Genomic DNA, 62,080 nt, shown 5'->3' with positions numbered 1-62,080 from the left:
CGTGATTGATTGGTATGATATCGGTCATTTGTACAACTGAATTTTGGTTGAGTTTAATTTTCCTTAAATGCACGTAATTAATTTTACATTTTTTATATGAATTATGAATTCATATCCCATATTTAGATTTATGTATTTATATTTAAAAAGTTTGCAAATATAATTTACCAAGAAATATTTTTTTTCCTTAAAAACCCATGATTTTATTTCCTTAAATACATTATTAAAATTATTAGTTGCTATATAAATAATTGTCAATCAATACTAATACTTATAATTAATTATGGAAAATCACTTTCTTATATTGCACAAAAATTCTCTGTTCGAAAAATATGCAACTATTTTTATTTTATTTTTTGAAAAAAAAAATCTGTGCAGCCCATTTCATATGTCTTTGTTAAAAACAAAGCTCTTCACTTGTATCATAAGAAAAATAACGCTCATTAATTATTAATAGAAATTTTATACAAGTTAATCAATTCATTATAATTGTTGTCATTGACCACCCAAATGAAAAATATAGTTTTGGAAACAAATCTCAAATGAAGATTTTTGGGGTCTAATGAGGCGGTCAAACAGATACCCTTTTCCTCTGTTAATGTCATTAAAAAGGCAACTAATTATCAGCTAAATAGTAAATAGGGATATTAGCGTGATGTTGCCAGAACCATAAAAATGAAAACTTGTAAGTGTCTAATCACAAATATATCTGCATTACACTCTTTTGCAAATTTCCAAATATCAATAATAATTACGAATTTAATTGCCCAAGTTTATCAATTGGCGTTACTAACTAACAATTTGAAAATTTTAAATTAACTACTGAAATTTCATATTTCTATGAAATATGATTTCATAAGTTAATATACCTTTATTTAATTGAGTAAATGTCACGCATTAATCTCACTCTCCCTCTATCTTATTTCACATATCAATAATATGTTAGGAATTTTTTAATCTTTTATTTTCATTTTTTTTAATAAAAATTTTTAAACCCACACTCCTAAGAATGAAATATATATGATGCTGGCCACAGGCAACGCCATCCAATGTCATATAGTTTCAACATTGTTTGTGTAACATTCATATTGACAATTCACACTACATAATAAAAATGAGTCTTTATTTATTAAAAAGTGGTGATTTGTTGTTATTATTATTTTTTTATTTTTTGGTAAAATATTTTTTTATCGCAAATGTGATTTCAGGCAGAAAAGTATTTCTTTTTACACTTTTAATATTTTTAAATAAATTACTTTCTAATATAATTAGCTATTAAACATAACATTGAAATTCCTTTTTTTTTACTCATTCCATATAAATTTGTTATTTTTATATCTATTTTCAAAATTCCAATCCCTATTGTCATATCTAAACTAATCAAAAAGAAATCTATACCTATATATTAAATTAGAATATACTTTTGCCAGAATGACTTAATCTTTCAGTTTATTTCTTTTAAAAGACACAAGTCATTCTTAAATTTTCTTGTTATAAATTATTTGCATATATCTTCTTTATAATTTTAAAAAATTAATATATATTTTTTATGGAAAAAATATTATGAATAAGAAATGTGAGAAGTTAGAAGTTGAAGAAGATAAGAGAATATGAAGAGATAAGTGTGGGAAAAGTACAACATTATATAAACGGGAGATATGCCTAGGGTTTATAAGTCTCAGGGTGCAAAATAATCAAAAAACTGAATCGAACCATGAACCGAACTGAACCGTTCTTAAAATAATCGGTTTTTAAAAATCAGTTCATGAACCGAACCGGTTTTTAAAGAACCAGTTCATGAACCAAACCGATTTTTAGAACCAGTTTAAGAACCGAACCATTTTGAACCGAACCGAACACCGAACCAAATTGTTTTTTATAACTTTATTTTTTAACTTTTTAATTTTTTTTCTTTTCAAAAGAGAGTCGACCCGAACCGGTTCAGAACCGAACCGAATTGTTTCCAACCGAACCGAACCGTTTCCGAACCGAACCGAACCGTTTTCAAACCAAACCAAATTGTTTTTTATAACTATTTTTTAAATTTTTAAATTTTTTCTTTTCAAGAGAGAGTCGACCCGAACCGGTTCAGAACCGAACCGAACCAAATCAGTTTTGAACCGAAGCGAACCACTTCCGAACCGAACCATTTAAACCAATTCGGTTTGGTTTTTTAAAAAATCCGATTCGGTTCGACCCATGCACATCCCTAGTTACAACCTCATCCTACAATATGTCCATTGGGCCATCCACATTTGTGAAGAGGTAAGACAATCTCTTAGAAGAAGAAAACAAAAATAAAATAAGGAAATTAACCAGTCTTTTACATAATGCATGGCAAAAATTATATATGTATATTCAGTAGACATCGTATCTGAATGACATTATTGAGTGAGGTTATAATAAGAAAAACTAATAATTATTGAGTTCAATTGTCACATGTGTCTATTTTTAACCTATCTAGGAAAATAGCCTTTATTACAGCCAAGACTGTGTGGAGAAAGTTATGTCATTCTGGATTCATAGCTAGCTTCAGCTGGCACACTAAAATTGTTCTATTGCCTTTAAATTGATAGGTAACTTGTCTCCAATAATCGGAAAAATATTAATCTTGCATTTTATACTATCACACACCAACAACAATTTAACTGGGGTCTGTTACAGTTCACTATTGTAAAAAACACAAATAACTTGCTGAAATTAAAAATGGAGAAAAATAGAGAAACCATTGGAATAAGGCCCCAAATTGGGCTTTCTCAATTGAGATGGAACTCCTTAAGGTATGAGATAGCTTTCGGGCTCTACTGGGCCTGTCAGTGACCCTTGAGAATTATCTGAGTTCTTAATGGGCTGGATCCTTACACAACTATCAATATACACGAATTTTTATAAAGTTAAAGCAGTTAAATTTGTAAAATTTTAAATTACACATATTTTTTTAAAAAAATTAGCTTGAGTCTACGGAATTAGGCTTAGATTGAGCTTTGAAATTAATTAAATCGAACCTCCCAACTCTAATCATCTTCTTTTCTGTATACATCGAATTGAAATTTCCGTTCTAAGTCAAATTATATAGAATAGAAAAATAACTACTTTATACTATCTTTAATTAATTGTGAGCTTAGACTCAAAGAGTTATAATATAATTAGTAAAATAATTTAAATATTTAATTTTAAGTGAACCGGTATTATCATGTTAAACTTTGAATTTTTTTATTTTTTTTATCTTAAAGCAAATTTGTTTTCCGTAGTAGTTTACATTCCTCAAACTAAACAACAGCAGAATAAAATTAGAGCAATGCATTTTTTATTTAAAGTTTAAATATCCATTAAAGCAAATAACATATTGCTTCACACGTAAACATAACACATTCAGCACGATTTTTTTATTCAAATATATTACTCCTTAATTACGTGTATGTTATTAACAACATTTCAACGAAAGTGCAACTACGCCATGTTTTCTGATACATTATAATTACAACACTTGCACCCATGAACCAGAACTTGGTATACCTGCATGCACCACAAATAACATGTAATACCCCGGCGGTGCAATCTCCGGAGTCGATGGTCCCACCACGGTAGCATAATAAGTCTCTCCGGTCACATGCGTAACCGCAGTCAACTTCAACACCACCATTCTCTGATTCATACCTAAAGAGTGCGTCGTAAACGATGGTGACACGAGCCTAACCGATACTTCACTAGCCGAAGCATACTTGGTTACCGTGAAAGTGACATAATAGAAGACCCTGTACTCAAAAACATAGCTTGTGATGTACCTAATAGTTGGCCGAACCGGATCAAGCAAAGATGATAAATACGGTGGAGAAAAAGCTTCCAAGCTAAGATCAGTAGCGTACAAAACCCCAGTGAAATTGTAATATATATGTGGGTTGCTACCACCAACTAAGACTCTTCCATCTCTTAACAACACTGCTGAGGAATGATAAAGCCTAGGTCTCGAAGCAGGTAACATCACACGAAACCGCAACCGTGAGTCCATCTCAGATGGCCGGAATATAACCGGCGTCAGCACCGGTTGACGGCCGCGCTCCCACCCGGCTGTGCCTAACCCTACGCCGTTAATTATAATAACCTCGCCGTTAGGGAGAATTAGCATGTCTCCCATTGCTCTTGGCAATGGCATTTTCTCCATCACCCAATTAGGGTTTGCGTCAGTTACTTTAAGGCGTCCACAGTTGTTAAGGGTTTGCATGAAGTTTCCCTTTAAGGTACCCGCAAATGAGCCACGTGGCGCTCCTCCACAGACCATGATTTCAGCTTCGATATTAGAGCCTTTGTTTTCGTCTAGTGGGAGAAGAACTGATGAGCCTGAGCTTGGATAGTTACGAGGATCGCCACCTGGGATAGGAGGAAACTCTTTGACAACACGGTTTTGTTTATAGTCAAATAACACGGAACGTGTATTTGCGAAAATGAATAGGTTCCCATCAGGTAAAAGGTGAACAAAAGGGTACAAGTTGTTTTCGTATCGATCAGTAGTTTCTTGGAGAAAGCTAAGATGAATAGGTGAGGGAGGATTATTCTTATTGGGACTTCTAGGATAGAATTCATAACTGAATTGTCTTCTCCCTCCAACAATAATGATTCTACCATCTGGTAGTAATTGATTAGTTGCATACCATCTTCTTTGGGATAAGTAACTTGGGAATTCAACCCAATCACAGTTTTGGTCGAAGCATGGGGTAAACATGCGAATGCGATGGTCACCGTCGTTGTAACCACCAGTTTGTACCAGGGTACCGTTAGGGAGAACAGAACCTGAGGAACACCAAGTGTCTGTTTGTACCATTAACGGTCGGAACGTGTTTGTGTGTATGTCATATAACAGAGAGTGAGCAGTGCAATCAATTTTAAGGGCAGTATCTTGTGGGTCCATTCGACAACGGCCATTTGAAAGAGGGAGTTTTGAGGGTCCAAAATCGGTTCGGTCAAACATGACGATTTTGTCATTATGTAGAAGTTGCATGTGCATAGCTGAGATGCCAATGCTTGTTTGCAAGAGATTCCATTCTCCTTGATAGCCAAAGGGTGATGATGACAGAGTCTGAGCTACTACCGCTGCGACTTGAAAATATGGCAATGAAGATAGTATAAAGAGAATCAGGATACTCATGACAGTGCTCATTCGGGGTAAGCAAAGAGAAGGAGAAGCGTTGGAAGATTTTAGTTGAATTTACCAGTAAAAAGTTGGTGGGATTAACTGGGGGTTGAGTGATAGTAGGAACTGGAATTTATATTTTAAATGCACAGAATAAATAAATTGATATGCTGAGAAAAAAGAGGGTATCTTTGAAAGGAATGATGTAATTGGCAGCTAAAAGGGCACAACTCAAGGAATGCAGTTTAAGGCCAAGAAATATGAATTCTGAAACCTACACATTTTAAGGTGATTTTAAATCATGTTGTCCATATGTTCATAAAAAACTGGGCACCAGACTCATGATACGTAACTCTTCCATGTGTAGAGTTTAAACCTGCAGTGATATTGTCAATTATCAGCATCTAAACATTACGTGGAGTAGTGTAATTTTGAACTATCCCACATAGAATGGGGAAACTCACAAGAACCTTATATTTTTACCAACCCGTCGCTGGCACGGATCACCAAAATAAGAGATTTTTTTACTTTCGAGTTTCGACCATACATTGATTTAAGGATATAAGGTGATTGATTGTACATAATACTTCAGAAAATGGTTCACATATATTGTTAGTAATCTCGAATAACGGTTCTCTGTAGATCGGAATCACTAAGCTGAAAGATTTGGCACAACCTTCAATAGTACAAATTACAAACATGCAATTAATGTCTTGTAGACAAACAAAAAAGTAATGTATGATTTCCCAAAATAATCGCATATCCGTTTTTTTTTTATTTAAGACCAAGCAAGAAGACGTACGGATTCCTTTAAATATAAAGTAAACAAAAAATACCAGATAATTAGTTACACAACACCTCAAGAAGATCTGCAATACCTCAAAAAACATAGGGAATGAAACAGAAGAAGACTATAACTCCTTTAAAGGAAAATTTAAATGATTTTTCATCTAATTTTGTCTACCCTTGTATCTTCTGCTCGAAACTACAACCCATCCACAATATCTGCTTCACCTGCAACATTTGGCGCAGAGGCCAATTAACTAGCGAATTCATGTTTGATTCAGATAATGGAACGTGTCCACACTCCACATCCGTGTTAATTTGGAGAATTATCATCCCTAGTAACGTTTTCATCATTATCACCATCTTTCTCTAATCGTCTTCATAATTCACAATGTAGCACATCATAAATTTCAAACATTATGCTCCTCTCAAATTCGAAAAAAAAAAAAAATAGTATTGAATTGCATCACTTATAGAAAAAAATTGACTCCCTTAACTATATTTATTCCACCCACTTTTTTATGGTCAATATGTATGCCACTTATTTTTTTCTCTTGCCAAAAAAGTACATATTAGTGGAGTTCAAATTCAAGGGAAATGATCATCCAATTGTTGCTCAGCGTATACGTAAATAAGGAGAAATGTTTATACATCAAATAGTCCGGTGTTAGGAGAAAAACTGAAAAGTTGTTCAAGAATCAATACGTTGTTGTTGTGATTTTTGTTTCTATTTTTACTTTTTTTTTTTTGTGTGGTGGGGTGAGGAGGGTTACAAATGAGGTATAATACTAGAAATTAGAATGAAACCAATTCACATTTTATTACACATATATGCCACATGCAGATTAATTGCAAACAAAGTCATGTTTTCGAATTTTGGGAGAAAATAAAACAAAATTTCCTCCTAACTACCACCTTGGTAGCAACATGGTGGTTATTGCATATAAATGTACACACCAAATATACACAAGAATCTCTCACAATAAAGACTTGATTTGACCACCCCTTATTAGTTGGTCATGGTTTCTAAGCATCCCATTCAACTCGTTTGCAAACCTCTCCATATGGCTTTGGCTAGCAAGCTAATTGGCACCACTATGACATATATACTCTCCTTTATTATTCTGCTATGATATGTAAACGCTCGTCAATAGGCCTGAATAAGGAGAAACAGCGTTCCAGCCACCACGTTATTTAATGGGATCATAGTCCATTTGGCTTTGTTTTCCAACAGGAATTCCTCATATTTTGTAATGGAAGGTTCCTTTTCCCCAAGGGCCATTTCAGCTAAAGCATTTACGAATTTTGTAATACCGTATCCATCACTCATGCTTTGATTAATTCAATCGAAGGGTAAAAATGAAACCACCACATGCACTTTGTTAGAAATCAAATTTAACTTTTGCAACTATTCACCGTCATACTAGAATAATCAAGAGTTGCACAACCTGGAGAACTCTTGAAGTTATGAGTTGTCAAAAAGGTGTAGAGAATTCTGGAAAGGTATCCTGAGTTGAATTGGTCAAAGCAAAAGAATTAAACATAAAAGAAGAAGAAAGCACGTCGGTTGCTTAGTTGATTTGATCTAACAAAAATATGGAAAGTTGTAGAAAATGGTGAGCCAAGTCATAAGTAAACTATTAGTCATAGTTTGAATATTATATTATGTTTAACCGGCCATCAAGGTCGGTTGGTAAAGGCTATATATAGCGCTAGGGGTGTGCATGGAGCGGTTCATAACCGATTTTAACAAAAATCGAACAAAATCGATTTTAAACGGTTTGGTTTCAAACTGAACCGATTTTCTTCTTTTAAAACCGATTTTTAATTTTCTAAACCGGTTCCAAAATCGGTTTATGATTTATAACCGGTTTTGATTTAAAATCGATTAAACCGGTTTTGATTCAAAACCGGTTTTAAATCAAAACCGGTTATGAATCATAAATCGGTTTATCAAGTTCAAAATCATTTTTTTAACAAATTCAAAATCGGTTATTCACCATCATATCCAGATTTATCCCCTTAATTTCTCACCTCTTTATTTTGCTCTTAAGTCGCAACTCTAATTTTAATCACACTCCTTCACTTGTTTTGATCGCAAGTTTTTCACTCGTTAGGATACATTAATAACTCACGGTTTGATACTCGCAAGCTTCTCTTTTTTTTTTTCAAAAAAAAAAACTCACGGTTTGATCTAATTTCTTTAGCTTAAGCTTCTATATTTTATAGCCGCTTCTGTATTCTTTAGCTTAACTTTTTTTTACTAATTTATTGTTTGGAAGTTTGAGTCGATTGACTAATATAATAGACATGATAAAAGATAATACTTATTTGTTCTTTAATTGTAAAGTAGTTTGGTTATGGATAACCATGGATAACCAATTATTTTTTGGTTTGATTAATAACCAGTTTATAAATTAAAATGCAGTTTCATACGAAACCGGATTTTAAAAATAACTGGTTTTTAAAATGTGAAGCAGTTTGGTTATGGATCGGTTTGGTTCTTTTGGACATTTTGAACATTCCTATATAGGGTTGTGCGTGGAACACATCGGGTCAAATTTTTATGTTGAATCGATTCAACTTGGTTTTATAAGTCAGATATTTTGACTCGACCCAGTTTAATTTGATTTAAGTCAGTTCTGACTCGATTTGAATTTTTTTTAACTGGATAATATCTGATCTGACTTGGTTTCTAAAGTGGGTCTGACATGGTTTCAAAATTGGGTCAAATCTGACCTGACCCGCTTTTGACTTGGTTTCAAAACATTTTTTATTTGATTTTTTTATAATTATTGATTTAATTTTTAAACTCATGTAATTTAATTATCTATTTATTTTAAAATATATAAATTATATAATAAATTTGATATTTGTTGAATAAATACCAATTCTTAAAAAAAATGCTAATATTACTATTCCATGGTACTAATGAGTGTCATGGGTAGCTCATTCTCACTCATAATTGATATTTGTAATTAGCAATTATTATGATTTAATTGGATCACCAAAGAGCTCAAAATTGATGATAAATTAAAAAAAATCCAAACTTATTACAAAAAAATAAAAATAAAATAAAATAAAATAAAAATCCAAACTTAAAATTATCCTATAAAAAAACAAAAATGATTCAATGATTTTCCTGTCGGGTGCTCCATCATGTCCATTTACTAACTCGTCAGAATCGTCGGGTTTGGCCGTGGACCAGAGTTGGTGCCGTCGCAGATGGGCCTCAAGAGATTCTCGTAGCAACCTCGTCTTGAATGACGGCAAAACGAACGGTGTCAGTTACACGCTGTTTCAGAAAAACCCGTCGTCAGAAAACCCTGCAATCAACATATAAAGTATGTCTCCTTCTCCTTCCTCTTGAATGGCGTTAAACCCAGTCACAAAGCTTGCTGCTAACACCTATCTGCACATAAAGTAAACAACAAAACTCCATTAATGGTGGTTTCGTGTTCCACTAAAACAAAGCCAAAACAAGAACCTAAATTACTACTCTACTGTGATTTTTCTTGTAGATGGAGCGGAAGAGTGAAGACTCGAGAGTGAATGACCGAGAAAGATTGGGAGAAGAAAAAACCTAAGCACAAATTGCTTACCGTGATTTTTGATTTTTTTTCACAAAATGGGTCTGGGTCAAATTTTGAGTCAATGGGTCAATTATTAAAACAAGTCAAGTCTAAAACTGACCCAAATATAAGTCGGTCAATATTTAAATCTAATTTAAAAAATAAGTATTTATGGGTTAGATCAAGGACAAGACAACTGAATCAGTTTTTTTGCACACCCCTGCCTATATATGTGTGTGATATGGGTAGGAGTAGTATAGGATGAAAAAGCATATGTAAGAGAGTAAGTGTTGTAGCACTTAGATGAAAAAAAATTAAAGACAATTAGAAAAGAAAAAATAGAGTTGTGTTTGGAGAGATGTTAGAGAGAAGAAAGTTGAGTTTGAGAAAGAGTTATCTTGAGAGAAAAATTAGTTAGTGTTACAACACTTGTGTTTTATTTTGTAAAAGTTTGATATACTTTATCTATATTTTTTATTCCATCTCCAACACACTTGAGGCGTGTCATCTATAGTTAGTATTCATATATAATCATCCAAATATAGGGTTGTGCGTGGGTCAGGTCGGTCAGGTTTTTGTCCGACTCGACCCAACTTAGTTTTTATAGGTCAGGTATTTTGACCCGACCCGCTTTAATTTGATCCAAGTTAGGTCTGACTTGGTTTGGGTTTTGTTGAACTAGTTTAGAATTGGAACAGATCTGACCTGACTTGGTTTCTGAAGTGGGTCTGACTTGGTTCCTGAAGTGGGTCAAATCTGACCTGACCCGTTTTTGACTTGGTTTCTTCACAAAATTTCGTCGAAATTTCTACATTGCAAATGACGAGAATTTCGCCACAATATTATTTTTTCGTCGGAATACTTTTTGTCGAAAAGCAACGAAATTTTTTCTCTAATGAAAATTTTTACAAAAAAAATTTTTCTATCGAAATTTAGTTTCCGTCAAAAGTTTTGACGAAAATGATTTCTTCTATCAAATGTTTTAAACGAAAAAAAATTCTATCAAAAATTTTGACGGAATGTTTTTCGTTCAAAATTTCGATGGGAATGTGTTCTGACGAAAATTTCAACGTAAATTGTTTCAAGAAAAAAGTTTCATTCGAAACTTTCGACGAAATTTAGATTCTCTAAAGAATTTTTACAGAATATTTTTTCCGTCAAAATTTTTTATCGAATTGTTTTTTTACAGAAATGTGTTTCGTAGAAATTTTTGATGGAAATATTTTTTATAAAAAAACTTGACGAAAAAATTTAGTTGAAAATTTTCGATGAAAATGTGTTTCGCTAAAAAATTTGACGAATTTTTTTTTTTTGTCAAAAAGTTTAACGAAAATTTTTCCGTCAAAAACTTTCGCCGAAAATTTGAAATCTGTATTTTTTATAAAAAAACTTTCGCCGAAAATTTTTCCGTCAATATTTTTCGTCAAAAAATTTTGCGAAAATTTTTTATGCAAATATTTTTCGTAAAAAAATTTGACGTAATTGTTTTACGTTAAAACTTTTCTTTTAATGTAATTGTGATTTTTTTTCACATAATGGGTATGGGTCAAGTTTTGGGTCAATGGGTTAATATTAAAACAAGTCGAGTCTAAAACTGACTCAAATAAAGGTGGGTCAGTATTTAAACCAGTTCAAAACATATAGATATTTATGGATCAGATCAAGGTCGGGTCAAGGGCAGGGCAAGTGAACCAATTTTTTTGCACACCCCTATCCAAATATCAGGTTTTCATACACAACATATGCAAATATATATCCTCTAAATTATTTATTTATTTATTAACTGATCATCCTTAACAGTCTTTATTATACACCTTTATATTTTTTTCGCACATATAAACGTTTTTTTAATTTATACCAGAATTTTATTTTTAATTTTATTTTTTTATGTGTATGTATGGAGTAAATGAAGAATATGAATGTCCAACAAATATTTTTCGGCCTTATGTTTAATACTTGAACAAAATGAAAAAATAAAATAAAATTACTTCAACATAATATGTGAAGAATTTATTAAACTGGTACAGTTTAACAAAATGTTGTCAGAGACCCATAAGATGAAAAACTATAGTTAGTTACACTTAATATGTGAAGTATGTGCTTTATTAAGAAGAAGAAAAATCATATTATAATAAGACTCATTAGAGTATCAACTAGTGGCTTGCAAAAATAAGTGCAATAAAGTGTACGTAGTTAATAACACTTTATATATGAAGTATGCCTATAAAGATGAAAAGTTATGACTTGCACTTGCACTATATACCAACTAATTTATTATTTATGACCACCAAATATTTGGATCAATTGACAGAATTTTTTTTAATTTAATTAATAATCTTGAGATCGAGCTGGGTGTTCAAATCCTGATTAATCGGTGTTTGTTGGCCATAGGATACCAAATAATTTAATTAATCATCTTTAGTTGTGAGTTGTTAGATAAACAATTAAAATTTAAGTGTGAGTTATATGTATGTGAAAAATGTTTACATGAATTGAAAATTTCATATACTATTTAATGTTTTCAGGTGTCCCGAACTCTGGATTAGTCCCGTAAGTGGCTCAAAGAGTCGAACCCGTTGAGATACCGAGGGATTCTGATTTGCCTCGAAGAGGTAATTAGGATCAGTTTCCAAAAATAAAATAAAATATCTTTTAAATCTATGAAAAAAGTAAGAGAAACTATTTCTATAGTATTTTTTTTCCTATACTTACATAAAATTAAGTGGGTCTTAGTCATTAGTCTGTTACTCCCGTCGTATCTTTGATCCATTGAGCGAGAGCCTTTCTATTAGTGGTGGAGTCATTTGGTAATCAGCTGGTGCTAATTTTTAAAAATAATATAGATTTTCTTTAAAAATTATGATACAACCTTAGCATTGGTTGAATTTTTAAAAATAATATAACATTGGCACTAATTAAATTTTATCTAGTTGAGTCTTTTGACACTGACTGAGTTTTTCTTTTGGTTCCGCCACTGTCTTCCACAATCTCTCAAAGCACTATGACCAACTTTCGCCTCGTAAAGAGAATAGAGAGAAAATTTTAGCTGGATTTTTTTTTTTTTTGGTAGTTTAGTTGGATTCATTTATTTCTATGTAAATGTGATAAAAGAAATCTACTACAACAACAAAAACATTGAACTCAAAAAAGAAACATCTGGCTTTAGCTATAATTTAGTCATATTATATTAATAAATATATATATTTCCTCTCAAATCTCAATTATTTATATTTTTAAATTATTTATTTTTTGAATTTATTCTTACATTAAAATTTGTATTATCTCAGATTCTCAACTGCTCTACTCATATATATATATATACTAAATTAAAATATATTATGAATTAATTCTTAACTTATTATTTTTTATAAAAGAATATACACATTTCATTATTAGTTTATAATTAATATCACACTAATCCTATTTCTTATTTGATGTGAAAAAGTACCTAGAACGAAATACTGAAAATATCCTCTCAATATAATACATATAGATATAGGGTATAGTGAGATCACACAACTCACCAATAAAATTTAAAGGATACAGGTGTCGCCTATCTATGTTAATTTTTTTTGTAATATTTAATTATTTATTAATAAAATAAAATGATAAAAATTAAATTTATGATGAATTAATCATGAAAACTTTAATATTATTAAAAAGTTATTTTAACTTAAAAATTGAAATAATTAAATGAAAATATATTAATAATTTTATATTATATTTTCTTAACATAAATTATGACATTGGCATGGGAGACTTTGGGGGAGAAAAGCGGTGACACAGTCGCATAGGTGGTTGCTACATTGATTGAGGATGGGTCCGGCGCTGTGGATGCATCCGACCACGTACGTGATATGGTATGATGTACGGATACTGATATGGGACATAGGATACTACACGATGCGATACCTTGATATGTTAATTTTAAAAATGGCATATTTTGACATGTTGGGACATGTTTTGATATTAAATAATATTTTTAATATATATAATATAATTTATATTTAATACATATAACAGTTTATAATAAGTCATATAACCAATCAAATATTCAAATTTCATAACATAAATATAAAAAAAATAAAAAAATTCATACTTGTAAATTTTTCATGTCAAATTTCATAACAGAAAAAATTGATTTATAAATAATTTTTTTTATTTTTAGTTAATAAAATAAAATTAAGACTAAAAAAAAAACGTGTCGAAAAAGTTGGCTGTCGTCGGAAAAACATGTCGGAACGTGTCGAAAAGTTAATCACGTGTCCCACAATATTGATCATGTGTCGAAATATGTCAGACACGTGTCCGACACGAATTTTTTTAAAAAAAATGAGGTGTCCGGATATCTGAAATAATATGATTGAGGCTTAAGTAGCCACTAGTTTGTCAGAGCAAATCTTTGGTACATCGAAAATATCTATATCTTTAATAAAAATAAATTAAAATAAAATAGAAATATAAAAAAGAATTATAAAATTAAAGATAATATAATTATAATATAAATAATTATAAAAAATATTTTAGTTGTTGTCAAGATTTTTATTATTAATTATAAATATAAATATAAATAAAAAATAAAAAATTTATTATAAAATTTTTTAGTATTATACCTCATTTATAAAAAATATTTATATACAACTTTTATTATATATATAACATAATTATATATATATATATATAATTAGGTTATATATATATATAATAAAGTTGTATATAAATAATACGGGAGATGTTATGTTTATTATTGAAAATTTTTATTATTCTTACTACTAAATTAATTATCATTAATTTTTGCTAATCTAACAATTATATTTTATTAAGTCATCTTTATTATTTAATTATTAATTTTCAATAAATTATAATTTTTAGATTGACGAAATCAACGATTATTTATTTAGTAATAAAAATAATAATTTTTTTTCAGTAATAAGTATAATTGTTTTCAAATAATATTTTTGTTATTTTTATATTTTTAAAGTATACTAAATTGATGAACCAGTTTGCATAATGAATAGATCTTTTGTTTCAACTTTTAATAAAATTTAAACTAAATATTAAGAGTAGGGTTATAATGACAAACTTTTATTATTTTACAAATTTATAAATTACATTATTTCTGACTGATAATAATCTATTCAATAATATCTTAATATTATAAATATAATTTGTCAAAATTTATAAAAAAAATTTAAAAAAAAAATATAATTTGCCCCAAATCTTAATATTCAAAAGTAATGGTCAGCGAATATTTAAGAATTTCCCGATGAATAATGCACCACATGTATTGTCATGTGACGTATGTAAAGGACTTTTTGGTTTACTTAATTGATGTCACATAAACTTGCCTCACTCATTGTATTGCTGACATGTGACCCCTGACGGCCTGACTTCTGTTACTTTGTATTTTAATATTTCTCTCATCTCATGTTATTTTACATAATCTGATATAAATTATGCAAATTTCTTATTATTAGACAAAACCTAATAACGTATATCGAATCTTGTCTTGTGCATCATTGGCTTCAACAGGTCTTCATTCACATTGATGGCTTGTTATCAAATAATTGTACGAATGGATTCTGAAATGTAGGCCATCTAGGTTGAATGCTAACTCACAAAGAAAAATATCTTCGTTGTAATAGAGAGACTCTAGCTAGTACATCATTTATTAAAATTGAAAAATAAAATAAAAAATACTTAGACGTTATTTATTCTGTCCTTCTTAATCTGAATTCCACTTTTTTTTATTTTTTATTTTTAGGGTGTATTATTGATCATAATATTCTCCTAACCATGAATGGGCTTAGCTGGCTCTATTTGCTCTGGTTAGCTCTCCCACACTGTGATAAAGACATGTATCATGTGGTGGAGATTGCTTACTAGGGGAAGAGTGACCATTTTGTCACATTTGGCAAAAAAATTTATCAGACTGCTCGTCAACAGTAAATTTTGCCAAAATGTCACGCTGCATATTTCGTTACACTGTGTAGCGAAATATGTTTGCAAGTAATTCGCTATACAGTATAGCGAAATATGCCATGTCAGGATGCACAATCAGCAAAAAATGACATGTGTCAAGCAGGCAGAAATTCGCTACACTGTGTAGCAAATTATGCTTGAATTCTGCCTGCTTGACACGTGTCATTTTTACTGACTGTGCAGCCTGACATGACATATTTCGCTACACCGTGTAGCGAATTACTTGCAAACATATTTCGCTATACATTGTAGCGAAATATGCCGCGTGACATTTTGGCAAAATTTACTGTTGGCGTGGCAGTTTAATAAATTTTTTTATCAAGCGTTGCAAAATAATCACTGTTCCGCTTACTAGCGTTATCTAAAAGCTCAAAATTTGATTAGAGTAGGTGAGGGACGGAGGGCCTCTGTTATAAAAGATACGAAAAAATAGTTGTCTTTTTAAATGACACAATTTAAATTATTTCATTTTCACAAAGAGATGAAACACACTCTTTTATATTTTTTTGTCTATTCTCTCTCATCTTTTATCTATCTCTTTTTCTTATTTAAAATGACATAATTTTATATCTTTTAAAATGATAGACACTTTTTTCTAAAAGATAATTTTTCTAGAATCCATGCTTTAAATTTGGTCCGGTTATCGATTAGGTTGGAATGTTGGTTATTTGGTTATTGACACTGTGACTGAACCCGTTAATTCGAATAAATATATATAAATTATATTTAAAATTTAAAATTTCAAAGACATACTAAAATACATATAAAAAATAATATTACTTCCAAATACCCTATCAAAAACAAGAATCACACACCATATGTTTTCAATAAAAGAAAAGCAATTCCATTCTCCAACAAAAATCTATGTCTATTACAAATCCCGCATATAAAGTTTTTGATAATCAAAACTAATATAAGATATTTCTGGATTAAAATTATATTTAGAATGTGTGGACAGTAATGGAAGAATGCCAATTGTCAAAAACTAGGCCCCTCAAAAGCTAGGATGTGTAAACAGCAATAGATATTACATAGAGGAAAATATTCTTACTATCAAAATTTTCTACTACTAACTTACTACCTATATAATCACCATTGAATCAAAGAGAAAATGCTAAAAAATTTTTGCAAAAGAGAAAATATTAATCCAATGATGATTAGATAGGTAGTGAGTTGATAGTAAAAATTTTGGTAATAAGAATATCCCTCCTCTATATTACAAACACTACTCCCCTTTGCTACTGTTCCTTTCTACTTTCTTTCTTCATTATTTTTTTTTTAAAAATTAAATTAATCTTGACCACACTTTCAGTACTGGATATAGGGGTGGCAATACGGGTCAACCCGACACGACACGACACGAAACGTTTTTAACCCGTACACTATTTGACACGACCCTGACACGACCCGTTTTGTAAACGGGTCATAAAACACAAACCCTGACACGACCCGTTGCGGGTCACGGGTCGACACGCAAAATTTAAAATTTAAAAAAAAAGTGGGATTTTTTGAAAAATAGATAAATTAAAAACAATAAAAAATAAAAATAAAAATAAAAAAAGATTAGCTTCTGCTTTTTGAGATTTTTAGTTCCTTCTATTTTTTTCTATACTAAACAATGACTATATATATCAATATATAAATGAATAAAAATAATAATATAATAAAATATTTAATAAAAAATGACACTGTGCGGGTTGACACGCGAACCCGCGGGTTGACACGTGACCCGACACGAAAATAAACGGGTCACATTTACACAACCCTGACATGACCCGCCCTGACCCGCGAGTTGACACGACACGTGATTTGGCGGGTCGGATCACGGGTCAACCCACGGGTCAATACCTGTATTGCCACCCCTAACTGGATAACAAGCTCATGTTGAATAGCAATCTGGACAACACCTAAAACATGGAATATTCTAACTAAATTAAAGTACCCAAAATTTAGTTTACGTCTTTTTTCCATATCTCTTTTTATGAATAATTTCATGATACTCATCTATTTAGGTGTAAGTTTTATAGCGTGAGCTATATACAGTAAATAATTCCTCAAAGGCTCAGACACAATAAAACATCCAATCAAATTTCTATACTGCAGCCAGAAAAGTATCTAGGTTTGAAAATAATAAAAGCTATAGTGGGAGCACACCTGTAATGGTAGGAAACTAGCAATACCCAGCAACAATAAATCAACCAGCGAAGCAGGGAAGCAACGGCAACAGGCACGCAGCAGTGGCAACAAGCTTGGAGCGGCGAGAATGAGACAATGGAATTACAAATTTCACTTCTAAGTAAGGTAAAAAGTTAAAACCCTAAGTTTTTCTTAACGACAACGAAACAAATATCGTTTAAAGAATTTTCCATTTTTTTTAAAGTTTTGATTCTTTGAGTTAGTTATGAGACTAATTTTTTTTGTAATATTTAATTATTTATTAATAAAATAAAATGATAAAAATTAAATTTATGATGAATTAATCATGAAAACTTTAATATTATTAAAAATTTATTTTAACTTAAAAATTGAAATAATTAAATGAAAATATATTAATAATTTTACATTATATTTTCTTAACATAAATTATGACATTGGCATGGGAGACTTTGGGGGAGAAAAGCGGTGACACAGTCACACAGGTGGTTGCTACATTGATTGAGGATGGGTCCGGGGCTGTGGATGCATCCGACCACGTGATATGCTATGATACACGGATACTGACATGAGACACAGGAGACGACACAACGTGATACCTCGATACATTAATTCTAAAAAATATCATATTTTGACATGTTGGGACATGTTTTGTTATTAAATAATATTTTTAATACATATAATATAATTTACATTTAATACATATAACAGTCCATAATAAGTCATATAACCAATCAAATATTCAAATTTCATAACATAAATATAAAAAATAAAAAAATTCATACCTTGTTAATTTTTCATGTCAAATTTCATAACAGAAAAAAATTGATTTATAAATAATTTTTTTTTATTTTTAGTTAATAAAATAAAATTAAAACTAAAAAAAAACGTGTCGAAAAAAGTTGATTGTCGTCGGAAAAACATGTCGAAGCGTGTCGAAAATTTAATCACGTGTTCCAAAATATTGATCACGTGTCAGAACATGTCGGATACGTGTCGGAACTTGTCAGACACGTGTCCGACACACATTTTTTTTTAAAAATAACGTGTCCGGGTACCTGAGATGATATGATTGAGGCTTAATTGTAGCCACTAGTTTGTTAGAGCAAATCTTTGCTACATCGAAAATATCTATATCTTTATTAAAAATAAAATAAATAAAATAAAAATATAAAATTAAAGATAATATAATTATAATATAAATAATTATAAAAATTATTTTAGTTGTTGTCAAGATTTTTATTATTAATTATAAATATAAATATAAATAAAAAATAAAAAATAAAAAATTTATTATAAAAAAGTTTAGTATTATACCTCATTTATAAAAAATATTTATATACAACTTTTATTATATATATAACATAATTATATATATATATATAATTATGTTATATATATATATATATATATATATATATATATATAAAGTTATATATAAATAATACGGGAGATGTTATGTTTATTATTGAAAAAATTTATTATTCTTACTACTAAATTAATTATCATTAATTTTCGCTAATCTAACAGTTATATTTTATTAGGTCACATTTATTATTTAATTATTAATTTATAATAAATTATAACTTTTAGATTGACGAAAATTAACGATTATTTATTTAGTAATAAGAATAATAATTTTTTTTCAGTAATAAGTATAATTGTTTTCAAATAATATTTTTGTTATTTTTATATTTTTAAAGTATACTAAATTGATGAACCAGTTTGCATAATGAATAGATCTTTTGTTTCAACTTTTAATAAAATTTAAACTAAATATTAAGAGTAGGGTTATAAAGACAAATTTTTATTTTTTTACAAATTTATAAATTACATTATATTTGTCTGATAATACTCTACTCAATAATATCTTAATATTATAAATATAATTTGTAAGAAATTATAAACAAAAATTTAAAAAAAAAATATAATTTGCCCCAAATCTTAATATTCAAAAGTAATGGTCAGCGAATATTTAAGAATTTCCCGATGAATAATGCACCACATGTATTGTCATGTGACGTATGTAAAGGACTTTTTGGTTTACTTAATTGATGTCACATAAACTTGCCTCACTCATTGTATTGCTGACATGTGACCCCTGACGGCCTGACTTCTGTTACTTTGTATTTTAATATTTCTCATCTCATGTTATTTTACATAATCTGATATAAATTATGCAAATTTCTTATTATTAGACAAAACCTAATAACGTATATCGAATCTTGTCTTGTGCATCATTGGCTTCAACAGGTCTTCATTCACATTGATGGCTTGTTATCAAATAATTGTACGAATGGATTCTGAAATGTAGGCCATCTAGGTTGAATGCTAACTCACAAAGAAAAATATCTTCGTTGTAATAGAGAGACTCTAGCTAGTACATCATTTATTAAAATTGAAAAATAAAATAAAATACTTAGACGTTATTTATTCTGTCCTTCTTAATCTGAATTCCACTTTTTTTTATTTTTTATTTTTAGGGTGTATTATTGATCATAATATTCTCCTAACCATGAATGGGCTTAGCTGGCTCTATTTGCTCTGGTTAGCTCTCCCACACTGTGATAAAGACATGTATCATGTGGTGGAGATTGCTTACTAGGGAAGAGTGATCATTTTGTCACACTTGGCAAAAAAAATTACCAGACTGTCACGTCAACAATAAATTTTGTCAAAATGCCACCGGCATATTTCGTTACACTGTGTAGCGAAATATGTTTGCAAATAATTCGCTACACAGTGTAGCAAAATATGCCATGTCAGGATGCACAGTCAGCAAAAAAGGACACGTGTCAAGCAGGTAGAAATTCGCTACACTGTGTAGCGAATTATGCTTGAATTCTGCCTGCTTGACACGTGTCATTTTTGCTGACTGTGCAGCCTGACATGACATATTTCGCTACACAGTGTAGCGAATTACTTGCAAACATATTTCGCTATACATTGTAGCGAAATATGCCGCGTCACATTTTTGCAAAATTTACTGTTGACGTGACAGCTTGGTAAAATTTTTTGCCAAGCGTGACAAAATAGTCACTGTTCCGCTTACTAGCGTTATCTAGAAGCTCAAAATTTGATTAGAGTAGGTGAGGGACCGAGGGCCTCTGCTATAAAAGATACGAAAAAATATTTGTCTTTTTAAATGATACAATTTATATTATTTCATTTTCACAAAGAGATGAAATACACACTTTTATATTTTTTTGTCTATTTTCTCTCCTTCTTTATCTATCTCTTTCTCTCATTTAAAATGACATAATTTTATATCTTTTAAAATGATACACACTTTTTTCTAAAAGATAATTTCTCTAGAATCAATTCTTTAAATTTGGTCCGGTTATCGATTAGGTTGGAATATTGGTTATTTGGTTATTGACACTGTGACTGAACCGGTTAATTCGAATAAATATATATAAATTATATTTAAAATTTCAAAGACATACTCAAGTACATATAAAAAATAATATTACTTCCAAATACCCTATCAAAAACAAGAACCACACACCATATGTTTTCAATAAAAGAAAAGCAATTCCATTCTCCAACAAAAATCTATGTCTATTACAAATCACGCATATAAATGTTTTTGATAATCAAAACTAATAAAAGATATTTCTGGATTAAAATTATATTTAGAATGTGTGGACAGTAATGGAAGAATGCCAATTGTCAAAAACTAGGCCCCTCAAAAGCTAGGATGTGTAAACAGCAATAGATATTATAGAGGGATATTCTTATTACTAAATTTTTTTACTATTAATTTACTACCTATATAATCACCATTGAATCAAAGAGAGAGAATGCTAAAAAGTTTTTGAAAAAGAGAAAATGTTAATCCAATGATAATTAGATAGGTAGTGAGTTGATAGTAAAAATTTTCGGTAATAAGAAAATCCCTCCTCTATGTTAAATACACTACTCCCCTTTGCTACTGTTCCTTTCTACTTTCTTTCTTCATTATTTTTTTAAAAAAAATTAAATTAATCTTGACCACACTTTCAGTACTGGATAACAAACTCATGTTGAATAGCAATCTTGACAACACCTAAAACATGGAATATTCTAACTAAAGTACCTAAAATTTAGTTTACGTCTTTTTTCCATTTCTCTTTTTATGAATAATTTCATGATACTCATCTATTTAGGTTTAAGTTTCTATAGCATGAGCTATATACAGTAAATAATTCCTCAAAGGCTCAGACACAATAAAACATCCAATCAAATTTCTATACTGCAGCCAGAAAAGTATCTAGGTTTGAAAATAATAAAAGCTATAGTGGGAGCACACCTGTAATGGTAGGAAACTAGCAATACCCAGCAACAATAAATCAACCAGCGAAGCAGGGAAGCAACGGCAACAGGCACGCAGCAGTGGCAACAAGCTTGGAGCGGCGAGAATGAGACAATGGAATTACAAATTTCACTTCTGAGTAAGGTAAAAAGTTAAAACCCTAAGTTTTTCTTAACGACAACGAAAAATATCGTTTAAAGAATTTTCCATTTTTTTTAAAGCTTTGACTCTTTGAGTCAGTTACGAAACTAACCCGAGTGGAGGGTAAGTCGAGAATTAAAGAATCATACCTCTCCCCAAAATAACATTGGTGGAAATTGAACCACGGTTCTTCCCGACCCACTCAACTTCACTGCACAACTGAGCTAATATCATTAGTTTCATATTTTAAAACTAAAAACAAATTTCTGACATATCATGTAACGACTTTATAAACATATCAAATTAAACAAAATTAAAAAAGCAAAACATAATTTAATACTAATGAGAAGTAGAATTTAATTATATATATTACGTTTTCATGATCAACTAAAATTTTCTTCAGCCTTCCAACGTGTTAAGAGTTTCACAATAAGCTAGACACGTAGATTGTGTGAGAGATTTAAGGAGATATACTTAATGAAAATCATCGCATACAGAAAATCTTGTGTTAAATCATCAATATAAAGAATAGACCCGCCGAAACCTATCTGAATTCATAAAAAAATTGATGAAAAAAAACTTGTGTGTTAATTTGTTATTATTAATCTTTCTAATCCGGACATGACTACGAGAGAGACAAAATTCTATGTGATATAAATGTGTAGCCAGAACTCAAACTCAAACACACTAATTAAATTAAAATAATTTATATAAATTGATCCATGTGTTTGATCTATAAAGCATTGATACTTCAAAAATCCTGACGTGTCGTGTCTGACACTTTTCAGACACTCTCCGACACTCCGACATCTCCCGACACTCTAACACGCATTATAAAAATTAAATTTTTTTTTTCAAAAGGTTGTATTGTGTTGAGTTTTTAGTTCCAACTATTAGATTCGTTGGCTTATGATTACTATTTTATTGAGTTTAATATAAGTATTTGGGATATCTTATGTTTCTTTGCAAAATTGATGAATATCATAAGTTTAGTTTCATTTTTTTTGTTAAATTATTGAATATTAAATATAATATACATTACATAAATTAAAAATATTATTTAATATCAAAACGTGTCCTAACGTGTCAAAATCTAATATTTTTTAGAATTAACGTGTCGGAGTATCGTATTGTGTCGTGTCATGTGTTCCGTGTCGGTATCAGTGCTACGTAGTGTTTGATAATAAGACTATTTTTTTATTATGGGAAGCCAGGAAAAGAAAACCATATATATAAGTCAAGGGCCATATCCTTTCTAAAATAAATTTGAACTCCTTCATCAAAGAGTAATAATGAATCTTGAGTTTATATATACTTCTTTTTATTAAGAGTGATAATTTTGGAACTTTTCTTATTTCTATTTTTACCCATCATAAAATTATAAATAAGACCATGCATAGGTAAATGACATTAATTACAAAGTACACACCAAATAAAATGTCACTAATCCGAATAACTTAATTCATACAGAACACTTAAAAAAAGTTAATTATTTAAATAACTTACAATACATATTTCGTGATATACGCAGACTACATATTAAATAAATATTAACATATATTGGTTTTAGTTCCTAAGCATGTTATACAATTCTTTGGCAAATCTCTTCATAGCTTTGGCAGGCAAGCAAATTGGTAATATGATACCCTCTTCTCCTTTTGCATTCTCACCGGGGATAAGATAACTTGCTCCAGGAAAGAGCCCAGCCCCACCTTTGGCCACTCCACCATACACTGCCTTGCCCCATCCAAAATCCACTTCTCTTAACCCAAAACGTGTCAGATCTGACACAATACACGATCTAACGATCGTAAATAAGCATCGATCCTTATTCACCATTAGATCTGCCACTGAATGCATATACTCCTCTGTCACCTCAGCTTTCACTTTCTTAATTAATTCTAGTGCATAACCAAAGCTAAGTTTCCTAGAAGTTGTGACCGCCGCAGGGTATGCAAAAGCGTTGCCGTAATAACCTTCAGGTAACGGAGGGTTAAACCTAGCACGTGCGTTGATGATGCACATAAACCGAACCTCCTCCTCTGGCTCTAGCTGCAATGCTTTTGTACGGCAGCACCAGAAGCATGCCGTGATAACTTCGAATTTGGTGCAGTAAGGAAGGTGAAGTGGAACAAAGCGACGAATGGCAGCTATCTCGGTGGGTCCAAAGAAGAAAGATCGATGAACGATATCGTCCTCGTATGAATTGATGGTATCAGGTGCCACGTGCTCGAATTCGCGATGGTTGCATGTAACGCGAGGTGGATCTCTAGCCATTAAGAGCTCCCTACACCACACCGGTTGAATGGAAGGTTTGCGTGCACCCCTTGCCATTTCAACCATGCAGTTCATGAATTGTCTTATACCAGCTCCGTCGCTCATGGTGTGGTTGATGCGCGTGGCCACGATGAAACCACCGCACTTAAGGCGCGTGACCTGTCATTCAAAATTCAACGTCAAGAGAACATCCTTTAGCCTATTGTAGTGTTATTTAAGTCTTCAAAAGGTTCACGTGGTTTTTGTAAGACTTCGTTTTTTAGAAAGAAGAATTTGATAAGATAAGTGAATTGTCAATTATATATGTGTATTAATTATACCTGTATGACTAGAAGGGGATAGTTAATGATTTCTTCTGAGTCTTGAACATCATAAAAGAGTTGGTGGAAGCATGGGAATGGAGGTTGAGGAGCTTCACCAAATTGATCAAGTGTCACGTCAGCATCAGCCTCAACGAACAAGACTCCCTCTCCAGTACAATCCACCATTAATTTGCGACCAGGCCCCTCTTTAAGCCTGCCCGCAAATGGATAGTAGAACACAAGTGTTTGTGCTAGTGCCTTTCTAATGACATCAACAGGGTCTTTCCCTTCCATTGATGGTTCGTAGCTATATATGTGTATGAATGGAATTAGGAAACGGAGGCCGGCTTGATCATCTATGTCGGATAGTAGTTTAACTTCATGTGGAGTAGGAATAGCAGGAGTCACCAGCTCCGGTTGGCGCCTCCTCACTGTAAACATGAGAGGGGTAAGTGATGAAACCAAAACCATGGTATGAGAAAGTGGGGATAGCTGATGAAGAAATGAAGAACGATAGAGACTTAATAAGTGTGCTGTGTGTTGTGTGTTCTTTGAATGAATGCGTGGAGAGGAAGGGATGCTAGTATTTATAAATGGAGCATTTGAAAATCAAAATTGATTTATTATTTGATGGAGATTAATGCTGCCAAAGTTTTAGCAGTTAGGGTGCAATGCTCACCACATCTTTTCTGTCTATAATAATTGCTTCTTTGTATATAAAAAAAAATATTGTCACTGTCAAAATTTTTCACTATCAACTTATTACCTATCTAATCATCGTTAGATTAATATTTTCTTTCTTTTCAAATTTTTTTTAATATTCTCTCTCTTTGATCTAATGATGATGTGATGGGTAATAAATTAGTAGTAAATTTTTTTAATAATTAGAATATCCTTAATTATAAAAAAAAAGTGATATATGAATTTTGCTATATATACAACAGGCAAGGGTTGTTAACCAAAACCACATGAACGCCAATATCGATGTGGCTGTTCTTATGGAGGTTTGTTTTAGTGGTCCGTGTACGTGGTCCTCTTCCAAATTAATAAAGGACAAATTAATAAAGGACAAGGGGAGTGGTAGGAAATTTTTAAAGAAGTGAGAGAATCGGAGGGTCACGGAAGCATTTTTCCAAAAAAAGAAAAGGGGACCACCAAAAAATATTGGCCCGATCACTTTAAAAAATCCCGTTTTTATCTTACCAAATGCAACATTTTTTTAAAAAAAAAAATCAACTGAGTAAGACTTTTCGTCTATATAAGGAAATGAGTTTTAATTTCAAGAGTGAAATAAAATTTTATTGTACTTTTTATTTCTCAACACATGAGGTTTTATTGTTATCTAACTTTTTTTGAATTTTATAAAACTAATGAAACTATGAATTATTTTAAAATTTTATATAAACTTTTTTATTCTCAAATTTTAACTACTTATAGTCTAAAAAAAGTTATTTTTAAATTGGGGTTCACCAAACTGTCACAATTGCAGTTATCTTTGCTCTTCAGCAAAAGCTGTGAGTTTAACAAACTATAACGACTAAACTATCCCATTTTAGCTAAAGTGAATTGATTTTAACATTTCTTATTTTTTGAATTTTTATAAAATATTTGATAAATTTAAAAATATTTAGATAATCTCAAGGTATCATAGTTGGGCCTACACTTTAAATTGGGTCATCCAAGAAAATTAGGTTTAATAAACGGGTCGATAGGTAATTAAAAATAATAATAATGAGAATAGTAAAATTAAAAACATAAAATTCAAAAACAAAATTTTAAATTTTGGTTTAGTATAAAATTTAATATTAAAAAATATTTTTTTTTTAAAAAAACAACATGAAAAATAAAAAATCAATTTATTTTCTCTTATGCTTTTTTATTTCTTTATAATAAAAAATCAACATGTTTAATCAAGAAAGAGTTAGCTGAGCTTTGATAATTTATTAATCATGTGGCGCCCATTACAAATTACATAGGCCGTCACAAATTTATGATTCAAAATTTTTTAGTTTAATCAAATTAATTTTTTTCAAATAAAATCATATCTTTAAGAATTTTTTTTTTAAAGAATATGACATAACTTTGTATTTCACTACATTAAGGGATATGTTAGAATAAGATTTTTTTTTCACAACACAAATATAACACAAGTTTGCACTTTATTACAAATTTTTAATAAACTTGATTATTTTAATTTGTATGAGTTCGACAGCTCACATCAACCCTATTATTGAAATTGCTCATACAATTTTTATTTTTTTTTTAGATAGAATCAATTTCTTATTCAACTTTACCTTACTAGTTGGAATCAAATATTGAGCAGATCTGTTCCGCCACGCCTAAAAATTCAACTTTAACATGCTGTATGAATAATATAATAAAATAAATTATTTAAAAATGAAAATAAAAACAAACTAAACATCATTTAATACTTACGAGAAGTTAAGTTTATTTATACATAATATTTTTTCATGACAAACGGAAACTTTCCAATGTCTTACAGTTTGCCAAAAAACTATAAGCTAGACATGATCTTAAGATCACTCCTTCTAGTTAGGTCTTGGTTCCCAAGCATGTGCTCAAACTCTTTAGCAAAGCTTTTCATGGCTTTTGCTGACAAGCAAATTGGCAATATTATACCATCTTCTCCTCTTGCGTTCTTGTGGAGAACGAGAAAAGTTACTCCAGGAAAGGGCCCAGCCCCACCTTTGGCCACTCCACCATACACTGCCTTGCCCCATCCAAAATCAATTTCTCTAAACCGAGCACGTGTCAGATCTGACACAACACATGAACTTACGGTCGTAAATAAGCATTGACCCTTAGTCACCATTAGATCTGCCACTGAATGTATATACTCTTCTGTCACCTCAGCTTTCACTTTCTTTATTAATTCTAGTGCATACCCAAAGCTAAGCTTCCCTGCAGTGGTCACCGTTGCCGGGTATGCAATAGTGTTGCCGTAATAACCATCAGGTAACGGAGGGTTAAACCTAGCACGTGCGTTGGCCATGCACATCAACCGAACCTCCTCCTCTGACTTTAGCTGCAATGCTTTTGTACGGCAGCACCAGAAGCATGCCGTGATAACATCAAATGTGGTGCATTTTCGAAGGGGAAGTGGAACGAAGCGACGAATTGCAGCTATCTCGGTGGGTCCAAAGAAGAAAGAGCGATGAATGATGTCGTCCTCACACGAATTGATGGTATCAGATGGCACTTGTTCGTATTCACGATGATTGCATGTAATGCGCGGTGGATCTCTAGCCATTAAGAGCTCCCTACACCACACCGGTTGAATGGAAGGTTCACGTGCACCTCTTGCCATTTCATGAAGCATACAGGCCCAAACGTGCAACAACAATTCCAGCCCACTTCAAAGATTATTTATTTAATTAAGCTCTATTTTATTAGGATAAGACTTTATTGCAATTAGTAGGAAGATTATTCTTTTATCCTTCTGTTATTTAGTTTCCTAGATAATAGCTTTTATCTTTCAGTTATTTAAATTCCCAGTTAACAGTAATTTAGGATTGTTAGTTATTTAGTCCTTTACAAATTAGGATTGCTAGGTTATTTATTTCAAGAAAACGATCAATGAGAATCATAGATTAATTTGGTCAATCTTCTTTTCCTCTTCTCTATTCTTTTCTATCCTTCCCTTCCCCCAATACCAATCCCTTCATTGGTGCTTTCATTCGATCTCATTCTCCCATGGCAGAAAACACACGAATGCGTGACATGAATCAACGCATTGACACCTTGGAGAACCAACTCCAAGCGGCTGAAGTCGTGGGCGAACAACAATACTTACAATTACAGGAATCCCAAACAAAGATGCAAGAATCCCAAACTCAACAATTCAATATGCTGCGTCAAGAATTAAACCGACTTGTGGAGTTACACATGGGCAACAACGGTTCTGGTGTTCTGGGCGTCGGTCCACACCGCACCCATACTGCCACTTCTGGCCAGCATCACCCACAACCAATGAAAATCACCTTTCCACGCTTCTCTGATGGAGACCCCACCGACTGGATATTTAGTGCCACACGCTATTTTGATTATTATCACATTCCAGATAATGAGAGGGTTTTATTAGCTTCTTTCAATTTGGACAAACCAGCATCTTCCTGGTTTCATGGCCTTTTTAATGATGGACTGCTTCCCAATTGGCCTGCCTTGTTTACGGCTATGCAACGCCGTTTTGGGCCATCAGAATTTGAGGACCCCGCGGTTTCTTTGGCTAACCTTCGCCAACAGACCACCGTTATCGATTTTCAAGCAAATTTTGAGATCATTGCTAGCCGCACTCCAGGTCTCTCCCCAACACTTAAAAGGGCGCTATTTATTGCAGGCCTTAAACCCCACATCAGGCGACCAGTCCTTGTGCAACGACCACAGGATGTCCATTCTGCTTTTTCATTAGCCAAGATTTATGAAGACCAGCAAGCTGACACCCACAGTGGTCCCCGACAACAACGACCATGGCTACCACGCCCATCTATTACCAACAATAACAACTCAAACATGTTTTCCTCCAACAAAAATACTACTCCATCTCCTTCCGTACCAATTAAACGCCTAACCGCGGAGGAAATTCAAAACAAACGTGACAAAGGACTTTGTTTTGGCTGTGATGAAAGGTATGTGTTCGGACACAAATGTAAAGGAAAAGCCACCTTGTTATATTTTGAAGGCACTGACGATGATAATGCCCAACCAATGGAGGAGGACACTCCAATTATTCCGCCAGATGCAGACTCTACCCCTAATTCTTTTTCCGAGATTAGTTTGAATGCTCTTTTTGGTCATTATTCCCCTCGGTCTTTCCGTTTAACAGGAACAATACATGGCAAACAGGTCCAAATACTGATTGATGGAGGTAGCACCCATAACTTTATTACTCATAAAATGGCCACTTACTTGGGACTTGTACTACAAACCGTTCACCCATTTACGGTCCAAGTAGGCAATGGCGAGGGGTTGACCTGCAAGGCTCTTTGTTGTGACATTCCGTTAATGCTGCAATCTCACAGATTTTTCTTGGATTTATATGTGTTGGACTTACAAGGCGCTGATATAGTTCTAGGAGTTCAATGGTTAGCCACATTGGGACCCATTCTTACGGATTATGGAAAATTGCTAATGAGTTTTGAACACCATGGCATTACTATTCAACTACAAGGACAATGGCCAGATACTTCCCTGATGATTTCACCGGCAAAACTTAACAAGCTTATTGCTAGTAATGCCTACACTTCATGCCTGCTGTGTTTTACCCAATCCGACCACAATTCCACCATTACTACACCTTCACACACTGATCCCATCCCCCATACAGTGCATGAAGTCCAACAATTATTGGCCAACTACTCTGATGTCTTCACCATTCCCACCACATTACCCCCCAACCGTTCCCATAATCATCATATTACTCTACTCCCCAATTCTAAAGCTGTCCAAGTTAGACCTTACCGTTACCCTCATTTCCAAAAGAATGAAATTGAAAAACTATGTCAGGAAATGCTTAAGTCCGGTATTATTCGACCAAGTCAATCGCCATTCAGTTCTCCTGTTTTATTAGTCAAAAAGAAGGATGGCACTTGGCGTTTTTGTGTGGACTATCGGGCTCTGAATGCCATCACTGTGCGTGATCAATTTCCTATACCCACAGTGGACGAATTACTAGACGAACTCCATGGAGCTACGGTTTTCTCTAAACTGGACTTGCGGTCTGGATACCACCAAATTCGCATGCACTCTGATGACATCCACAAAACAACATTTCGTACACATCATGGACACTTTGAATTCTTGGTTTTACCATTCGGTTTGTCAAATGCACCTTCCACCTTCCAGGCTACGATGAATGAAGTATTTGCACCATACTTACGGCGTTTTGTCGTCATATTCTTTGATGATATTCTGGTTTATAGTCCTAATTTGACAGAACATGTTCAACATTTACTTACAGTTCTGGAAACATTACGCTCACACTGCCTATATGCCAAAATTTCTAAATGCGCCTTTGCTACTAACTCTATACACTTTCTGGGACACATTGTTTCCGGCGCAGGCGTCGCACCTGACCCAGAAAAAATAAAGGCAGTTTCAGAATGGCCAACTCCTAAGACTATTACACAGGTACGCGCTTTTTTGGGTTTATCTGGATATTATAGACGTTTTATTAAAGGATATGCCAAAATTGCGTCACCAATTACGGACCTACTTACCAAAGGTGAATTCAATTGGACACACGAGGCTCACACGGCTTTTCTAGATCTAAAGAAGCGTCTCACTGAAGCGCCCATTTTAATGCTGCCAAATTTCAGTAAACCATTTACAATTGAAACAGATGCGTCGGGTTCAGGTATTGGGGCAGTTTTGCTACAAGATGACCGTACGGTTGCTTATTTTAGTAAAAAATTATCTCCACGTATGCAAAACCAATCCACATACATCAGAGAAATGTATGCAATTACCGCGGCAGTTAGCAAATGGAGGCAATATCTTTTGGGATCCAGTTTTATCATACGAACTGATCACAAGAGTTTACACCATATGATGTCTCAAGTGATCCAAACACCAGAACAGCAGCAATTTCTGGCGAAATTACTAGGATACCAGTACACAATCACTTATAAATCTGGCATCACTAATGCTGCTGCTGATGGATTATCCAGGCAACTTCAAGGGGTTAGTGAAACCCCAGTCGCACGATTAACATCATTATCCACACCCAGTTCTCACTATCTACCAGTATTACAGAAGGAATTACAAGCAGACACTTATGCAGCAAAATTAATGGGGGAAATACAGTCATCCAAAGAAAAAAAGGGAAACTGGGATATTAAAAATGGACTACTACTCCACCGTGGTCGTGTCTTTCTGCCTGAACACTCTTCATTAATCCCAAGTCTGTTGAAAGAGTTCCATTCAGCACCCATAGGTGGACATGCAGGAGTCAGGAGGACATTGTCTCGTTTATGCACATTTTACACATGGAAAACAGTCAGAAAAGATGTACAAGAATTTGTGAAATTTTGTGAAGTATGCCAAAGAGTGAAACCCATTAATCACTCACCTTATGGCTTGTTGCAGCCAATTGCACCTCCTACAGAAATTTGGTCCGAGCTAACAATGGACTTCATCACACATCTGCCACCAGTCCAAGGAATCTCTGTCATCCTCGTGGTCGTGGATCGTCTCACCAAAGGAGCACATTTTATTCCACTTCCAGACCGATATACTGCCTCCAAAGTTGCACAAGTCTTTTGGGATAATGTGGGCAAAATACATGGCACACCAAAGTCCATCATCACAGACCGTGACCCTATTTTTCTCAGCGCTTTTTGGAAATCTTTATTCCAACTCCAAGGCACACAAATCTTTATTCCTCTTCTCTATTCTTTTCTATCCTTCCCTTCCCCCAATACCAATCCCTTCATTTCACCCATGCAGTTCATGAATTGTTTTATACCAGTTGCATCGCTCATGGTGTGGTTAAAGCGCGAGGCCACGATGAAACCACCGCACCTAAGGCGCGTGACCTGTCATTAAAAATCCAACGTCAAGAAAATATAAAAAAAGTATATGTTTGCATATTTAATCTTTTGTAGTGTAATTTAATTAGGTCTTCAAAAGGTTCACGTGATTTTTGTATAGCTTCGTTTTCTAGAATTAATGAAGAAGTTGATAAGATAAGTGAATTATCAATTGTGTGTGTATTAGACCTGTATGACGAGAAGGGGATAGTTAATGATTTCTTCAGAGGCTGGAACATCATAAAAGAGTTGGTGGAAGCATGGGAATGGAGGTTGAAGAGAGTCACCAAATTGATCAAGTGTTACGTCAGCATCAGCCTCAACGAACAAGACACCTTCTCCAGTACAATCCACCATCAATTTGCGGCCAGGCCCTTCCCTAAGCCTACCTGCATATGGGTAGTAGAAAACAAGTGTTTGTGATAGTGCCTTTCTAATGACTTCAACTGGGTCTTTCCCTCCCATTGATGGTTCGTAACGATATATGTGTATGACTGGAGCTAGGAAACGGAGGCCTTGTTGATCATCTATGTCGGATAGTAATTTAACTTCATGTGGAGTGAGTATAGCTGGAGCTACCAGCTCCGGTTGGCGCCTCCTCACTGTAAACAATAGAGAGGGAGGTAGTGAAGCCATGTTATCAGAAAATGGGGATCGAATATATATTGCTGATGAAGAAAGAAGTACGCAAGAGATAAAATGAAGGCTGTATTTAGTTTGAGTGAGTGAACCAATGGCTGCCAGTATTTATAAATTAAGTATTTCAAAATGAAAATTGAATTATTATTTGATGGCGAGTAATGCCAAAGTTTTAGTGGTCCGCATGCAATGCTCACCACATCCTTTTGCTTGCCTAAATGAGGTGCATTTTCTTCTTTTGCAGAGACGAACGGAAGCGATTGGAACTTTGCTAGCACACATAGTCACGAAAACTATAAATGTCACACGTTTAAATCACGAAATTTTTAGAGAACGTGCAACCTAACATAACTCATGTAAAATTACTCAGCTCAATTGTTGATTTAAATATTTATGTAAATGGTGCATATTAAAAAATAATAATAATTGGGAAATGCTATGAAAAGAAGGCTACTAGAGCATTGGGATGCTCAAGCTTGAACATTAATATATATATTTTTTTAATCATTTGATTTATTAATTTTATTTTGCGAGAATAAATATGCCGATATTCTTTAAAAAAAAAAAAATTGTGTTGAATGCAAGACAATTAATACTCGTACAAATCCAATCCAAATTGTTAAGCTTCCCTCTGGATGGCCAATGGCTTGTTAAACCCATGGCTTTTGCTTAAGACAACTTTAAATGTGAGAGTTTGATGGACCGAAATTCTCATGACTATCTTGCTCTAACAAAATAGTTGAAAATCAACATGTTTTAAAATCAACTTTACAAAAAAAATTAAATATAAAAAAGTATATTATTTAAATTATTTTTTCTTAATATAAAAAAAAGATGGCTAAATTATGACGGCTCATTAACTTCCAAATCAGCTGAGGTCAAGAAAAATTTAGCTGGTGTCAAACACTAAAACATGAAAGGTTATTTAATCTAGTTAAAAACGTGATTAATTTTCGAATTTTAACTACGGCCAAACCCCCAACACCTAACTGGTTGCGTCACTACGAAATCTGTGACTTTTATTTATGACCATTTTAACTGTGGCATAAAAACTTTAAAATCAATTTTTTTTAAATGATTAATTTAGTTGTAACAATTTGTTAACATGGTGATTTTTACTTATAGTTGTTTTAGTTATGACAGCATGATAACCAAATTATATTTAAATTTATCAAAAAATGTACATTAATTCAAAAAGTAAGAAATGTTAAAATCATTTCACTTTAATTAAAAAGGGATGGCCTAGTCATGAAGCCTTGTTAAATCCATGACTTTTACTTTAGATAACTTTAAATAAGACAGTTTAATGAATCAAAATTCTCATGGCTATCTTGCACTAAGAAAATAATTAAAAATCAACATATTCAATCAAGAAAAGTTAGCTGAGGATAATAATTTATTAATCATGTTGTGTCCATTACGGGTTCTATAGACTATGATAAATTGATGATTCAAATTTTTTAATTTTAATCAAACTAATTTTTTCAAATAAAATCGCACCTTCAAGAATTTTTTTTAAAGAATGATGTAGCTTTGTATTTCATTACATCAAGGGATATGTAAAGAACCTTGGGATACACCACCCCAAAAGCTAGCTCTTTACAGGATATGTTAAAATAGGATTTTTTTTTCATCAAGCTAAAATAATTTTTTCATAATTTAACTTTTTATTTGTAAATAATCATTTAATTTCATTTGTTTTTTTAGGCTAATCATTTCTAACTATTTTTAAATAAATTACATAATTAACTTAAGTTAATTATTTTTATATACATATATAAAGGGTTGGATGAGATTAAATTTCAGTAATTCTTTAAGCATTGACTCCCTAATCTTAGTATTAAATTTTCAAATATCACTTTGCAAAAAAAAATCATTTTTTTTTCAATTTAAATAAAATTAATTACAACTTCATATTTTATTTTGTTTATTTTTTTTTAATATACTTTCTAACTAATTTCTTTTAAATTTTCTTTTGTAGATCAAAATTTTCATTTTTATGGCCAAGCAAACGATAATGCATCAATTAATACAAGCTTCTAGTTGATATCAGTTTTACTTACACAGGACGGGCTTAAGTGGTTGGGAGTGGATCCTCTCATGTTATTTGATTACAGCCATTCATTTAAAAATTACATATATTTTTCTTTCTTATATCAATAATTGTGATCAAATAATATGACCACATAATCAAATTTTCACATAAAAGAATTCATTCCCGAAATGGTTGGGTAGTAAGCAGTAACTACTAACCCTAATGTTTTTTTTTTTTGGTGCATCATGAAATCCGCTAACCTTCACCTGAGGTCCACACCAGTGTTTAAAAATCCGGCCCAGCTATCGACCCGGCCAAGGTCAGGGGTCACAGGGTGCATGGGTTCAACCAATGGGTTACGGGGTCACTTCGCTGACCCGTTTTCATACTTTAAAAATATATAAATATATATTTTCGATGAAAAATTCAAAAAAAATCAAATCACCAATAATTAAATATTCAAAATATACTTAACATAATTCAACTAAGTACATCTACAAATCAATATTCATAAGCTAATTAAACTATCAAAGTATAAAACACATATTCCAATGGAATTAATGAAAAGTTATATAATCAAACTCAGGTCCTTCTTGTTCGTCTCACGCACCTATAATAGTATGTGAAAGGAGATCTCTTACCTAATAGATAATAGCACAAGAAAGGCGACAACACGACAAATTAAAGGTGGAGAAAGAAGAACCAACACAATGGAGGAGATCACAGGAACAGAAAGATTGAGTCTGAGTCAGGGAAAGAAGATCGAAAGAGAAGAAGAAGAACGATTCAGATTTCAGATCTAGTTCTAAATCTAGGCATCAACGAGTTTTTGTTTTTGTTTTGTTTTACACAAATTAAATGACATCATTTTGTCTTGAATTTTTTGAAAAAAAAATGCATTAACCCCTTTGACCCCTCTGACCCGGGAGTCAAAGATTCAACCGGGAGGTCAGGGGTTAAAGAGATCAACGTGCAAGTAGAGTCTAACTACTAACTCGAATCCTCTAAAAGAAGGGGTCAATAACCCAGAAGGGTCGACTCCGAACTGGGACGGGATTTGAAAACACTGGTCCACGCACTTCCATGTAAGAATTTTTCTCATTACATTAATTTCGTGGAAGCCAGGGAACCACCAGCACATAAATACCTTTTGTGGCTCACCTTGGCCATACTGTCCCATTGATTGAAACCTTCTTCGAGCAGGCAGATACCAAACGCTTGCCAAGTGTTGATTTGGGTAGATGTGCTGGTGAGCCAGAGAACCACAAGCACATAAATACCTTTTCCAGCACATATATTATGACTTTAAAAAAAAAAGTATTAAAGATTATATGTAAATTTTTTATACGGAGATTATGACTAGAAAAAATGATACACAACAATAAAAAATCCCCAATAAAAATTAATTTTAACTTAAAGTTATTATAATGTATTACAATCATGAAAATAATATCAATCGTATTATTAAGTTTTGAAAAACTAACAAGTATCATTCCTGATATTATCTTTTTTTTTCTATTAATCTAATGTCATCTTCCCCTATATATATTGTCATTACTAAATTTACGCTCGTCAATAGTCGTACATGCATATGTGAGACCCATTACTAGCTTAAACCTCTTCATCACAAACTTTTAAGAAATTACTAGCGATGGAATCATTCCATTTTTCTTTCTCAAAACTAGCTCTTACCAACATTTCAATGCTATTATAAGAAAAAGAAAGTAAAGATTTGATTTTGAGAAAAGGTAAAGTACTTCACAACACGAATCTAGCATGCACAAGGAGAAAGGATTGATATGAACCACAATTTGTCAAGTTTACACTAGTCCACTTTGATAGAGGACCATTACAGTTTTATTTTATATAGTTTAGGCATATACACGACAAACCAGCGATGTATTGATTGTATTGATAATGACTATATAATACAGACTGATAGTACTAAAGTCTTGAGCTATAAATGCATAACCGTACATACGTTGAGCTACCAAAGAAGCAATAACCCTTGTCACCAAATTCGGTATATCCGTTTATTAAAACGGGTAATTTTGTTTTCATTTTAACCTTTGTTTTTTTAGTAAATACTATTTTGGGTTCCTAACAAAAAAATATGATTCTCACTTTAGTTCCTTATAAAAAAAAATTAGTCATCTGGTCCTTATAAAATTCAAAATAAACTCATTTTAGTTCTTTTCAGGGACTAATATGTGTCTTTTTTAAATTTGTGAGGGACAACGATTTCAACTAATAAGTCAATTTTGAATTTCTTAAGAACTTCAAGATTAATTTTTTTTTATGAGAGACTAAAATAGAAATTGTATTTTTTTGTTAAGAACCCAAAAAGAGTATTTACTCTTATTTTTTTATATTCCTCTTTATATCCCAAAAACTTTTCCCATTTAATAAAAGTATAGGTACAATGGGTGTACCGAAAGTTTGCTCCCTAGAGCAAAACCTAACTGAAAATGAATTTTGATTGTGTCATAAAGACCTTCCCCTTTAAGATTAAATAATTTCATTCGATTATTTGTCACTAGCTTTATTGATTTCAGTAAATGTAGTTAGTATAAATCTTCAGCAGTTGCATGATGTTTTTCCTTGGCAGCACATGGTTTCTCAGTTCTTTAAACCTAAAATCAATCCCATACTCAAAAAGTTATGTGCCTGTTGTTCTTATTAAGCACATTGCCTTCAGGAATTCAGTGTTTAAACTGTTTTAATACTGTGTATCATACTCACACTCATTTGTGGCAGTATTGTGCATAAAATTATTAAACTGCAGAACTGCCATTTACTGGCCAAATCATTTTGACGGTGTTGGTTCATTGCGGATTTAATTAACTTCTGAGTCTGTACTCCATTAGTAGTAAGCAATTGAATAATGTGAAGTGCTTTGGTTGCGCTTCTGGTCTTATATTTGAAGTCCGTTGACCAAGTTTATTGTTTACAGAACTAGATCAGGGTTTTGGAGGAGTATATATGCTATGAGTAAATCTGCAAAAAAATTTGTAGTTTGAGTATGCGGATTGAGCCGTCCAAAGTATTTACCATAGGAGATTAGGAGGTTCAAAATGGATTTTATTGGAAGTTTTTCAATAGAAGTTCACGATATCATGTGCAGCTATAATTTCCAATTTCCAGGTTTCAATTTCTGTCGAATTTAATTACCAATCAGCAAATACTGTCCCGAAAACAGAATATGATGCCTTACAATTACCAATTACCAATACGATACCATTCTGTTTTCGGCTTATAATTCTCCACCCCGTAGGTCGCTACAACTGTTTGAATAATAACAAAGTGGAATTGTTAAATCAAAGTAGCTTCTTAATAATCATATCTGTTCATTTTCCTAACTTTTGCTTGTTTGATGATAAATTAAAATTTTCACATTACAATAGATGATTATGTTAAATTAATCACTCACAAATATGAAGTAGCCATTTATAAACATCATAATTCAGCAAGCAACTTAAATGAACGTACTCTCCTTTTTTTTCAACTGAACTCGTAACTTAGTGCTGTGTTAAAATTCTATGCAGTGTATGCTCATTCTGAACCCTTATAATAATAGGGGAAAAATCCGTTTACAAACCTTTTTTGAAATTTTTTACAAATTAGACTATGTTCTCCGAGAGAACATAGTGTAACCAGTGTTCTCTCGAGAGAAAATAATGTAGTTTGTAAACAAAAAAGTTTATAAATATAACCTGCCCCATAATAATAACGTACAACAAATTTTGAATATAGTTTCATTGCATAGTTTTTTGCCTGAATGTATTATTTATTTTATATTTTTCCATTCTCAATAATATTGAATTACAGAAAATGAGTTTCAGAGAATATAACTGTAGCATGTAACTGATAAAAATGAATTTATTGATAAAAAAAGGTAAGTGGAAGCAAGATGCAATAAAATGTTGAGTTCATTCAATGACTACCTAGTACAGAAAAAGTCTAACTTTTATTTTCATTCATTGTACAACTTGTGAAGAAAAACAAAGAATAAGCACAATCCCATCCAAAATTTTCTCTTCCCACAAAAGACAAAGAAAGATGAATAAAAAAATGGTGTATGATTATGCCAAAAATTTATTTGAATTATCTTGGAAGAGGATTGAGCTTCATCTGCATACCTCTTGCCTTTGTCTCTTTAATGTCACAGATCATTGAATCTTAAACGATAAAATCCACACTCTCACAAGTATTACCTAGCCATTGGATGTAACATGTGAAAAAATGTAAATTGTTAAAGTTTGCCCATCTTAATCACCATAAACATCCATTTGGCATCTTCATCCTGTAAAAATTTAGGAAAAGTGTCAAGGCCAAATTAAGAAATATTATAGTTGCATAAAATATCATGTATATGAGGAAAAATGGGAATTCTTACCATGACAGCTATGAAGCAATGACACTTTAAAATCTCTGACGTGTCGTGTCCGACACTTCCCGACACTTCAATTGTAACGACGCAATTAGACACAGAAACACATGCTCCCAATGGCCACACTTACAATATGTGTTTGTTTTTAATTCTACAATATGTCTCCCGTTGTTTTTGTTACTTTTATTACCACATAATTAGAATTTCCCTTTGTGATGGGATAGTAATTCACTCACAAACATTTACTGTTAAATAGGTGTGTGTTTGGAATGAAAAGCATAGAAGATTATTGACTCATTTCTCCCTTGTGTCTCCTCTCTCTCTCTCAAACTCTTCTTCTTCTCTTTAATTTCTGTTCTGTAATTCTCTTTCCCTGTAGCTCTGCTACAATGGTGCTTTCATGGAGCTACTCTTCCTCCATAGCTAGAAGTAACATTCATCCTCTTAAAAAACAAATCACTGATCCCCAATCTCACCCTTCAATCTCACCTACCATTACATCATGCTGGGATGATATCACTGTTGCACTTCATGCATTAGACCGATCCCTTACAGAATCGCGTGCTGACTTTGCCAGGGCTAGCGCCGAGATGAGAGTTGATTTCGCAAGAGTTCGAGCCGAGATGCGAGCTGATTTCGCAAAGATGAGGGCTGAATTCGATCAGATGCGAGCTGATCTAGAAGATATAGCTGCTACTAGGATTCAAAAGATATTTCGTACATTTCTGGTGCGGCGTCATCGATTAGTCGTGAGACCCCTACGACTACTAACCAGTGGACAGCGTCCCTCCCACAATCGACGAGTGTGCACACAAGCTTTGCATTAGCTCCGATTGGTAGAGCGTCCTCAGCCTCCATGTCGTTTGGTGGATCATCTATTGTTAACGGAACACCCTATATTGTATCGTCGTTTGGGTCTGAGGGATCTCCAGAAGTATCAACTTACGCTGCAACGGCTCCTATTGAAGGAGTCTTTATTGTTTTGTCTACCTCCTTATCCATAACAACTATGATTCCTTTATTCTCAAGCGCATTTGGTTTTGCTGCTTCTTATTCGAGTTTCACATATATCCCACCGCCATTACCAGAGCCTCCGGACTCTCCATACCCTCATGGTTCTGCTAATATGGTCGTAGAAGGTTTTGAAGCTGTTAGTGCAATTGGAGCTGTTGAGAGTACAACCCAGATGTTTGATGAAATGAATAAGAGGAGATGTGAATCATACCTAATGGTGAGCAAGCCTCATGTCACTTTCTCTTTGAAATATGGTAATTTCGCTGCAACATCACCAAATCACAAGCAGTCTTTCTATCAGCAATTTATTGGGTACAATTTGACATTCTGCAATGTCACTGCTAGCCTTGACTACATCTCAGGCCTATCTGTCTTGCTTCAGTGGATCCAGGTTTTACCTCGGGAGGAACTCAGTTTGACAATCCATGCTTCAGCTTTACATTCCTGCGAATTTTTTGATTGGGACCTGAAGACTACTATGGCTTCTTCTATGCTAGAGTCCAATCACCATCCTCTTCACCATGTTAAGATAACTTTCCATACACTTCACAAATTAGCAATCCTAATGCAGAACAACTTTGCACCATTAGCTCTGCAATGCCAATCTCTCCTTGACGAGATTCTCTTTGGGTGTGAATCTTTGACTACCTATGTTTATAATGCTTTTAGTGAGGATGGAGGCTGGTCAATGTTGAAATTATTCATCTTTGATAATTGTAAAAGTTTGACAGCAATTCGGTTCATTAATACCACTTTAGTCAATCTTTGCCTTGGGGATTTCCAGGCAATAGTCAATCTTGAGTTAGTTCAAGGTAATCCAGTGTATCCTTCCAAAGGGGATAATGATTTGTCAACTAAAGCTTTAACTGCTCTTTTTAGTTTAAGGAGGTGGTTGAATGGCTTCTTATTTTTCTCATGCTATCCTTTGGCTCCTTCCAAGGGAAATATTTTGGCACTGGATCTCTTTTTGATTATGATAAAAGTTTGTTCTATTAAGCCATCAATTAGTGAGGAGTTCAAAAGTTCTTTGTCAGGAGATCCATTTTACCTATCCATTATGATTTTCAAGGAAGTGTACGTGAGCAGCTCTGTCCATGGTGCATTGCTGGCTAAATTTTATACTTTTGAAAAATTGGATTGCAATTCTGATGCTACATCATCTAGAATCTTGCGGATGGGATATTTGTTGGACACACTTTTGGGGCTGGTAACCAAAATCTGTGCATGGACTTTGAAATGGTGGATTCTTCAGAACGCTTTTGATCAAATCTTTTGTGTCATAAAGGACTTTGTGTCGCCTGTAATGATTTTGATCAAAAAGTTTGAAATGAGAGAGGCAAGTATTTTACTCCCAGGAATGCATTTTGTTCGCCTTTTACCAGACCCCAATGCTATTGGTGGTGCTCTGCCAGCATGCCAAGAGGGTGCTTTCCCCACCATTCAGTCCAAGGAGAGGGAAGTCCAAATTATGCCAATTGATGTTAGTTTTGGCAGTGCTTTCTCCACTGATATAATTCCCAGGCCTTTTCTAAAAAGCCTGGGAATTATGATGGCATGTCTGGTGTTACGGTAGATGCTACCTATTATTCTAAAAAGCCTTCAATTTCACTATGGTAACCATTAGTGACACAGAGACAGGATGGCCAAGTTTTGGTGGAACAAATGCTACTGCAGAGAATGCTGAGACCTACAATAATAATTTGATTTGTGTCCTCAATGATTTTGGACTCTCTAGTCAGCCAAAGATAACCATTAATACCTATAAATTGTTTAATAAAGACAAGAGGAATGGACCTATATCAGAAAAACACTGAGATAATTTTTATCCTTTGCATTTTAGTTCTTCCCATCAGATTCGTGCAAATTCTTCACCATTTTTGTGTGTGGCTAAAGTTTGTGTAAATAGTGACAAGATACAAGTTGGCGTGCACTGGGCTGGTGAACTCTGCCAAGCACAATGTGCAGCTATTCAAGGAATCATTATTTTCATTCAGGCCTTGGAGTCAGATGCTACTTTGAGCAATGATATAGCTTTTTTGTTTGCTATTGCTGTTGTCTCACAGCCACAACAGATAAAAGGGGTCGAGCAGCTACACACAATTGTCATGATAAGTTTAGTGGTTTTATTGATTGTTATTCTCAATGCAATACTAGTTATGTACTCACAATACAATTTTATTGATATGTCATTCAAGCTTTTCAAAAAGAGGTTTGCAATGGATGCCGTGAGAGTGATCTTTGCCCTGATGCCTATAAGATGCTTTGTGTGGTCCTTTGTGGGTTGTGGTTACTGCAAGAAGGACAATATCATAGAAGGCGTGATTTTTTACAATTGGATTCTGGTTTGGAATTTAAATATTTGGAATTCCTTGATTGCTACCTCTGTCCCAAAAGAATTTGGTGCAAAAGCTCTACAAGCTTTTGAGGAAATGAAAGTTAAAGGGTTTGTGCCACATAATTTCCCTTTTACTGGTATTTTATATGTTTATGCTCAGCTTGAGTTACTGGGTGTTGTTAAGCAAATGCATCACGAGATGGAACACAAAACAATAGCTGCCAACCCAATTGTTTTGAGTGGATTGCTTGACATGTATGCAAAATGGAGGGACTTGATCATTACAAGGTTGATATTTGAAGGGTTCCCTATGCTGATATACTCTTGCCATAATGCTATGATTTTAGATTGTGCCATCTTTGATCCAGGTGGAGGTGCAACCCAACCTCGAGGACGAGGTTGTTTTGAAGGGCGGTGGAATGTAACGACCCAATTAGACACAGAAACACATGCTCCCAATGGCCACACTTACAATATGTGTTTGTTTTTAATTCTACAATATGTGTCCCGTTGTTTTTGTTACTTTTATTACCACATAATTAGAATTTCCCTTTGTGATGAGATAGTAATTCACTCACAAACATTTACTGTTAAATAGGTGTGTGTTTGGAATGAAAAGCATAGAAGATTATTGACTCATTTCTCCCTTGTGTCTCCTCTCTCTCTCTCAAACTCTTCTTCTTCTCTTTAATTTCTGTTCTGTAATTCTCTTTCCCTGTAGCTCTGCTACATCAATACTCATTGCAAAGATTTAAAAAAGGTTTAAAAGTTAAATTGTGTTGCATTTCGAGTTCCAACTATTAGATTCGTTAGATTATGATGATTATTTTATTGAGTTTAATATAAACATTAGGGATATCTTATGTTTCTTTGCAAAATTAATGGTATTATAAGTTTAGCTTTATTTTTTTGTTAAATTATTGAGTATTAATATAATATATACTACACAAATTAAAAATATTATATAATATCAAAACGTGTCCTAACGTGTCAAAATTTAATATTTTTTAGAATTAACGTCTCGGAGTATCAGGTCGTGTCATATCCCGTGTCCCATGTCCGTGCCGGTGTCGATGCAATATAGCATGACAGACGTAAAAATGTACGTGATTATGTTTGCGGAAATTTACACCTCAATGAGAAAAATCCCATCCAGATGTACGGATGTCTTTCACTCATTAGTCTTGTGGGAATACCAAAATGGAAATAACAAAAAATCATTCATTCGTCTTTACGTCAGAAGTTTATTAACCACCTCCAACTACATTCTCAAGAAGTTTATTATAGTCTTTGTTTAGATGCTTCAATAGTGCACTATGTGTACAAGAATCAGGCTGAATTTCTCTATCTAGCATATCCTTATACAACCTTAAAGCTTCCTGCCAATGGCCTATGTTGCAGTTCTCATTTATTAAAATAGTGTAGGTATACTTATTTGCAGAAATACCCTTTGCTTGCATTTCCATAAAAAATTTGTATGCCTGATTGATCTTTCTCATTTTGCAAAGTCCATTGATTAAAGCATTGTAGGTGATCACATTTGGATGAACACCCTTCTCTTGCATCTCAAAGAAGTACATAATAGCAGGTTCCACCCTTCCCCTAACTGCGTATGAATGAATCAAAACTGTGTAAGTGACAACTGAAGGAAATATACCTTTGCTCAACATCCCAAGAATAATAAATGAAAATATACATTTTTTATTGCATGTCCAAACATTAATAAATTTTCATGTGATAGCAGGGAAAAAAATTGACTTCATCACAGTTGGTGGCAGGATATGCCATTCTGAATATTGCCCTTAATTGTTTTTTTTTCTATAATCTTTTGTCTTTCTGATCTGCAAATGCTGTTGCTCGTAGACTACTACTTACGTTCCAGAGTTGCAAAAGCAAAGTGGATCACAAGATGCAAAAGAAACTAGAAAGCCTAGGAGGCAAATGTAACACTCCGTATATATCCGGTAGTGTTATCATTACATCGTATTAAGTTACGCTTAATTAAAAGTGCAGAATATTCTTTTTCTTTTCAATTATGACGTCATTATCAGTTACCAACTTGATTACTTAATCATTTTCATAAAATATCGCCTAAATGTAAATTACAATAAGACATCTACTGAAATATCTCAATATATAAATAAGTGAGTATCTAAGTCACGACATTACATCACGTAATCCGGACAATATCTTGATACATTAATACAACTCTAATTAAAACAAGACATAACAAGTCTACGTGGCATGGACAATCCCCATGCTCACCAAATCAACAACGTCTCAACAAGATAATCCAAAAACATAAAAATGAAGCTAAGAGCATATAAGCAGCAAGAATATCCAGCATCCAACAAGTCAGCATATAATATCATCAATATCTAACTCAGCTCCGGCCTCCTGCCGCCTGAGGTCTCAACATTACCTGACCCTGAAATAAGCATTCCCCAAACGTGGGGTGAGATCTCTAAACCAGAAATCTCAGTAAGACTAGGGGTCCTCAAGGATCTTCCACCCCAAGCTCAAGCTCACTTACACGTGCAATATAAGTTTTAAAAACATTTATATCAATATCAGTTCCAAAACTATGCAGTGCAACAGATATTCATGCCATGTGTGTTTATCACTATTCTACTGGCCAGAGAAATGCAGGAATACGTCTATCACCCACATGTAGTACAAGGAACACCGCTTGCACCTCACCCACATCCTCACCATATTGTATGTACTACATACTCAGGCTTACTGTATAGGTGGAACACCACATGCATATCATAAAGACACTAGCATATAACAGCTCAACAACATTTCCAAAACAACAAAAGCATGTATATAACCACACCCCCATGGGACATGGTGGAACCACAACATGGCTAAACTGAGGACACGAAAGCTTACCTTGCAAGCTCACTATCTGATGCCAAGAGTCCTCACAGCTCAAATCCAACACACAGCAGATCACAATCTAATTTAGGACCAGCAAGTGTATCAACATACATAGCTCAAAAGCATTAACATAAAGACTACGTTCTCCTTTTACGATTTACGTCTTAAGGCTTCCAACAAAGCCACAAGCCCTTAATCACATGATTCTGACTTAGTTCATTAATTACAGAAGTTCAACTTCATCAATCTAGGGTCCACAAACCCCCCCATAGCCTACTGTCCTCACAGCACAGCTACTGTTCTTCGAAATCCCAGAATATCCGGATATTCCTCGGGGCATATCCGGATATCAATATCCAGATACACATATCCGGATATCAATATCCGGATATTTCACGAGCAAATATCCGGATATTTCGCGACAGAATGCAGTTTCTGCATTTCGCGAAGATATCCTTCAAAGGTTCCATTTTTAAACCAATGTAACGTCCAAGCATTCATCTTTAATCAATTTTAGGTTCAACTAACAATTGGTTACATGTTAAACTCATTTTCATGCAAAGACACCTCTTTTAATCATCAAAACACATGACCAAAGGTTAGGCAACTCACCCCAAGGCTTAAAACAGAGGATGAAGTGCTCTTGGAGCTCACCAGTGGCTCCTCACAATTCTGACTAAGAAGGTGTACAAAAATGCACAACAAGATGGCTCCTTTCTTCACAAAGATTGACACTTGGAGCTCACAAATGGCAAGACCAAGGCTTCCACTACTCAACCTCCGAACTCAGCCCTCAAGACTGACTCAAACAGTGGCTAAGACTCAAAAAATGCACCCTCCCACCCTCACAAGGATAACTCTGAAGTGTATACAAACTCAAGGATGAAGAACCCAAGCAAAGATGATAACTTGAGCTCCAAAAATGGTGAAAAGAGGAAATGGAACAGTAGCCAACCCTCAGCCACCAAGTGAGTCACGTAGGAAATCTGATTCTAGGGTTTTGTGTCCATAATAAGGGTATTTATAGCCACTTACTCAATAAACACACAGTATTAATTTTAATTGCTACGCTTAGGATTTTAATCCCAAACTTTGGATTCTTAACCTACTCAATTTTACAAGAATTATCATATTTTTATTATATTTTTCGGAGCACCTTTCTGGTACGCGTTTTTCATAGCCAGTATCAGTTTCTGGCACCATTTCTCATTATATTGACTTGAAACTCGTTTTACAAGTCCTATATATTATTCTAGTAATTATCATGTACTTATTATAATTTTCTGGGATACTTTTTTGGTACGCATTTATACCGACTAGCAGAACCGGTATCTGCACTTTTCTTCCGAAAAGTGACTTTCAGCATTCTTAATCACTTATCATAATTATTAAAGCCTCTTAAAAATTATTAGGGTCAATTATATAATCATTTCCTAATTTAACATAATTAATCAGTTAAATTATTTATTTAATGGTGCGGGTTCTTCTTACAGCAAACCTAAAAAAAGAAAAAAATCTAAGGAAAGTGATGATGACAATGATGGTGATGCTGGTACTGATGACGATGCTGATAGTGATCAAGTTGAAAAGAAGAAAAGCAGGCCAGGTGTCAAATAGTAAACAAGCTAGGGGAGAAAAGCAATCAAAGAAAAGAGTTCAAAGCAGGCAAAGTAGTAGAAATGCTAGAATGAAAGCCAAGTAGCAACTACTTGGGCTTGCATAGCTTTGCCTTCCTTCCTGCAACTTAGGTTCTCTGTATTATGTCGTCTTTATGATCTGTTGGCTATGCTAAAATTATGTCTACTATATATAGTCATGTAATTTATACATGTTAACCAGAAAAATGGATGGTTGAATCTGGAATCCATTCAGCTTTTGTAATTATTTTAATACTCACGTCTTATGTGCAAGATTTTTTTTGTTATAACTCCAGATGTAATTTCTTGGATTCTTACAGCCTGTGCGCATATGGAATGACTAGATAAAGGCTTCCATCGAAAAAAAATAGTATTTAAAATTTGAACAATGGACAATTAAAGTTTTAAATAAATAAAAAAGGCGAAATGGAGCTGTGGTGAAGTTGTTTTTTCATGACTAAAATGTCTTCTTTCCAATTATGCAAGGACAAGGTTAAGTATCAAGATTGTCTCCATCCTGCATGATGTGGTTGTAATATATTTGATTTTCCAAGTTAAAATACTAAGCTTTAAGGTCAAAAGAGCATACTTATCAATACATTTTATGGATTAATTGTTAGTTTTTCATTTTCAATGTTATTTCTCACTCAAGTTTATATTTGGATAGGAATTTAGCATGGAAAATGAGAATTTGCACAGAAGAAAAATTTGGATCAGATGGGCGGCGCTATCAGCGCGGAATAAATGCATTTTCAGTGAAAATTCTGCGCCATCAGCGCGGAAGAAGTATGACCGGCACTAATAGCGCGTATTAATTCAAATTCAGTGCAAAAACGGCGCCATCAGCGCCGGTTTTCGAGCAGAAAGACACCGTGTTTTGAACGCGTGCGTGCAAAATTAAAAAGGGTGGATCAGAAGACAAGAGGGGAACATACGGGGACGGAGAGCTTGAAAAGGGACTTCTGGAGCTTTTGCGGAGATTGATCTTGGAGATTATTTTCTCTTTCTTTTGAATTCTTATTCTTCTTTTATGAATCATTGTAATTCAGCTATGACCATGTCTGGCTAGTTTCCTTCATTGTGGGTAGGGTCACAAACCCTATGTGAACCTTTTGTTTGTTTATGGATTGGTTTACTTTTCGCTCTTTAATTTAATTGATTTATGCCTACTCTGTGTGTATTGCCTATCGTTTATATTAAATCTGATTAGTTTAGTATTGAATGATAATCTGAGGGTTAGAACCCTAGATAGGAATATTGGGGTTTTGGTCCAGAAAGGGGGTAGGATAATAATTAACATGCGTGCTAGGAATAGACGCATTCTTGATTACAAACGTTTAATTTATCTGTGTAATGCTTGATCTCAATTGAAACATTGCAAGGAATTGGGGTTCTAATTGTGATTAAAGGGCTAAATTTGCAAGAAATTGGGGTTTAGCTCATAATTGTTGGGATGATAAATTGTTTGATTGTTTATTTTAATTGAGCATTGTGAATCAATCCGTAGTGAAAAGAGGGGATCATAGGGCGAGTGTACTTACCTGCAATATCTCTCATATTTTTACCTAAATCATTTTGCATCATTCTCTTATTTTAAAATCCAAAAAATACGTCTTTGCCTTTAATTTCTATTGTTCTTCAAATCACTTGAGTTTTATATCTTGAGAGGACGTTTATAAGATATTCGCTCACAATTCCTGTGGAGACGATAACTTACTTATCACTTTATTACTTGAACGATCGGTACACTTGCCGGCTTGTATCACTGCACTCGCTAATTAAGTTTTACGAGTGGTTTTTTACAATTAAAGTCTTAAATATCCTTTTATATAGTACATAATAATCCTAAAATGCAATTAAAATAAAATATATAAAAAAAATTATAATATTGTCACTAAAAAAAATAAACTAAAAATGACGCACACAGTTTAAGTTAATTCTAATTCTAAAGTACCCAAATGCACTATAATTATGTTATTTGCAAAAATATAAAATAAAATATGTTGCAATATTATCACACTACTTTTTTTCCCCAACATTCCAACACATTCTCTCTATATTTTTCCGATCAGAAAAAGTGAAAAGGTGATGTCTAAATACTGGTTTGCAAATAAGAAAATCTTTTTGTACTAAGCACAACTCAGTGTAATATAATGGTCCAATGTTTATAATGGGTCGGTGTAATTGAATCTGTGAATACAATTGATGTTTTGTATACAAAACAGTTTTGACAAAAGGATCAGAATAGAATCAATGCTATATTATAAACAATTAATAAAAAAACTGATTGTGACCTGAATTTATAAACAATTAATAAAAAAATGATTGTTAATAATAGAAATTATTGACCTGAATTACAGTTCCAAAATTTCAATACCAAAAAAGTACTTGAGAATCTATCCTAAAAGAAGAAATCTATATCTAATATTCCACTTTCACAAGTGCATTAGAAACATCGATGGATCATGATTTATCCTGAAACCAGTCCTTGGTACGAATAAGGGCCTCAAGAGTGAAGGGAGTCTAATGAACTCCGATAGCTATCCATTTTTCTAATCTCTGTATCAAAAACAAAATCCGCGAAGAGAGTAGATGTCGGTATAGACAAATTATCAGAAGCCATTATAGACAATCTTGGGTACTTTAATCCGTTTACTCTCCACCAGTTCAAGAATATTAAATTCCTGTACACTAGGCTCTAGAGGCTCTTCTAGATATATACTCATTCAATTTCGTCTTCAATTGCTGGTTACCTATTAAGTCAGATATGTAAATGTCAATATAAGAAAGTCCATCTTCAACAAGAAAAAGAGATCCGCATCAAGTAACCCTTCGTCAAATGACTCAATTATCATAGCCTCATTCCCTTCATCACAATTTGTTGTTGTATAAGGAAGCACTTGCATGATAGACCATCCTCAACAATTCTTATCCATGACTCAGAATTATCACCATATATATCTGAGCAAAGGTGGATACCAAAAGTTTCTTTTTACACCTCGAACCTATGGCTTTCACCAACATGAAGCAGTTTTCCCTCCAATATTTCTCAAACTTCTCTTGACAGTTAAAATGTTAGCCGCATTATACAAATATATACTTCAAATATACACAGAGAGTTCCTACCTGCTTCCAGTCATCCATTGTCAGAGTCATTCTGTAATGCAAGGCGACTAAGCACATGAGCATAACAGTTATGGCTTAATAACTGGGCATAGAGGATCAAAGGGCTTTTAACAGAGAGGAGATTGATGTGAGTCTAGCATATGATACTTTCTAACTTAAAAGAAGCAAGAAATTAATCATAAATGTGTGAAAATAGTCATTAATAGCAAGAAATATTGATTATTCTTTCTCAATCATGCTCTCACTCGAGTTATGTGTTTTAATAGCAGGAAACGCCACAAAAGGGAGCAAAAATGGAGAAGTAGAGTTTCCCGCTGGCACACGGCACTCTGGAGTTGGCGCACGGTGCGCCGTTGACAGATTTAACACTGTTTTCTCATGCACGGTGCTCCATACTTGGCCTCCAGTGCGTGGACGATATAAATTTTATTCCAAATTAATGCGAATTACGCAAAAAAGGGCCCAATTAGAGGGCAAGTGGGATTAGGTTTTCCTAAAACCTAATTAAAGGATCAGAAACAAAGGGAGAAAAACCTTTTTGGACAATCAAGAAGAGAAAAACAACAAAGAGAGTGAAGATTCCTTGGAGCTTCTTGGAGATTCAAGGATTCGATCGATCAAGACGGAAGATCTTCATCTTCCTTTTCTCTTTTAGGTTCTAAATGTCTATTTCTTTTATTGTTATTTTGTCAGACATGAATATGTCTAACTAGTTTTATCATTGTGGTAAGGGTCACAACCCTTGATGTGAACCCCTTGTACCTTGGTTGAAATTTATGTTTATCTATTTCATTTGAATTTATCTTTTCTTGTTCTTCTTTCTATAATTCTATTGGAACTAATCAATCTAGTAGGATTGCGAGGGTTAAGGTTTTCAATAGGGATGTTGGAATTCTAATTCCTGACAAAGAATAAGATAAATGTTCATGTAAGCACTAGGAATAGGCTACATGAACCGCGAACGTTAAAGATTCATTGATTCTAAGGGTTAACTCGAAAAGGGATTTCTAAGGGATTAGGATTCTAATAGAGTTAATAAGGTTAAAGTCACTAAGGGATTATGGCTTAACTAATCATTTAAAAGATAATGAATCGTTCGATCAATTGAGTAGGTAAATGTAAACGTAATCCAAGTTGCAAGGTGGGGATCGAAAATGTGTTTGTTTCTCTTTACCACAATATTTTCTCCATCTTTAATCTTTTGTTCTCGCATTCTGAAAGCACTTTTGGAATCATTTACATTTTTCCTTTAATTGTTTTAGTTTATTTTATAAACCACAATTGTTCTTAACCTATTTTGATTTATCCAACAAGAGATGAATAGTTATAACAACTTAGGTGCCTCAATCCTTGTAGGACGATACTCTTACTCACTCTTTTATTACTTGGTACGATCGGTGCACTTGCCGATTTTACTCAACAAGTTTTTGGCGCCGTTGCCGGGGATTGACTACGCCAAGTTATTTATAACTTTTGATTTTCTTGATTGGATTTTTTTGTGACTAATCTGTTTGCTTTAGTTTATGCGTGGTACAGTTGATCCTGAAACTTTGGTCTATGATCCAGAGATAGAAAGGACTACAAAAAGATTAAGACAACTTACCAAGCAGAAGAGGCAAGCAGAGACTTCTACTTCACGTTTTGAAGCAGAAACTTCTACTCCAATTTTTGAAGTAAAAACAGAGATGGCAAAGGAAGATCCACCAGCAGCTGAGTTGATGGAATCATTTTGGCCCCTCAATTCACAAGGCCAAATTCGAGTATTGTCAAACCACCGATTGCTGCTAATAACTATGACATCCAGCCAGCACTCATCCCATTGGTGGAGAAAACTTAGTTTGGTGGGGAAGACTATGAAGATCATCACGACTTCATAGACAGATTTTTATGGATCTTTGATACAACTAAGCACAACGGAGTGACAGACGATGCGATCAGACTCCAATTGTTCCCGTTTGCTTTGACCGGGAGAGCTCTCAGATGGTTAGACCGACAGGCTCCTAACAGTATCTGCACATGGGATGAGTTAGCAGCCAAGTTCTTTGCTGAGCACTTTTCCATGGAAAAGTACAATAAATTGGTGAATGAAATCGCCAATTTTACGTAACAACCAGGAGAGACCTTATGTGCAGCCTGGACTCGATACCAGGAGTTGATCAGAAAGTGCCCACAATATGACTTGCCAGATACAAAGAAGGTCAGAGTCTTCTATAATGGGATGTTACCAGACTGCAAAATGATTGTCAATGGTGCAGCTGGTGGAACCATTGGAAAGAAGACAGCAGCTGAAACCTTAGATCTGCTTGATTTAATGGCAAGGAATGAGAATGCGTTTATGGTAGACCAACCTGTTCAGGCCAATAAAGGAATCTTACAACTGGGGAATAATGATGCATCACTGGCTGAGCAAAAGGTGATTTCTCAACAGCTAGCCAGTATGAACGCCAAGTTGGATAAATTACAGATATCTTCTAAAGTTAATGTATTCAACTGTGAGTACTGTACAGAGCCACATGACACTAATGAGTGCCTTACACTCAACGGAGCTGAACCGTTCCAGGTCAATGGAGTGTGGTATGATCCGAGGCCACCACAGAATACTCAAAATTTCCAGAGGAATCAGAATGGCGGCCAAGGGAGAAACTTTCAGAGGAGAAACCAAGGGGGAGGCTTGGATTATAAATCCAACGATTACCTACAACCTCCTCCTCTTCCACCTAAAGAGCCATCAGAGTTAGAGAAAGCTATGATACAGCTTTCTAAGACCACAAGTAACTTACAAGAGACTACTGATGCCTTTATGAATGAGACAAGAGCCTACCATAAGAACCAAGACGCTTTAATCAGAAACTTGGAGACTCAAATTGGCCAACTTTCAAGACAACTAGCTGAGAGGAGTCAAGAAAGGAGCAATGCAGTGTCAAAGGAGCAATGCAATGTCATCACTATAAGGAATGGGGAGCTAGAAAAAGAGAAAGTTGAAGTTTCTACAAGAAAGGATGAACAAGCTCAAAAGGATAAAGAAGAAGCAAAGGAACAACCTCCTGCAGTTCAAAAGAAGCAATGGGATTTCTCACGTTTTGAGAAACCTCCATATCCAATGAGGCCCAAGCAAAATAAGCAAAGGAAGCAATTGTCTAAATTTTTAGATATTTTTAATAAATTGCAGATTAATATTCCTTTTGCAGACACTCTGGAGCAAATGCCTTCATATGCCAAATTCTTGAAGGAAAGATTATCTAAGAAGAGGAAGCTCACAGAGGTTGAACCAATTACACTAATAGAGGAGTGCAGTGCAATCTTACAGAAAAGCATGCCTCCAAAGTTGAAGGATCCAGGAAGCTTCGGTATTCCATGCACCATTGGCAAGATGACTATAGAGAGAGTCTTATGCGATCTTGGTGCCAGCATTAATGTGATGCCATTAACCCTGATGAAGAAGCTGAGAATTAATGAAGTGTAGCCAACTAGGATGAATGTTCAACTGGCCGACCGCTCAACACAGCAAGCACATGGTATTGTGAAAGATGTGCTAGTCAAGGTAGACAAATTTCTAATTCCTGCCAATCTTGTTATTCTTGACATTGACGAAGATGCCAATGTGCCTATGATCTTCAGGAGGTCATTCTTAGCAACCTCAGGAGCATTAATCGATGTACCTAAGGGTGAGTTGATAATGCGCGTGGATGGAGAGCAAGCAATATTCAAAGTACTTACAAATTAAGCTCCTCCTTTGCCTGCTTCTCAACCTAAGAATCAAGTCAACTACATTGCGGATAAAAAGGTTGAGGAAGGGAACAAGAAGGAAGTCCATCAGCTGCAAGAAGAACACAAGCCAAATGTTAAGATGGAAAAGCCCACGAGCAAGAAAAAGCATGTGAAAACTAAGTTTAAAGTTCCTGAAAGCCCTCCTCCTTATCCACATGCATTAGAGTATAACCAGGGCAGGACACAAATTCTGAGCAAGGGTATAGTGTCATCACTGAGCCCGAGTTACCAGCCACCATGATCACAAGGGGTACGTCAGGCTCGTGACGTTAAACAAGCGCTACTTGAGAGGCAACCCAATGAGTTTTTATTATTCCTTTTTTATTTTATTTGATTTCCTTTCCCTATCTGTGTTTAATTTTTATTTTGATGTTTTTGCTGTTTTATTTTAATTGTTTTTATTTGACCATCTAGGTTTATGTTAAGGTCATTTGAACCTCTTTGGTATTTTGGGTTGTAACTCTCCATTACATTGGTCATGCTATTTTCTACTTGACATTTCACATGTGTGTTGTTTATACTTGTGCAGCCATATTTTCTCCGACTACTTTAGTATTGCTGGGGACAACAATATTCTAAATCTGGGAATTGGGCCGCGTCGCGTTATTTGAGGTATCACACACAGAGGAACAACAAAAAAAGGTTAAGCGGATTCATAGCAATTACAGGGGAGTTATTTTAACCTTTCCAGTTTATTTTCATTTTAGTAGTAAAATTTTTGGTTCAGCGGATTCATAGCAATTTCAGGGGAGTTATTTTAACCTTTCCAGTTTATTTTCATTTTAGTAGTAAAATTTTTGGTTTTTAGTTTTATTTTCTGTTATGAGAAAGCACATTTCAGATATAGATGTGCTACTCAGTCAATTCCTTGACTAAAAATGAGGAAGTGTTGCATGATATACATGATTGTCATGACATTGCATAGAGCATGAATAGAGATTATGACTGCTCGTTTGTTTGATTTCTATGTTAATAATGGATAATGATGCTTGGAATGAAATTAGGAAGAGTCTAGTTTGATACCACAACTTGTGAGGTTTGTGCCTATACAGTTAATTTTTTTTGAGAGTCCTCACTGCAGTAGTATTCTAGAACTTGATCTAATTCTCTCCAATGCATGTGTTGATTGAAGTGATAGAGGCATTTTGTTCTATTAAGCTTATGGCCAAATAGCTCCCTGAGAAATCATCCATTGTTAGCCATGTTGAGCCTGAGACCAATTTTTTTTTTAATTACCTTATTAAACTGTTTAGACCACTTCCATCAGAACTTACCTTGATTGAGATTGAAATATCAATAATCAAAAAGTTAGAAGTTATCGAGGTAAGCTTCACTAGAAGTTAAGCAGTTGAAAGGGAAAAGAAAGGAATAGTTCTCACGTGAATTTAAAGAAGAAAGAAAAATAAATTGCAAAAATTGAAAAGCAATGATGAAGGAAAAGGTGAGAAAAAGGAAGGAATCATGAATTCAAACAAAAGTGGAGCTGAAAATTGAATTGAGAGATGAATGAGTCTTAATGAAAATGGTGTTTCAATCTCAATAATTTTTCAGCTACTTTCCAAAAGATTCTAACTTTAAGCCAAGCCAAGTTATAACCTTAAGAAGCCCTTTTGATCAATCAGGCATGTGTTAATGTTCCTCATCTTTAGGAACTTGAGAAAAAGGTCAATCTTATGGTAGTACAACAGCTGTGATGGAATGAGTGATGATGAATGACCCCAAACACTGAGTGATGAGTGAATATCATGTCTTGTGAGGGGTAATCAAGTTAGACTTTGATATTTGAATGTAGTTGATAAACATCATCTTAAGTTTGACTTGGAAATCATTCATGCTTAGTATAGTAATCTTTATGATTGTCTGTGCAATGTTGTGCTTGATTAATTGAACCTTGCTTCCCATGCTTAAATTTTGTTTATTGCTGAGGACAACAACATCTAAATCTGGAAATTGTTTGATGTGAGTCTAGCATATGATGCTTTCTAACTTAAAAGAAGCAAGGAATTAATCATAAATGTGTGAAAATAGTCATTAAATGTAAGAAATATTGATTATTCCTTCTCAATCATGCTCTCACTCAAGTTATGAATTTTAATAGCAGGAAACGCCACAAAAGGGAGAAAAAACGGAGAAGTCAAGTTTCCTGCTGGCGCACGACACTCTGGAGTTGCGCACGGTGCGCGGAACTGGCGCACGACACTCTGGAGTTGGCGCACGGTGCGCGGAGTTGGCGCACGGTGCTCTGGATTTGGAGCACGGTGCGCTGTTGACAGATTCAGCACTGTTTTCTCATGCACGGTGCGCCAGACTTGGCGCACGGTGCGTGGGCGATATAAATTTTATTCCAAATTAATGTGAATTACGCTAAAAAGGGCCCAATTGGAGGGCAAGTGGGACTAGGTTTTCCTAAAACCTAATAAAAGGATCAGAAACAAAGGGAGAAAAACCTTTTTGGACAATCAAGAAGAGAAAAACAACAAAGAAAGTGGAGCTTCTTGGAGCTTCAAGGATTCGATCGATCAAGACGGAAGATCTTCATCTTCCTTTTCTCTTTTAGGTTCTAAATGTCTATTTCTTTTATTGTTATTTTGTCAGACATGAATATGTCTAGCTAGTTTTATCATTGTGGTAAGGGTCACAACCCTTGATGTGAACCCCTTGTACCTTGGTTGAAATTTATGTTTATCTATTTTAATTGAATTTATCTTTTCTTGTTCTTCTTTCTATAATTCTATTGGAACTGATCAATCTAGTAGGATTGCGAGGGTTAGGGTTTTCAATAGGGATGTTGGAATTCTAATTCCTGACAAAGAATAAGATAATTGTTCATGTACGCACTAGGAATAGGCTACATGAACCGCGAACGTTAAAGATTCATTGATTCTAAGGGTTAACTCGAAAGGGGATTTCTAAGGGATTAGGATTCTAATAGAGTTAATAAGGTTAAAGTCACTAAGGGATCAGGGCTTACCTAATCATTTAAAAGATGATGAATCGTTCGATCAATTGAGTAGATAAATGTAAACGTAATCCAAGTTGCAAGGTGGGGATCGGAAATGTGTTTGTTTCTCTTTACCGCAATATTTTCTCAAATATTTTCTCCATCTTTAATCTTTTGTTCTCCCATTCTGAAAGCACTTTTGGAATCATTTACATTTTTTCTTTAATTGTTTTAGTTTATTTTATAAACCACAATTGTTCTCAACCTATTTTGATTTATCCAACAAGAGAGGAATAGTTATAACAACTTAGGTGCCTCAATCCTCGTGGGATGATACTCTTACTCACTCTTTTATTAATTGGTACAATCGGTGCACTTGCCGATTTTACGCAACAGAGATCTTTTAGTTTTCCCATCAAAGCCTCATTGAAGAAGAATTTATCGAGTGCAAGAGTAAATACCCGACCCTCCAAATGCCAGTCATTTAGGCAGGTTACTATGGTTTGATTTAAGGAACAGTCAGAATCTGGAAATGGAAGTTGTCCTATTGATTGGAACCTTTTTCCAGCAGATATACCAAACGCTTTCAAATTGGTCACTATCAAAGGAAACTTTGCCACTGAAGAGTGGGAAGTTGATATGTCAGCAAGTTCCCATGCTCGAGAGAGGTTTGGCAATGTCTCTCCCAACTCTTAAACATAAATTATATAGACGGTGACAAATTATTGATTGTCATAAAGACCCTTCCCCTTTAATATCAAACAATTCCATCAAATTGACTATAATTGTATGCATGATAGCATCTACTATACCAAGATTATCATTAATATATATTTTAAGCTAAAATATATTTTTGAAGATGTTTAATCTCTTATTTTCCAATGTTTCTTTTATTTTCATTTCTTTTTGATTTTTATTTACCAACAAAGACTGACTCACATACAAACAAACAAGAGCATCAAATCACATCAACAATTAGGCACACGCTCGCACACCTCTACAAGAAATCGGGTGACAAAAAGTAAAACTAAAAAATATTTATTAATTAATACACCAAAGTTCTAAGTCTGCTTCAAATTCAAGTTGTTATTCTGTCTTTGTATGTATATATAGCATACAAAGTCCAAACTTCCTCTCCCTCCCTCCCTTCTTCTCTCTTTTTCTTTCTCTCCCTTAAATCTCTCTCCCAGAATATCTGTTCTATTGGAAAAAAATTTAAATACAACGGATATACCGAACTCGGTACATCCATTTACTAATTGAGGAAAAAATTTTAGATGTAAAGAGAAATAAAAAGAAGTAAAGGTTAAAAGTTAAAAAAATTACTCTTTTTAGTAAAGGAGTAGGTACATCAGATGTAGCGAAATTTGCTCCCTTTAGTTGGTGAGCCTATAGATTCTAGGGTTTATCACTCACTCACTCACTCACTTCTTATCATTAACGGACCCAGAAAATTGTATTTGTGTGTGCATACTTAGTAGTGGGTTCGGGGACTGCATCTCGAATTTTTTTTTAATAAAAATTTTAAATGCATTAAAAACAAAAAAAATTAAACAAGAAAAAAAAATTCAACTTAACGTAAAAAAAAAATAGTAATTAAGAGTCAAATAAACTATTACAATAGAACGATTATATTCAAAGTAAGTTTAATTTTTTAAGCATAGAAAAGTTTAAGTTATTATTTAATAATATATTACTATTTTATTTTAAAAAATTGATTTATATATTACTAAATGAATTGTGAATTCATGTGAGAGATATACTTGTTTTGCATCGATGTCTTCCGATATGGATGTTGGTCGCCACCACCAATAACACGATATGGATGTTGGTCGCCACCACCAAGAACGGGTCGCCACCAAAAATTAATGTCTGCAATTGCGACATCTGCAAACATGTAGGTCCGCCGTTGCTCCCCACCATGGTCGTCGAGAAGCTCAGAGATTTGAGCCAACTGATTGATGTGCCGTTGCTCGATGCCACTGTCGCTGCCTTCTATAGCACCGGATCAAACAATCCACCATCAATTTGCGGCCAAGCCCCTCCGTAAGCCTACCCCGTATATGGGTAGTAGAACGTACACAAGTGTTTGTGACAGTGCCTTTCTAAATTCTTATGACCTTCAAACGGGTCTTTCCTTCCCATAGATGGTTCGTAACGATATATATGTATGACTGGAGTTAGGAAACGGAGGCCTTGTTGATCATCTATGTCGAATAGTAATTTAACTTCATGTGGAGTGAGTATAGCAGGAACAACTAGCTTCGGTTGGCGCCTCCGCACTGTAAACATGAGAGGGGTAAGTGATGAAACCAAAACCATGATATGATAAAGTGGGGATTGTTGATGAAGAAATTAATAACGAAAGAGACTTAGTAAGTGTGTTGTGTGTTGTTTGAATGAGTCCGTGGGAAGGAAGGGATGCTGGTATTTATAAATGGAGCATTTGGAAATGAAAATTGAATTATTATTTGATGGAGATTAATGCCGCCAAAGTTTTAGTACTTAGCATGCAATGCGCACCACATCTCTTAGTTAAATGATTAAAATTAAAAGAACAAAAGAGCAGAACCCTTCATTCTGATTGGATAAGAGGGCGTTTGGCACGTGAACAAGTTTTATTTTCCTAAGAAAATGACCTTGCCATTCTTATATTTTTCATGTTTGATACAAAGATTTTAATTTTTTTTTGAAAAAATCAGATTCCTGAATTTCAATTTGTGAAGCAAATTTCCATAAAAAAATACCCGGATGGGTGGTATATTTGGATTCTCAGCCGGTGGAAAAAAAATTTGAAAATTTTCTGACAAAAATATCCCTGCCCTCTTCGTCCTTATCCGTACCAAACAATTGCCATAAGAATCTAGCTTCAGGAACTTGAATGGAATCTTCACTCTCTTGCCGCCGACGATGACCTTCTCAAGCGTCACATAGTATAGTACTCGTTGAATGCAGGAGGATGGGTCAAAACGAGAAAATTGGTTACGATTTTTCCCAAAAAGTTGAGATTTTCATTCTTTCCATCTCAGCTTGCTGGAATGCAGGAGGATCCAAACCACCACCAAGTCCTCCAGAGAGTTTATCAAAATCCTTATAGCATGTTTCACATAATCTAAAAGCAAAATAGGGCACTCCACTATCCTTGTGCTCGCACAGTTGATCATTTGAAGTACATTCTTTGACTTCATCATTTGGAATTAGTGTTGCTTTTCTTTCGTGTTCTTTTGCCATCATATTCAATTCCTCAGTTGTCAAGCTAGAAGACTCTGTCTTCTCAAATTCAACCAATTGCTTGGTCAATGTTGCTTCACATACATGGACGATTCTTAGAATATCTGGCTTAGAGCACTTAAAACCACGTGCAAGAGAAAAGACCAGTTGTTGAGTCCAAAAAAATTTTGTTATGTCTGCACATTTAATGGCGGGGTTCGGGGGCAGCTCCCGAATTTTTTTTTGCAATCAATCCTATCTTTTTATAAAAAATGAAAAAGAAAACAAATGATAAAGAGAGCATGGGAATGAGTACGTGACATGGAAGAAATAATAAGTTTTCTCTCTAATCAATTTGCAGTTTTCTCTCTAATCAATTTGCGTTGCTACGCTATTTTAATCATCTTCGTACGTTACTACGTTACTAACTAATATAAGAATAAATATCATTTTTGATCCCTAACAAAAAATTCGGCTCACACTTTAATCTATTATAAAAAAAAATTAGTCACCTGATCCATATGAAATTTAAAGTGGACCCATTTTGGTCTTTTTGAGGGATTAATGTAGGTCTTTTTTGAATTTATTAGCGACCACGATTTTAACTAAATTGATCCACTTTAAAAATTTTAGAGACCTGTAGACTAATTTATTTTTGTAAGAGACTAAAATAGGGATCATGTTTTTTTGTTAGGGACTTAAAAAGGTATGTACTCTTAATATATATATTGAACCAAGAGACAAATAAACACCAACAAAGAAGAAAAAGAAAAGAAAACCTGAAGTAAAAAATTTTATGACTGAAGTTGCGGGCATTTGCCCGCAAGTGGGTCCGCCACTGGTTGATCGCAACCTGTATTGAGATTTTGGGTTTTTGCAACCTACGATCTCGGAAGAAGATGAATTCTTAGGAATGAAGTGTGAATTTTTGTTGGTCAATGTTTGTGAAGTTACAATGGGAACAATGCCGACAAATTAAAGGGTTAGTTTTGTATAATTACCATTTAACCACCCTCCCAGTAATATTTAATTATCAACCAAACATATAAAATCAAACATGAACCAATATTCTTGGTAATATTTTGGCCTACCAAACGGCTTTTTGGTCATATTCTCAGAAAATTTATTTTCCCAGCATATTCCTGAGAATCGTGATTCCCATACACAAAAAACATTTCTCCTCTACCAACCGTCCCCTTAGTTATTCCCCCAAATATGCCAAACATTTTCTCATTACATTAACTTCGTGGAAGCCATAGAACCACCAGCACATATTGGGTAGGGTAAACAAATAGTTTTGAACTAGAAGACAGTAAATAAATAAATAAATTACTTTCCGAACTAGAACCGATTCTGAACTAGAAGACAGAAAATAAATAAATAAGAGAAGAAAAGTAGAGAGGGAAAAAGAAAAACAAAAAAGTGTTGGAATTTATGATAAATAATCCATTGGTTATGAATAAGAAGTGGGTTAATAAAGAAAAGAGCAAAGGGAAGATGAAGAGGTGTGTGGGTATTAACAAGTCCCACATTGGATAAATAGTAGGAAGTGTGAGAGTTTATAAGCTCCAACCTCACTCTCCTAGATTGGCCCTTTGGGTGACTACACATTTTGTGGAGGGGGAGGAGCTAGGTGGGCTGTGGGCCACCACGCGCGCCGCCGGCTCGGATCGGTTCGGTTCGTATGTGTGTAGTAAAAATAATTTTTGATTATTTTATTTTTTAATATTTTGTCCAAAAATGTATCCATTGGTTCCCTCCAAAATTTCGAACCCAAACATTTATACCCGCCAGTTTTTTGAGAAATTTTAAACCGAACCAGTTCTTCCCTGCCGTCGTCCGGCCGGCTCGGATCGGTTCGGTTCGTATGTGGGTAATAAAATTTTTATTATTATTTTATTTTTTAATATTTTGTCCAA

At 33.9% G+C, this 62,080-nt stretch overlaps 3 protein-coding genes across 3 annotated transcripts; all 3 read right to left on the bottom strand.

Annotated features, from left to right (window-relative positions):
• Nucleotides 1-3,423: 3,423 nt before the first annotated feature.
• On the bottom strand, nucleotides 3,424-5,155 carry LOC133293914 (aldehyde oxidase GLOX). The gene has a single exon (XM_061492537.1). The coding sequence runs from the start codon at nucleotides 5,153-5,155 to the stop codon at nucleotides 3,479-3,481; it is 1,677 nt and encodes a 558-aa protein (XP_061348521.1). The 3' UTR covers nucleotides 3,424-3,478.
• An 18,320-nt stretch (nucleotides 5,156-23,475) lies between these two features.
• Nucleotides 23,476-25,202, bottom strand: LOC133293843 (benzyl alcohol O-benzoyltransferase-like). The gene is made up of 2 exons (XM_061492455.1): nucleotides 24,655-25,202; nucleotides 23,476-24,493 (listed from the first exon to the last, which is right to left on the bottom strand). The coding sequence occupies exons 1-2, from the start codon at nucleotides 25,105-25,107 to the stop codon at nucleotides 23,624-23,626; spliced, it is 1,323 nt and encodes a 440-aa protein (XP_061348439.1). The 5' UTR covers nucleotides 25,108-25,202; the 3' UTR covers nucleotides 23,476-23,623.
• Nucleotides 25,203-27,049: 1,847 nt separating this feature from the next.
• LOC133293835 (benzyl alcohol O-benzoyltransferase-like) lies at nucleotides 27,050-32,886 on the bottom strand. The gene is made up of 3 exons (XM_061492436.1): nucleotides 32,373-32,886; nucleotides 32,098-32,189; nucleotides 27,050-27,974 (listed from the first exon to the last, which is right to left on the bottom strand). Exons 1-3 carry the CDS (start codon nucleotides 32,817-32,819, stop codon nucleotides 27,152-27,154), a joined length of 1,362 nt encoding a protein of 453 aa, XP_061348420.1. The 5' UTR covers nucleotides 32,820-32,886; the 3' UTR covers nucleotides 27,050-27,151.
• Nucleotides 32,887-62,080: the final 29,194 nt, after the last annotated feature.

This window comes from Gastrolobium bilobum, unplaced genomic scaffold (assembly GCF_033153095.1).
Source record: "Gastrolobium bilobum isolate Gb01-03AN ecotype WA unplaced genomic scaffold, APGP_CSIRO_Gbil_v1 utg4431, whole genome shotgun sequence".
Lineage (NCBI taxonomy): Eukaryota > Viridiplantae > Streptophyta > Magnoliopsida > Fabales > Fabaceae > Gastrolobium > Gastrolobium bilobum.
This window is presented reverse-complemented; position numbering and strand designations above follow the sequence as displayed.

Bases quoted from the DNA above. Each gene is read 5' to 3' on its own strand.
- LOC133293843 (XM_061492455.1), bottom strand. From the start codon at position 25,107: ATGGTTTTGGTTTCATCACTTACCCCTCTCATGTTTACAGTGAGGAGG. The intron at 24,494-24,654 runs GTATAATTAATA...TTTGAATGACAG, and splicing joins ATCCCCTTCTAGTCATACAG to GTCACGCGCCTTAAGTGCGG.
- LOC133293914 (XM_061492537.1), bottom strand. From the start codon at position 5,155: ATGAGCACTGTCATGAGTATCCTGATTCTCTTTATACTATCTTCATTG.
- LOC133293835 (XM_061492436.1), bottom strand. From the start codon at position 32,819: ATGGCTTCACTACCTCCCTCTCTATTGTTTACAGTGAGGAGGCGCCAA. The intron at 32,190-32,372 runs GTCTAATACACA...TTTTAATGACAG, and splicing joins ATCCCCTTCTCGTCATACAG to GTCACGCGCCTTAGGTGCGG. The intron at 27,975-32,097 runs CATGGGTGAAAT...TTGGGCCTGTAT, and splicing joins ATAAAACAATTCATGAACTG to GCTTCATGAAATGGCAAGAG.